The following is a 71178-nucleotide window of genomic DNA, read 5'->3' as shown; positions in this document are numbered from 1 at the left end:
TAAATAGATGATCAAGGTTTTAATTCTTTTCATTGTTTTGGGGTTTTATTGATGTTATTTTTGTTACTTTGTGTAAACTGTTTTGAGGGTGCTTGCTAGAGCACAAAAACAGTATAAATGTGCATAAAATAGAATAGGTTAACAGTTAGAGTGTTGTATCAGGAGACCCAAGCTCAAATCTCCACTCAGGCCACAAAGTTCATTGGGTGGCCTTGGACCAGTCACTCAGTCTAACCTACCTCACAGGGTTGTTGCCAGGATAAAATCGGAAGGGGTGGGCTTGTATCCTCTGTGCTCCCTAAAGGAAGGGCAGGATAAGAATGTAATAATAAAATATAAAAACGGTGGATGAAATGCAATTGCATAGCTGCCAAGTTTTCCCTTTTCTCGCGAGGAAGCCTATTCAGCATAAGGGAAAATCCCTTACAAAAAGGGATAACTTGGCAGCTATGCAATTGTTCTGGGAGGGAATAAGAAAGCACACAGTGGTTTATAGCAAGATCCTGGAGAAGGTAGCACCAACAAACCAGAATATGGCATGGAGTTACAAAAGACAGATTGGAAGAATTTAGGATACAAATGGTAGAAGAGACGTTCAGAATCCTGACCAAGATGAACAAGATCAATGGGAGGTGAAGACTACGAAGAGCATTCAATGTGAGCAAGAGAAGTCTCTGCTTGTTGCAAAAGGGAAGGCAAGAGAGAAAAAGCACTCTGATAAACTTCTCAGCATTGCTACTTGCTGCTCAGCTATGTTGGCAATCTTTTCCAACCTTGACAAAGGGCGCTTTCTTCCAGGGTGAATGTTGGAGCCATGAGAAACTCAGTATTGCACTATGGTCAGTGTCAGCCTTAGACATTTTTCCATTGGAAGCTCTGGCCTGGAGCTCCTTTTAAAAAACCTCAGGGAGAGAGAGAGGCCTGGAGACAGACTTCCCTTGCTCAGTTTGTGTCTCATTGGCTCATCTAAGGGGCAATATGTAACTAAGCTGCTAGCCATATTAACTGTGTTGCCTATGACAGGGATGGAGAACTTGTGGTCACCCGCCAGATGTTGGAGACTCAGACTCCCATCAGCCTCAGCCACCATGGCCAAGACTCAGGAATGATGGGACATCCAGAGGACAACGTGTTCTCCATCCCAGGCCAATGAGCTTGCTCTTGTATTTATGCATTGTACCCATAACAAAGCTAGTCCTCCAACCCAACACTTGTCACAAAGTAAACAGCTGGTATATTTATAGTGGTATGTAAGCTCCAGCATAATGGCGGACCATACTTGACTGGACCATACAGTTGCCCTACCTCAAATGTAGCTCATCAGGAAGAAAATGGTTTCACTCTCTGGTGTCTGCTCAGAAGGTAAGTCCTACTGAATTCAGTCATAGTAGTTTCTTGCTAATGATTAGAGGTCTAAACAATGTGGAAGACTGGTCCATCAGAAGAGAAACTGGTAAGTGGAATCCATATATGAAAAGACAATCCAGTCTCAAGGTGTCCGACAACAAGCCCCCTTAGTCCTTCATTATCTCATCTAAACATTTGAATGAACTTGCATGCACAGGTAGGTATGTGCCATCACTATCTTCACAACAGTGCCTAAATAAGAAGGTGGCAGCTGTTTTGTCTGTCTCCTGTCTTAGGGGCACAAAATTGGTGTTGTCCCAAAGCAGCCTGAGAGAAAAAATGGAGGGTCTCACACAATTAAATATTTCTATACAGTAGAGCAGAACTGGGCAGGGGAGGGCAGAAGAAGTTTGACACACAACGGCCGAACAATAACACCAGTGTGCTGACGGAATGGGAGACCCATGAATTGGAAGTTTGATAAGGGCTCTCTCTTTCTCTCAACAACCCCTTCAATTTCCCTCTGCACTCTCTCCCCCCTTCTCTTGCCTGCTTTCTTGTTTGGGCTTTTTAACAGTGCACTGTCTTTGTTCGAGATACAGGTGAACAACAATCATGTGATTAATACACACACAACCACACACATGCACAAAGCTTTTTAAAGGCCCGTCCTGCCTTGCCTCAGAGAACCAAGGAGCAGATAGGGCTTTGAGGAGTTGAGAGACGTCAAGGGACGGGCTGCAGGCCACAACAGGGCTGCCTTCGGGTCGTCGTTGCTGTGAACTTTTCCCAACAGCCAGAGAACCTGCAAGGGCTTGGGGTGCCTTGTCCCCAAATGGAATGCTTCTCCATAGATACAGAAGCAGCATCAAATATTTGGAGGATGTGAGGAGAAGGTTTTCGCTGTTTCTGAGGTGAACTATGAAACCCTATTTGATGCCATTCTTCTTGGTTTTGAGGTCTGCTCTCTCTCAGACTCCAGTCACCCAGGCCCTGTTGACAAAGAGCAGTAAATTGGCATGGATTTTGCTTGTCTGCTTGCCTCTATCTGTCACTGCTGGTGGTGTCAGGAAGTCTCACTGGAACTAAAGCAGGGGGATGGAAAAGAGAGCTGAAGGTTAGTCATCTTTATTTACGCCACTTTTTAAATCACACAGAAATTGAAGAAGGGGCTGCCTGCAGTGGCAATCGATCAGCCATTCCTCTTCAAGGTCTGAGGAGTCTTTCATATGCCTTGAAGCCTTGTAGAGGCAGATTCCAGCAAAGAAAGGACCCACAGAGATTCTTCTCATTTCCTTCCTATGTTGTGCCTCACACAAAAACCACTTTCTTTCACACTCGTGCAAGCTTCTAGAGCTTTCCACCACAGAGTCTGCCTCTCTTGGGTTCATTCTCTCCCTCTCCCTCTCCCTCTCCCTCTCTCTCTCCCTCTCCCTCTCCCTTTCCCTTTCCCTCTTTTCCTGTGATTTGAAAGGTGGTTGTACACCTCCAGAGTCAATGAGAAAGGAATGTGTGAGGCAGAGGTGAGAGATTGTCACTAATCTTTCCACGCTGGGGCTGTTGGGAGGAGGGTACAAATGTGGAGCCACCCAAAATATTCCAGACAATCATTCCTTCAAAAGGAAACAGCTTCTAATATCTTAGTATAATGGTGGTTCATGTGTGAAGATGACACTTGGCAGCTATGATAGAGGCAAAGAGGCAAAGAGGGCAATGAGGATCCTGAAGAGGCAATGATGTATGTGTGTATCTACAGGTATATAAAGAATTCTAATCCTGACCCAGCCCTTCCTCCCTCCCTCCCTCCCTCCCTCCCTCCCTCCCTCCCTCCCTTCCGTAGCTGGCCAGTTTATGAATTTTATTTTTTCTTATATCCCTTCTCTATTATAGATAACAATTTTTGCTTCAGGGACTTTTAATGGTGTAATTCTAGGCATGTCTACTCAGAAGCAAATTCAGTGGGGCTTCCTTGCAGGTAAACAGATATAATGTCCCCTGAAGCTAAAAGTTTGGAGTGGGAGTTCTTCAACTGCAGGAGGGTGGAAGGGGGGGGCACACACAGATGTTCTGCTGGGGTGACACACAGCTAGCTGAACTGTCATCGAGACTGCAAAGGGTAAATGCCAGTAAATTGCCAGACAAATTTACAGAGGGCCTGCAAAATATTCTCTTTGTGTAAGGTCGCCCCTAGCATGACGCTCAGCAAGGGAGGGGGGGCGGAATGCCTTCTTTATGATGCTTGTAAAGTCTCCAACTTTGATTCTGAACATGAATGCAACTTTGCTGACTAGCTTCATGACTCCTTCTATTCATGTCCGAGGTCCTTGCATTTGCGAGGCATTCAGCTCTATTTTAGAAACATCATTTGACCTAAGAGCTCGCCAGTGCCACCTCCCAAGCTTCTCATGTTTGAAGTCTAGGGAGCCTATCTACACTTGTAGACTGGTTTTGTAGCATTTTAACCGACATGGGCGCATGCAAAGATCTGGCGAGGTGCTGACAGTTCTCTGCTGTTCAGTGCGGCTATACTCTCTGTGAGGAGATTCCTGGCTCCTCTCACAGAATGCGATTTCCAGAGTTTTCTGGGGAGAGGGAACGACTGCTCAACCCTTTTAAAATCCATAGAGTATTACTGCCCTAAATGGTGCTCAGTCAATTTAATCGACTGACAAAACTTTTTCCTTATTACAGGATGAGAAACAGCAGCATGAGGCCATGATAATCTGTTTAGGCAAGTGGGAAGGCAAAGGTCATAGTCTGATCAGATATGCTTCATTCTCAATATTTTCTAGTTCTTGACTCAGTTGAGCAGCCTCCTCCAACCCAAGGACATAAGAAGATCCTGCTGGATCAGGCCAGTGACCCATCTAGTCCAGTATGCTGGTCCCACAGCATTCTGCCTACTTGCCATTCCCAACAATTTGTATTCAGAGGCATCGTGCATGGAGAACATAGGCATCATGGCTAGGAGACCTTGATAGTCTTCTTGAACTTGCGACCTTCTCTAGGCAAGGCATGTGTTCTTTGGGTCAGGAGCAAGACAAATAGGCCATATTAGTGCTTCTTTTACTGTTTCACCCATAACATGATTTAGCACAGTATCTTATCACCATATCATCAGTCTTGCAAAAATGATACATGTTAAAATATGAGTGACACTGCACACACCTTTGTAATTCAAGAAATCTTTAATAAAAAATCTTTAAAACACACACACACACACAGAGAATTAACATAATGTGCTGCCAAGGCAGGAAGGGGTGGATAGATATTCTTTTAAGCAGGGCTGGTCCCAAATCCTAGAGTCGTGATAAAAGAGGTCTCTGAGAATTATGGAAGGGTCTTCAAGAACTGGGGAGGTTTTTCAACATCTAGGTTGTAATTTGCTTTCCAAGCCAGTGGAAATGTGAGCATTTGTACTACTGAGACTGTTCTACGACATCTGTGAAACAACTCAGAAAAGGGGCCCCAGTTTAGTACAGTCCAGTGGTTCTTAAAGTGTGGGGCAGGCCCAACTGAAAAGCGATGTCAGGTATGAAAAATAAAATGTACCTGTTCAGGATCACCTCTACTGTAGTCTGTGTCCTATTTTGATCAGGTCATTTTTATACTGCACACGCACTATTAAGCACACCTGGAATCTGCAACCAGATATGAAGCTGGCTGTGTGTTCGATTTATTTTATGCATCTGGTGTCACTCCTAAATTGGACTACCATTTTCAGGAAAAGATTGAACGTTACCCTAGATCCAGTGCATTTCTGTCTCCAGTATACCTGAGGGAGCGTCTCCACCTCCATCGCTCTGCCCGGACACTGAGGTCCAGTGCCGAGGGCCTTCTGGCGGTTCCCTCGCTGCGAGAAGCCAAGTTACAGGGAACCAGGCAAAGGGCCTTCTCGGTAGTGGCACCTACCCTGTGGAACGCCCTCCCACCAGATGTCGAAAAGAAAAATAACTACCAGACTTTTAGAGGACATCTGAAGGCAGCCCTGTTTAGGGAAGCTTTTAATCTTTAAGAAATTAGTGTATTTTAATATTTCTGTTGGAAGCCGCCCAGAGTGGCTGGGGAAACCCAGCCAGATGGGTGGGGTATAAATATATTATTATTATTATTATTATTATTATTATTATTATTATTATTATTATTATCTTGAACAGGTCTGGTAATCAGAGCCCTAAGCTTTGTTTCTGTTTTATTGTTTCCAGGGGGGGTGAATGATGCCACACCATGTACTCCCCCCCCCCAGTATCTTTTGCTTTGGTAACTTGATGAAACCCATGAAACAATACTTCTCCCATTTTCTTTTATCTGTTTGCCCAAAGCCAATAGATGTGAGGAAGCTGGACATTTTCTGCGTTTGTTTTCCACTTAGGGAAGATTGGACAGTTCTCGACTAAAGGAGAGTCTTCAGTTTAATGGTAGAGCACAAGCTTTGCCTATACGGTCACTACACGTTTAGGTGAAATGGCGTATATTGGGAACACCATTGATAAAGCCTGCAAACACCCTCTAAACCTCCTTGCTCAAACTCAAACTCTCCACAGGTCTCAAAAGTCGGTGCAAGGGCTCCTGGGATTGCATAGAATTATAGAATCATAGAGTTGGAAGAGACCACAAGGGCCATCCAGTCCAACCCCCTGCCAAGCAGGAAACACCATCAAAGCATTCTTGACATTTGCCTGTCGAGCCTCTGCTTAAAGACCTCCAAAGAAGGAGACTCCACCACACTCGCTTGGGTGGAATCTTCTTTCTTGTACAGTGGTACCTCTACTTACGAATTTAATGCATTCCGAACGCACATTCGTAAGTCGAATCCCATAGGAATGCATTGGGAGAAAAAATTCGTAAGTAGAAGCAACCCTATCCAAAAATTCATAAGTAGAAAAAAATCCTATCTAAACCGCATCCAAGATGGCGGGCAGAGCTCCATTCGTAAGTAGAAACATTTGTAAGTAGAAACATTCGTAAGTAGAGGTACCGCTGTAGTTTGAATCCATTGCTCCGTGTCTGCTTCTCTGGAGCAGCAGAAAACAACCTTACTCCCTCCTCTATATGACATCCTTTTATATATTTGAACATGCACTTACAAATGCTTGTGGGATTGCTCGACACTGTTTTCGTGCCAGTATTTGCAGTTTTCACACTCTTTTAGGGCTGTTTTCGCCCCTTTACCTTTCATTTCCAGGTCCGCAGCAATGCGCGTGGTCGTAGGTGAATTGAATGCTCATAAATGGGGAGTTACCGGTCTATCAACCTGCCCATTACATTCAGTCTTCTGCAAGAACCTTCTCCTTCTGTGGTGGATGGCAATGGCAAGAAGGCCATCTCTGAGAGAGCACTTAAGTCTTTGGAATACTCTTCCAAGGGCAGTCCCTTGATGGGCTTCTGCCACCAAGTCAAAACACAATGGTTTCTCCAGTCTTCCAGTGGTATCGACTGAACTAGCCTTCACTGACCTGGTTCTGTCCAGATAAACCTATTGCCCACCAGATGTTGTTGGACTCTGTTTCCTATCATTCCTACTCATTGGCCACAATAGTTGGCACTGGTGGAAGTTGGAGTCCAACATTTCTGGAGGGCATCAGGATGCAGAAGGCTAGATTAGACTCTCCACAAAGTTTTGAAATTTGGGGGATACTATGCTGCTGATTTTTTTTACAGAAGCTCAACATGGGATTTTAAAGTACAGTTGGGGAGGGGCACCATATAGGATCGAATCTTCCTGCTTACCAGCTAATATGCAGGAGGATCTGATCCTGGGAGTCCTGCTCTTTTGCAAGTGGCTTTGCACAAAGGAACGGCGCCTGTTACCACAGAGGTTCCGGTTCTGTGCAGATTCACAAGCGGGTTTCCTGCAGGAAAGTCGCTTCTAAAGCAACTGCCACACCCACAGTGCTTTTGACCAAAAGCTGCTGAGCAAAGGCATTGATCCTGTGAGGCATGGTGTCAGGCTGGCAAGAAGGAGAATCGCAGCATTGGACCTACTTTCTCCTAGAAAGACGCCACTGCTGGTTATGTAGGCCTTGCTCTTTTCGTGTGGTTTTCCCACCCTGCCTGCCTCTCATTCTTGCCTGATGCCCTGCCCTCTGGGCTCTCCAGCCTAACTTGTAGCCATGACTGTCTGTACCTATTTTTCTCACACCTGGGTCCCTCCAGATATGCCTGCTTTGGCTTTGGCCTCAAGCCTAGGGTGAATTAGGTGCACAGCCCTTATTATTATTATTATTATTATTATTATTATTATTATTATTATTATTTGTTTCTGCTGCTGCTGCTGCTTTCTGTCCTAATGTTTTAAACTGTTGTCCTATTTGTAGTTTATATTTGATTGATTTGTTTCTAAACTGTCCTGGGATCCATTTGAACAAAGGGTAGTTTAGAAGGGCAACACATAAAATTAATAAACCGCAGAACTGTGGAGAGAGTTTGATAAACTGAGAGCCTGGTTTTAATCAGAAGCCCAACACATATATCCACTTATTACAAAACTGTTTAACAGACAGAAAGAGATTTACAATGGCAAAGGAATCCTTTTCCCTGCATAGCTAGGGCCTCGGGAGATCAAAGAGGAAATTGGGCACAGACTATCTGTTGGCTACCTGCTCTGGCAGGTGGTACCCCACCAGCCGCTCACTTGCTATTTTAACTCCTTCATGTCCTGATGGTGGGTGGGTGTTTGTGTGTGAGCGTGAGAAAGAAAGAGAGAGATGGGAGGATACTTGTGTTTTTCTGTGAGCATGTAAGTATGCAGAGCATCACATGCAGTCCTTGGGACCCCCAAAGGTTTGCCCACCCCTGGTTTAGTAAAATGGGGTTAGCTTGTTAAGCATTAATGTAATAAAATAGTGGGAGCAGGCAGAGCTGTAGCTAGGTGATCTTGCGCCCCTGGCAGAACTGTCCAGATTGTGCCCCCTAGCCACAAAAAATAGGGAAAAACAGGGCTCCCGCATATCATATAACGACCCCGTATTTAAAACCTTTTCTTATGAGGCAATAATCAATATTTTTATTTATAGACATATTTATGGACATATTTTTAAGCCGATTTTGCTGGGAGACCCTGCCTGCGCCGCTGACGGGGGCCTTCTTCACCACCCCCTAGCTACGGCCCTGGGGGCAGGATCCTGTCAGAACCTTGGTTCCGAGCATATTTTTCTGGCAAGAAGTGTGGTTCTCTTGGAGGCGGCTCGAGTAGGAGTCTATAGGGCAATGTAACTTCCCTGCTTTTGTCTCTCTGGGTTTCTGGAGTGAGCGTCCCAGGAAGTCAGGGGAAGGGTTAAGTCAGGGACTTTTCAGTCTGCTGCTTTGGTCCTTGTAATTCCTCCCAGGGAATAAGAATGGGAGAACAAGGAGCTCTTTCTGTTTTCGAGAATTAATAGCAAAGAGTCATCTGGGGTGTCATTCAAGCCGTGATCGGCTCCCAGAGGAATGTGTGTGTGTGTGTGTGTGTGTGTGTGTGTGTGTGTGTGTAAGTGTGCGCATGTGAGAGAGCACAGGCCTAAGGCTGAGATGCCAAAGCAAGGGCAGGCACAGTTATGTTGGTAACCAGAGGTATAAACGGGCATCCAGTTTCTCCTTGTAACTCCTCAAACTCCAACAGCCCTTACTCAGAGCCATTTTAGTCAGTCTGTTCTGCCACAAAATTAAGGGTGACCGAATCTCTACGCTTTGGTTTCTTTCAATTTCTCATTTTCCCAGCCTTCAGTTCTCCACATATTTACATCAATACGATTTAAAAAACAAAAACTTCTCATGAAAAACCACCAGCATTTTAGTGCATTTTTCTCCCAATGTGCAGATTTTTGTATGCACATTTGCCTAATACTGTACACACATATTTGCAAAGCAATTTCCACTAATATAATGCATTTTTCACTAATATATGTGTTTTAATCCATAGTTTCCCCTAACATTTACATTTTTGGTACACATTACTTGGCTGGAGAACTGCTGTGTATCCATTTGAATATGTATATATTTTCCTGAAAGTACAAATTAGGTAGGTTTGCCTTTAAATGCAAGCTGGATCAAATTTATGCCCCCTCCATTCCTATGCATAACAGGCGGCTGCTCTTCCCTTACCTGCTGCTGTGGCTTCTGCTTTTCCATATCCCAACAAGGCTGTTTAGGTACCTCAGTTCTATCTGCTCTATGATATGTACCTTTACCCTCTGGGGTTGGGGTATTTTTAGGTTTTGTTGTTGTTGTTGGGTTGGGGGTTATTGCTGTTATTCATATTTTTTTGTATATTTCTAGATCTTATTATGACTCAATGTGAAAATTGTCGATTTTGTTATATACTTTTTGATGTTTGTTGTTTATGACTACTTTTGTGATACGGTGGACCCTCCGGATACGAACTTAATTCGTTCTCGGGGTCCGTACGTACCCCAAAAAGTCCACAACATGAGGCGCTGCTTCTGCGCACACACAAGAGCGCTTCTGCACATGTGTGTGGGGCGAAACCCAGAAGTATACACTTCCGGGTTTGCCGGGTTTGCAACCCGAAAGTTACGTTACCCGAAGGTAACATAACCCGAGGGTCCACTCTATTTGTAATTATGTAATTTTTCATGTTGTAAGCTGCCTTGAGCATGGTTTTAAAGTATGGAATGCTGGCATACAAATAAATATGTATGTATGTATGTATGTATGTATGTATGTATGTATGTATGTAGGGACGCAGGTGGCGCTGTGGGTTAAACCACAGAGCCTAGGGCTTGCTGATCAGAAGGTTGGCTGTTCAAATCCCTGCAACGGGGTGAGCTCCCGTTGCTTGGTCCTAGCTCCTGCCCACCTAGCAGTTCGAAAGCACATCAAAGTGCAAGTAGATAAATAGGTACCGCTCCAAGCGGGAAGGTAAACAGCGTTTCCATGTGCTGCTCTGGTTTGCCAGAAGTGGCTTAGTCATGCTAGCCACATGACCAAGAAGCTGTATGCCGACTCCCATGGCCAATAATTGCAAGATGAGTGCTGCAACCCCAGAGTCGGTCACAACTGGACTTAATGGTCAGGGGTCCCTTTACCTTTACCTTTATGTATGTATGCAATGCTATTATTCTAGAAAAAGAGGTGCCAGAACTCACCATGAACACCTCCCTTGTTCTTTTAGAATGGCTATGGCGCCCACCTGAGAGGTGCTGGAACTGAATTCCTTTGAGTTCCCCCTGAAAAAAGCCCTACATGTATGTTTGACCCACAAGGAATGAAGGCTCTCAGTGGAGCTGATGCTGACTGCATCTATGGCAGAAGGTCTACACCTCCCTTCCTCAACTTGGTACCCTCCAAACGTTGTTGGCTTACAACTCTTATTGTCCCTGATGATTGGGCATGCTGGCTGGAGCTGACAGGAGTTGGAGGCCAACAACATCTGAAAGAATACCAAGTCTGTGTGGGTTGTCTGCATGGGTTGAAACCTTCCCTTATTATAAGAACTAGGGTGAAAGGCAGAATTCCCATTCCTGACTACAGGGTCATTAACAGCATCAAGCAACCCATGGATTATCTCTGGTATCAATAGAGTATGCCTCTGAATGCTAGTTGCTGGGGATGATTGGCAGGAGACAGCTATTGCACTCATATCCTGATCGTGGGCTTCCTATAGGCATCTAGCTGGCCACTGTGGAAAACAAGATGTTGGAGTAGATAGATCCTTGGACTGATCTAGCAGGGTTCTTTGTATGTGCTTATGCGGACCATCATCTCTAGCCACTGGGCATTCTGGTTGTGGCTAAAATGTTGGGAACATCTGGAAGCCACGCGGTCGAGGAAGGGTGATTTGATGGATAATTATTTCCATCAAGTATTACTTATGATCTTCCCACAGCATTCAAGTTGGCTGCTGTTGGTTATCCAGCTTGGCTTGTGATCGGACCACAGAATGGTCTCATCCAGCCCTGGTAGTCGATATCAGGGGAAAATATGTGTCAGGGGGGAAATGGGACTGGACTGCTGCCTTCATTGTGGATTCCCCAGCTGTTAGTCACATGAATGCTGGGAAATGTTACTCTATACGGATTATTTAGGCCAGTGGTCCATTAGTCAAAGTGCAGGAAAAAACCTGCTCCGCCCAGTATCTAGATCTGCAATTAAGGCACAAAATGATAGCTAACCTATGTGGCCTTTCCTCTCTCCCCCTAAACAAATATATAGCATCTTTCCTCTCTCCCCCTAAACAAATATATAGCATACAAGTTAGAGGGATGGATTTAATTCCTGTTTTATCTACCACAGCTATCAAACAGGAATCCAAAGATAGAGTAATATGTAATGTTGTAGATAGAAGATTTCTCTAGAAATGAAATCTGAACTAAATTAACTACGCCTGCTTCTTGGGAGAAAAGCAATGACAAACCTAGACAGCATCTTAAAAAGCAGAGACATCACCTTGCCGACAAAGGTCCGTATAGTTAAAGCTATAGTTTTCCCAGTAGTGATGTATGGAAGTGAGAGCTGGACCATAAAGAAGGCTGATCGCCGAAGAATTGATGCTTTTGAATTATGGTGCTGGAGGAGACTCTTGAGAGTCCCATGGACTGCAAGAAGATCAAACCTATCCATTCTTAAGGAAATCAGCCCTGAGTGCTCCCTGGAAGGACAGATCGTGAAGCTGAGGCTCCAATACTTTGGCCACCTCATGAGAAGAGAAGAATCCTTGGAAAAGACCCTGATGTTGGGAAAGATTGAGGGCACTAGGAGAAGGGGACGACAGAGGACAAGATGGTTGGACAGTGTTCTCGAAGCTACGAACATGAGTTTGACCAAACTGCGGGAGGCAGTACAAGACAGGAGTGCCTGGCATGCTATGGTCCATGGGGTCACGAAGAGTCGGACACGACTAAACGACTAAACTACAACAAAACTACTCTTAAAAAATGCACCTGAAAGGTTTTCTGGGGGAAATTTGATTGTTGGATGGCATAGCTTCATTTCTGGGGTTTCTCCTTTGCGTCTCTCTCACCCCCACCCCCACCATGAACAACACCAGCATATCCAGAATTTCAAAGGATTGTATGTACTGGTAAATCAGTGAAATCTATCACAGATGGCATAAAGTCAGTCAGTACAGGCAAGCAGGCTCCTGAGTTCTAATATTACATACAAATTCAGGAGAGCTAGCAACCTTTACAAGATCCTAAAAATATTTTCTTGGAAGCAAGTCTAGTTTCAGATGTGCTTAGGACTAGTGGAAAATAAGTAGTGTGCCTATGAAGATAGATAAATTTACAAGTTACACTTTTTGGTCCTGCGAATTACATTTTGAGACTATTATATTTCTAAGAAGTAGATTTAGCAAGTTGCAACATCATGCTTTTGTCATAATCACCCTCCATCTTAACAATGAATTCCAATGAATATCCAAAATGTAACAAGGGAAATGGTTATCTAATTTGCTTATATGTTGTTTTATGGACACAGCAATGATTCCTAAACTTTAATTAACATGATTCACCAACAGAATTTTGCAGGCATTTGTGAAGTACTCATTGGTTCCAAATTCTGAATGACTGGAAGTGGATGCCCTTGCAGGCTGATATGTTTGCAATTTTGCCTTTCTCTTACTTTCAACAGCCATCAATAAGCTACTTATTGGCTTCTGTGTTTCTTCAACCCCACTAATTTACTTAAAGCAATTGGATATCTCAAAGCAGTATAAGCTCAATCCATTTTCTCATAAACATGCCCAGTCTTGCTACCCATAGATTTGTTTCGTATTAGTGAATATAGAGAGTGGAGTGGCCATTGATAATTTATATGTGCTGATACTTGTAAATGTTTGCAAATTTAAAATTGTTAGGCATTGAGGCTAAGTTATAAATGCACCCATGAATGAATGACTGGGATCCAGGTGATCTTAACTAGCCAACACATTTTAAGCATATCTTAAGATTTTTGTGGTGCCAGTTTTAAGTAGGCTGTGTTAACACCTTATTTATACTTAAAAAAATTATTATTACCATTACCTCTACTGAAAAACTAGCAGTAGTCTGGTATCAAATGAATCAAGTCAACTGGCCAGTATGTTGACCTGTTGACCTGTTTTATCATCTCTTAGCTTTTGCTTCCTCCCCTTTCATCTGCAATGTCCATTTGTCCTCACTTCTTAATGTACTCTCTTTGGGGCAGAGACAGTTGCTTTGTTCTGTGTTTGCTATTAATCTGCTTCCTCTTCATCATCACTGGAATCGAGTAAAATGAGCCACCGTTTGGTATCAACCATCAATGGGAGCGCAACGACGGAAGAATGCCTACAGTTTAATCCCTGTGCTCCTCTTCCTCAAAGGAAAGACTGTGTATATATACAAACCCACCACCCTACAAATAAGGGCCCATTGTAGAGGAAGGGTTAATAAATGATGTAAAGAAGAGACCATTTAAGACATGGCAAACCTTGACCTTTCATAAATCATACTGGCTCGGTTGCGAGTGTGTGGGGGCTCTACGCAGCTGCGCGCGACGTTGACATTGTTCCCACCATCTCTAAGTGCAACAAATCCCTCTATTGTCTTCCCAGTTTATCTGGTTCCTCTTGTTTATTAGCAGAGGTTGTTTGGCACTGGTTCCAGCCCTGGGCGGGTGGAAAGAGTGCTGGCACGCACCAAAGAGGGAGGGGTGAGGGGGGTGAGAAGGCTGTATCAATGGCGTTATTGTCCCACCATTTTTGCTTCTTCTGTAATGATATGTTTGAAAAAAAAGGGATTAAAGAGAGAGAGAGTGAGAGAGAGAGAAATCTGTGCAAAGGACTTGGTAAGAATTGTTGTCTGGGCCCCGAGCGGATGCTGCTGCAGCTGGTCCAGGACAGAGGCGCGATGGGGCTGCACTGCGCCTTTATTCTGTTCCTTTGGATCCTGATCTGTCGCTCTAGTGATAAGCACTGGAATCCACAGGTGCCCACGCATTTGTTTTTGTGTGTGGAGGTTGTTCCCCACTTTCACCTCCATCTTCCAGAAGAAGCTGTGATATCATGGTGATTTCAAGAAGGTTATTATATTAACATGGTGGTTTCAAAGACACAACTGCCATTGTTGCCATAAGCAATACAACTGACCACCCTAGGGGTTTCGTTGCCAACTGCTACACTATTTCTTTTGGAAGTATTTTTTTGGAAGATTTCTTGATTTACAAGGGTGTGTGCAGTGTCTCTCTCATATTTGTACGTGTATCGTTTTTGCAAATCAGTTACATTTGTTGAGACACTGGGAAGAAAGAGGGGGAACGAGGTGGATAGGGGGTGGGTGGGGGTGGGATCTGGTGGCGATGTTTCTATTTTACTTAATATATGTAGGGTTTGATGTCAAACTGATACACTATTGTCTATAGAGCCCCCACTTTGCTTTCTCTTGATTGAATGGGCCTGTTCCTGTGTTTGTGCAAAGGCTGCACAATCCTCACACAGGGACCTTAACCACCCCAAGTTTCACGTGGGAAGGTATTCATCTGAAAGTGTCCCTCTGTGAAAACAACTACCAACACAAACATTTTTGCATGTCAGAGAGAGAGGGAATTCCATATCAGACCTTCTTTCTGATGTGACATATCACTGATGCAGAGGTTATATCTGGACAGGGCAGTTTCAAACTTGAGGTGCCCTTCCAATAGACTACGTATATAGAAGATGCATATGGAATAAGCTCTTAGCTTTCTTTTGGCAAAAGAAAGTTCAGGCTGCAGTGCACTGATTGCATTCACATTGTGTCCCCTATGGTTCTTTCCCTAGTGGTTTCTTTCTAGCTCATTGTGTTTCCCCAATCATATTTCCCATGATGCATTGTGTTGCATTGACTTCTATAGTGGAACAGTAAGTGAAGAATGGAAGATGGACAAAATAAAGGCCTCAGTTCCAGTAGAGAACAAGAAGAACCGAGGAGGTTGCTCTTTTTTAAAATGGTAAAATTACTGTTTTTGTGGCAACTGTACTGATGATATTGCACATTGTTTGAACCATTTGTCTGTTTTTCTTTATATAGATGGAAACCAGGATTCTTAAAGAATTATGGGCCCCAAAGGAAACATGGATTAATACACATACTCCCGAAACCACAGAGTAATTGAGTTGTGAGCCCCACTGAAAATATTCTGGCTCTTGTGACAATGTCCCACTTGCCCCGCCCTTGCAGAGCCCTGAGCGGGGCAGTGGCTGAGGTTTCTGTTTTACTGCCAATTTGCTCATCATCAGCTTGGCTCCAGCAGGGAGGTCAGAAAGTGATCAGGAGGCAATGGAAACTTCGTGTCTTTCTGCTGCTTTCAGAATCAGACCCCGTGGAATCTCTCTGCCAGCAACAACCCTCCCACCATTCACATGCACTTACATTTCAAGGAACCTTTAAAAGAGTTCAGGCCTATGAAAGTTTTGCATGGTTTTAATTGGATCTATCTTGAAGGTTGTAAACGGAGAGATAATTGCCTGGCCAAGAGTCTGAAGAAAGAAAATACAGGTTTGTTTCAGGTTAAATGAAAGCAATTTGAAAGAGGGACGGCTGCGCATGATCTGTACTCTTATCCCACTTTCACCTCTAATAAATAGTCATCCAGGTTTCTGTACTGTTTCAAGAGCCTACAAAACGTGTTTGACCTCATTGGTGACAGTTATACTCATTGGTGTGAAGAAGCGGCATCCATCTCAAGCCATTGTTGACCATCTTAAAAACTGTGTTATTGTCTTCACCAGCCATACAGGGTTATAAATTGGAGTTCCTCAAAAAACAGAGTTAGTGTAGACCAATGGACACTCTGTGTTGCAAGCAGTCAATAATGAAATTAGAATACAGATCCTTTGTTTGGATGAAGAGGCAGCCCCTCTGTTGCAAAGGAGGAAGAACGCATCTCCATATGGATATATGTATAACAGAGAGAATGAACAAATGCGACAACAGTTAAAACCTTTGAATATGTTTGTGTGTTTAGGCCTCAATCAAGGGCTGTTCATGAAAGAAAATATTATTCTGTTTCTTCAGTGCGTTGAAGGTGGTTTGAAATCCATTAGCTATTTTGTGTACAAAAGCTGTGCTGAAAATCCACTCACCCCATCATTTTTACAGGGCCTTTCAGTCCTCACCAAAATTGAGGTTTTCATTATCTTTTGGGGTGGCCACAAAATTCCGAAGACCTTTTGCAATGATAGCGTATCTTATCTTAACTGAAAATAAAATATGGGGTGTCAATGGCTTTTGACTTTATTTATTTATTTCCCTCCTTTTCATTGTTAACTAGAAAAAGGCTGAGCTTTCCCTTCCTTAACAGTGTGTCCCATGGGAATGACAACACCACATAAGGTAGCACCATCTTTTCCCATGGGCAACATTGACCTGATACATTTTGCTGCCTGAGGTGAAGGGCAAGATGGTGCCTCCCTCCCATTGTACCAGGCCCGTCTTGCTCATTGGGTCTACTGGCATGGTGCGCCAGGGCGCTGGGTGACAGGGGCACCCCAGCAAGTGCGGGAGCTGCGTGGCAGCCTCCCTTTTCCCTCCTGCACGCCCGCCACCTGCGCCGCTCAGGGGAGAGCAGGGAGGTAAGCGAGGCGGAGCAGGCATTGGACCCTGTTCCGCCCTGCAGCGCCAGGGTCATCCCTCATCCCAGCACTGTGTTTCATTGGTAGAGGCAACGCCACATGGCAGCAGCTCTACCAATGAAATGCAGCGCCGGGGTCATCCCTGCTGGCGGGAAGGCTCCATGGCACCCATCTGGCCTCCGCTGCCTTTGTAAGCCCTCTGGCAGTCCGGAGCTCTCCCTGCTGGCTCCGCGGGGGGGGGGGAGGAGCCGCCCTCCTTCCCATCCTTGGGATCCTGAGCAAGCCCAGGGCTTGAGGCTGCCTGCTGCCCACCCTTCCTCATTGCGGCCAGGGCACAGCAGGTGATCCCTCTCGGAGGTGAGTTCCCCGCCCCTGCACTCTGACTCGGAGCCGGGAGCCGCGCAGGCCAGAGGGAAAGGGGGTGTGCAGGAGAAATTTTTGCACCACGGCACTGGATACCCTTAAGACGGCCCTGCATTGTACTTAGAGAAACTGGGCTGGCAGTTGAATCTTACTTCAACACTGGGGATAGAACAGAGTCCTCCACAACACCTGTAGGCAGCAAACTACCTTAGGGAGCATAAAAGCAAAATTCTGCAATGTATTTCCACCACCTAGCAGAAGTACTCCTGGTCAGGATTACAGCCAGCCAGCCATGCCCTGCTCAAGCAAGCCATTCCATTCCATTCCGTACCCCAAGTACCCCTACACACACTTTCCTTTTCTTGCTGACATTCAGTAGTCTGTAACTACTGCTGGTTCAGACTTCAATGGGCTGTTTTTGAGTTTTGAAGAGGCAGGAATTAAGATTTGTATGTCTGCGCGCTGCCTTCCACCAACCTTGAAAGTCCTTATTTTCAGTGGTCCTGATTTGCCTCCATTTTTGCCAGTACTCACCACCTTAATTCACTATTAGAGGAAGTGATGCAGGCACTCCCTGGCACCCAGATATTTAACAATAGACCTGAAAGAGGAATGGCCAATGAAGATATTTACTGCACATGAGTGTATTGTGCTCATTGGAAGGGCACCCCCAACATCTCCATAAAGGGCAAAAAATGGACAGTGTTTGACCATGGATAGGCAGTGTGACCAGGTGTCCTTGACAAATGGTGGCCCTCCATCTGAAGGGCTGTCAGAGCTAGACCTCAATTTGAAGGCATTCTCTGTTGGAAGGGCTGCCCAATCCGATTTATTTTATTTTTTAAAACAAACTGAAGAAGGGAGAGCAGGGGTGCTGAAATTGCCCATCGACAATTAGCAGCTGGACAACTGGACTGTGGACTGAGGAGGCACGTAAATCAGTAGGGCAGTCTTTCCCGTGGTGGTGAATTGTACTGCATCCCTATTTAAATTCTAGTAATTGGTTCTAAATCTTCCTCTCTGTGTTATGGAGATCTTTGTCCTCATATTCCCCATTTTATGGCACATTACCCCCGCCCCTCCCATTTAGGAAGATGCACTCTAGGGAATGAGACCTTGGCAAATAGAGACTGCTGGAGTGTTAGCTGCTGCTAGCAGTCTGGGTTTGTGGTGAACCTTTTTGAAGCATGCTGTACAGGGAGATCATGCAAACTGATTCCCCACAGGGATAATGACAGAAGTCAAAGGAAGGCTAGGGAACAGGGCAGACTCTCCATGCCCTGCCCTGTGACCTCTAGAGGTCCTGCACAGTCTCAAAAGGCTTGGAGCTTTCATCAGAAGGCAAAGGCCAGCCCCAAGTTCTTGTGGACTTGCAAGCAAGAGACTGGCTGTGTGTCTAGCACAAAGGCATTTATTGGGTTGGGTCCAGACTGTGTCATGCTCAAAGCAGAGAGTTTGTCAAATTGATTCCATGGACAACCAAGTCTTGAGCCACCCAGTGCAAGCAATAGCATACAAGACGCGGGTGGTGCTGTGGTCTAAACCACAGAGCCTAGGGCTTGCCGATCAGAAGGTCGGCGGTTCGAATCCCCGCGACGGGGTGAGCTCCCGTTGTTCGGTCCCTGCTCCTGCCAACCTAGCAGTTCTCAAGCACGTCAAAGTGTAAGTAGATAAATAGGGGCCGCTCCGGCGGGAAGGTAAACGGCGTTTCCGTGCGCTGCTCTGGTTCGCCAGAAGCGGCTTAGTCATGCTGGCCACATGACCCGGAAGCTGTCTGCGGACAAATGCCGGCTCCCTCGGCCAGTAAAGCGAGATGAGCGCTGCAACCTCAGAGTCATCCATGACTGGACTTAATGGTCAGGGGTCCCTTTACCTTTTTACAATACAATTAAAGATAACCAATAAATAAATTAAACATAATTTAGATCTAAATATAAAAGTATAAGAGGCTGTGGAAATAAAAAGGCCTTCAACTTGCCACCTGGGAGAAAGCATTCCATAGCTGGGGTGCCAATGTGCCAATGTACTATATTTTGAATCTTTCTTTCTTTTTCTTACATTCCAGCTCTTCCTCCAAATGGAGTCCAGAGTGCCAAACAAGAAGAGATAATGAAAACATCTTTAAAAGGTTGGCTTAGGTGCCCGCAATGCTTTTTCCAGGTCAGAGCAGACAATATGGAACTAGATAGACCCAATGGTCTGACTTAGCACAGGGCAGCGCCCACTGTTCCTACTGTCCTATTCAGAATACGCAGAGAGTTAATGCTCCATTTTGTTTGCCCCTGCCTCTAGCTAGTGATTTATAATCTCACCATCTAGAATCTCACTGAGCAATGTACAGTTTTTGAACTGACACAGAAAATGTCTCCATCTTCCACAGAAGCTGCCTTCTCTCCTCCCTCCTCGCCCACCAAGCAAAGTCTCTCCCTTCCACCTCGCTGCCACCCCCAATCACCAAACCCATCTCTCTCTCTCTCTCTCTCTCTCTCTCTCTCTCTCTCTCTCTCTCTCTCTCTCTCTCTCTCTCTCTCTCTCTCTCTCTCTCTCTCGAACTTCCTTGCAGCTGCAGAGCTGGCTAGACAATCGGGTGTTTTAGAGAAATACATTTTTGGGCTAATTTGCCATGCATAAGTGTTTCTCCTACCCTTTAAAGGAAGGGAACAAAGAGCGTATTCTCCCAGCACTCTGCCCTGTTGTGAGGCGGCCCTGCAGCTGTACAGAGCTGTGCTACCCTCCGCTCTCCTGCTCCATTCTCTGCTAGCTTTGTAAAGAGATGGGCCTCTGCTTTTACCAGCGCCACGAAAAGACCATGCCGTCTCCAACCCCCTCCAATGTGCTTATTCTTCTTTGGGGAGGCAGATGGAGCAGGTGGGAAGGCCGAGATGCTGCAGCGGCAACACCACCCTACCTATAGCGCCTTTGTTTGTTTGTTAAGGAAAGCTCCTTATTTTAAGAGACAGCTGTTATTTTAAGGGATATCTCTCACTTGGTACATTATGTCGCACTTCCAACACCAAATTAAAAAATAGGTCAGATGCAGAAGGAATCAAGGGGAAAGAAGCGGTCCTATGCAGGGAATGAAATTTAGATGATGTATCAATACATTTTCAGTGGTTAAACCAGGCATCCCCAAACTTCGGCCCTCCAGATGTTTTGGACTACAATTCCCATAATCCCTGACCACTGGACCTCTTAGATAGGGATCATGGGAGTTGTAGGCCAAAACATCTAGAGGGCCGCAGTTTGGGGATGCCTGGCGTTAAACCATGGTTGGGGAACTTTTTTTCAGACCAAGGGATGCATTCCACCACGAGAAACATTCCAGGAGCCATTTTCCAGTGGGATCAAAGGCCAAAGTGAGCAACTGAGTCTAGCCATACAGAGGTATCTACATACCCACAAGTCACCAACAAGCATTATAATGGTCCAAGGACCCATCGAAGCCAGGTAAGAACACTTGGAGTAGGGCATGGAGCTGGGCCAATTATTTAAATAGCAGCTGTGGGAGTGGAGCAATTTGCACATGGGAAGGGGGATTTACCCCCCCCCCCCATACTGAAGTCATGGCAATAATCTTCCCCCAAAGCTGATATACATGTTGTAAGGAAAGTTGATGTTGACACCAACTGCAACTTCAGGAGCGATGATCAGAAAAAGAACCCATGAACTCTGAGAAGATCGGGTGAAGAGATTTCCTACAGGACAAAGTCCAGAAGTATCACTCTACCAAAACTCTGTGGGTGGGGAGAGAACCAGGAGTTTCCTTGGCCACCAGCCATACAACTTAAGGTGATTGCTCTACCCTTCCCAGACTCAACTCCTGAGCTCTCCATAGAGTTACCTGCTCCACCGAAGCCAATACCTGCAAAATCAAGCAGTGACTTTTTAAGAACCAGCAGATTTCTCACAGGGGATCGAAGCAGAATCCCTGGTGTGCCTGCAACTTATTTAAGCTTTTAGTTGACATAAAACAGTGATGGCCAAACTTGGCCCTCCATCTGTTTTGGGACTACAACTCCCATCATCCCTAGCTAACAGGACCAGTGGTCAGGGATGATGGGAATTGTAGTCCCAAAACAGCAGGAGGGCCAAGTTTGGCCCTCACTGACCTAAAGCGTCACTGAAGCAGCATCTTAAACTTTTGGATTCGTGGACCTGCCTCACTCAGCTAAGCACGGAGCTCTCCGGGGTTCTGTTTCCTTGCTGAAACTTTTGTGTCACCTCTCAAATAATCTTCACAGATTCTGCCTGGAACAGGAGAATAATGCTGCGCCAATGCTGCTTGGTGAGAAGCCTGGCTTTCTGTTGTAATCAGGCAAAGGGCTGTTTCACACATGCAAAGCTGGGTTTGCCCTAACTTTACACTTAACACAAATAAAACGCAACACTCCCAACCATTGCCAGTCACAGTTTCCTGGCACACATAACTGTATCCACATATTCCATTTTTAGATATGTGCTTAAAATATTTCACATGCTTGCCTTAAAAATGTAATGAATGAAGTTGCCCTAAGGAGGATAGTGAATACTTACGGCATTGTGTAGTAAGAAAAGGATTCGCAGCCTTCATCATACTTAGTAAGAAGACATTGTGGCAGGGCCATCTCGAGCAGGTTGTGCGCCCTGGCGCTGAGATCGCTCCGGTACCCCCGCCCTCGCAGCGCGCAGCACGGCTTCCACGCGGCTTCACCGTGCAGCGCCCCCCCTGCCGGCCTGGCGCCCCGCGCCACCGGGACTGCACCTAGAGCCGGGCCTGCATTGTGGTGACTTCCAGACGTCCAGTTTATTGAGTGTTCATCTTGATTTGTTTGAGGGAGGTTATACAATGTTACATCCAGCAACCATTATTTCCTACTTTCCAGTGATTCCCCCCCCCCCGGCAACCGTCCCATTCTTTATCACTAAAATTCTGATTTTGGAAACAGGTTTGTTGCACAAGAGCATCAAATCAGCTTTAATTGCACAACCTGAATTTGCTGGGATGTGATTGGCTCCCAGCTGAAAATAGCAACCATCTGGAAGAATCCAGTTGGTTCTTCAGGAAAGGCTGACAGGTCTGCTGAGATTAAATATCAGCTGGTGATTGGGTCAGAAAGAGAGTGGTGAGCTATCACAGAATTTTTATGTAACAGATGAAGGGAAAAAATAGAGCTGAAGTGAAAATTCCATTTTAAAACGAAAACAAAAATTACATTATCACCATTCAAATTCTGAAGGCAAAACCCACATGGATCACATGGATTTCTCACCTCACCATTTGGAATATGGGTGTTTTAGATTTGTTGGCATCTCTTGGTTGTTCCAAAATATGAAATGTCATAAGCTTTTAACTCTCAGTACAATTCACATGGCAGCCTACCCATCAAATACTTTAGGAGTTAAATATCGTGTGCTATCCTCATATACCAATACTTAATGCCATTTCATTTCCATTATGAAATTTCGAAATAGCAGCGGCTGAATATCAAATACTGAAATCTCATATTGGATGTCAAATACAGGTATTAAACATTTGGTAAAATGCCTCAGAAAATAAAAAAGGTATTTGGTATCAACGAGACAGAAGCAATTCTGAAGAGAATTTAGAGAGCAAATTTCAGCTGAAAACAATGTACTGCGAAGAAGCTGTGGAATTAAGGCCACTGCAGTAGTTGGACATTCCAGAACATTCCAACTGTGTGGTATAAGATGGCATGAGACTCAAAGCCTTGTGAGCCTTCTAATTCTATAAAAAAATAGATACCATATATAGATGGATTTCCTTTGCAACAAAATAGTTATGCATACCTATTCGTCATTTCCACTGAAGACTGGAGCTGAAATTAAGGTCGCTTGAAGATGATCTGTTTGTTGAGCATTCATCCTGATTTGTTTAGACCAGGCATGTCAAACCTGCGGCCCTCCAGATGTTTTGGACTACAATTCCCATCTTCCCCAACCACTGGTCCTGCTAGCTAGGGATCATGGGAGTTGTAGGCCAAAACATCTGGAGGGCCGCAGGTTTGACATGCCTGGTTTAGACAAAGTTTGTAGAGAGGCTAGATGATGTTGGCTCTTTATTGATATTCATTCATTCATTCTTTTTTGCAGGGAGATGGCATTGGGCCTCCTCGGGTGTCCCTTTTTATCGTGCATTTGTGATCATTAGCAATCATGGTGGTGTTTTGGAGTAGACATACTGCTTCATTTCCAATCTGTGCATGTCCCTTCATTCCCTAATGAAACCATGTAGCTTTTATATCACAAGTGTTCCCTCTTATGTTTTGTCGTGCTTCTGTTGAATGATATAGCACAAGAGTGCCACTCCAAATGCCAATAAGGGAGTAACACTAAGGAAGCATCACAGGGCAACTGATAAAATGGAGCGATGTGTGGACAGTCCAGTATAAACGCATAACAAATGCACTATTATTGTATCAATGACATGTTGTAGAATAAGGTAAAGGGGCCCCTGACCATTAGGTCCGGTCGTGACCGACTCTGGGGTTGCGGTGCTCATCTCGCTCTATTGGCCGAGGGAGCCAGCGTACAGCTTCCAGGTCATGTGGCCAGCATGACAAAGCCGCTTCTGGCGAACCAGAGCAGCACACGGAAACGCTGTTTACCTTCCTGCCAGAGCAGTACCTATTTATCTACTTGCACTTTGACGTGCTTTCGAACTGCTAGGTTGGCAGGAGCTGGGACCGAGCAACGGGAGCTCACCCCATCGCAGGGATTTGAACCGCCGACCTTCTGATCGGCAAGCCCCAGGCTCTGTGGTTTAACCCACAGCGTCACCCGCATCCGTTGTAGAATATGCTCACACAAGAACACCAGTCGGGGGTGTGTGTGTGTTTTGACAAACAATTGTTCTCCTGTTCTTTCCATAATACTAGAACCTCCCAGTTCTAGTATTATGAAAGGGGGACAATGACGTTTTCTCTATCCACTTCCTCCATGCCATGTGTAATTTTATCCACTTCTGCCATGTCACCATTTGCTTGCCTCTTTCCCAACCTAAAAAGCCTCAAATGCTGTAATATAGGAGAGTTTCTACAGCCACATAGGGATGTGATCGCATCCGAATCTAGGGCAATATCGACAAGCATCTAGCGGGGAGGTATATACCACTGCTGAGAACCAGACCTTCCACTACAGGTGAAGTCACCCGAGCTCGAGGATAAAGAAGTCAAAATGGCACAGTGATTTGCATGACGCCCTGGAAGTTTTCTGGTGGAACACCCTCTCTCCCTGGTCTCAGACTCTTGTACTAGATCTTCTGCAGGAGCAGAGATTCCCAATGTTTGTGGTTATAGGAACGGGGGAGGGGGCAGGAGATCAAGAGGGTGGCTGTTATGTGGGGGGGGGAGGGGTGTCTAAGGATTCGTGCTTCCACATGATTTCCTCAGTTGTTTTCAAAGTGCTGCTGAACCACCCACACTCCCATGTGATCCTTCATTTACGAAAGCAAAGGCGTAATCAGTGCGCAGCCAGCGTTTGTTGATCATCCCACCCAACCCACATCTACCCCTACCCCCACCCTGCGTACATCCATCGGCATTCTTAATATAAAAGGAAACGGAGACTTGGAGACAGCTGACCCTGGAAAGCCACATGGCTCCTTGAGGGGAATCTCTCTTTCTGTTTACTCCCTGCCTCTGTGTTCCTTTAGGGCTATTAGGCATTGGGGATACTTCCAGGCAGAGCATTGCGCCACTTCAAATGCTGCCCCACCCCACGGGACACCCGCAAAGTTCAGTGGGGAGACCACTGCAACTGATTCTGCGAGATCCCTTTGGATTACAAGGCTTTCCTCGCAAGGAAAATGCGGACCAGCCTGAAATTAGCAAGGGCGCCTTGTTGGATGACTGATTTGTGGGGTGCTAGGTCTGAATTACGCTCTGTAAAAAAAGGGGGGGTATTATCAAAAGGCCACAGAACGAAAGACAGACCAGATTAGCTTCACTTCTGTGTAGATAGGAAACCATATTACATGGTTTCAATATTGGCCATTTCTAATAAACAGAGGGACAGGATTGGTTAACAACAATAATACTATATTCAGGTGCATTAGGAACTTAGTATGGGTGGAAGAGGAGCGGGGAACCTCTACCGCAAATTAGGCCCACCAAGCCGCCCCATGTGGCCTACAAAGCCATGTGGGCTAAGCCATGCCCAATTGCCTTACATATATCATATTGATGTCAGCTACTAGGCAGGTAAAGCTATGGTTGGATTGAAAGGGGGGTTTCCACCTGTAAAACTGATTGTCTGGGCTTGCAAAGGGCCATGCACAACCCTTTGCAAGCTTTGGAGATCCCTTGCATAGCATACCCCTCGACTGTCCCAATCTGAGCAGGACATCCTGGAATTACAGAAGCCACGTCGGCTTCTGATTGGATCCCAGGTGTGTCTCATTTTGGCTCCCACAAGAGCACAACCCCAAAAGACGTCCATTTTTGGGGGTGGGAGGGATGTGCTCTTGCACAAGTCACCTGGTTCCCACAAAAGAGCTCAGGCCCTCAGCATGGGGGCCACTGGGGTTGGCCATCAATTCCCACCTTCCCTGCTTGCTCTCCTTCCTCATCCACTGTGATGCTACCTGCTCACCTGTCCTCTCCAAGTGATTGACAAGAAGGAGGATGAGGAGGAACATCCCCTTGCCTTGCCCTCTCCTTCTTGGCAGAATGAGCCCACCAGAAGAAGAATGAATGGGCTGCGGTAACACAAGCAAGGGGAGGAGCCTGCTCAGTGTGGGGGACCTGTTAAGGACATCCTGCTCATTGGCCTTCCAAAATCTGGGGCTCCCTCCCCTTCCCCCAGTGCTTCTCCCCTCCCACTGCCTTCCAGATGACTGTGGTCACCTGGCCTAACCCAGCATAGACAGAATAGATAACTATCCCTTGGCATGAGTAACAGAGCTGTTGCTGTGAATTGGGGGAGGGGGAAATACAGAATTTCCTACAGAATGAACTTTTTAAAGGAAGGAGGAAAAGGCTTTCCAGCAGGGCTGGGGAGCCAATGCCCCCCCCCAGATGTTGTTGGATGTCAGTTCTCATCAGCCCAAGCCGGAAAGGCCAATAGCCAGGGACAATGTAGTCCCACCACATCTGGAGAGACACAGATTCCTCATCCCTCCACTTCAGACAATTCATACAGCCAGGATAAAGAGGGACGCTTTTCTTATTTTTAGCCGAGATTGCTCATGAAATATATACAGGTATCATTTCTCATTAGTAATGATCTGATACGATTTACCACGGAGTAATGAAAGGTCTGTTGCAGGCTCAGTTTGTAACTTGTCAGTCACCCCTCAATTAAATGTTTGGTGTGGGAAGACCAACCGCACCAAGGCCTGCTAATGGAACCCTCAGATAATCTATTGGCTGGGGACATTGGGTAATCTGGGTTTTAAAAAACAACAGCAGAAGTGCCTCGATATCTTCAGAGTCCATTTAGATTTAAGACTTTCTCTAACAGGCCATCATCTTCATCATCATCCATGTTGAGATGAGTCTTGGTGAGACGCACCAATACCTGCCTCCCCTCATGCCGAAATAAACTGTGTCAATAACAAAAATGAGGGGAAAGTCTAGGACTGCGGCACCTTCCTCTTACGCCTCATGTTGCCTCCATGAAGGGTTAATTCAGCCAGGCTCTTTTTGCTCTGAGTTGTTTTTTAAGAAACAGAAAGAATAGTTCTCTTGTTACAAACATGGCTTCTGGGCATTTAGTGATGCTTTCTCCCCCCCACCCCACCCTACTCTACCACAAAGCCATCTTTTGTTCCCTTCTTCCCAGTCTCCTTTGCTCCCTCCCCCCACCTTCCAGCTCCCGCCTCTTCTCCTCGTTGGCTGCCAACTCACTCCAGAATGGCAAAATAAAATGAAATAAATGACCATAGCACAGTCATGGCAAATATTTCTTTGGTGATTGTGTGAGTGGGACTTTGGGGGTTTCTGCACTGGGAGCGTCCCATTAGCAGGCTACCGCGATGGTGGAGACAGGTTGATTCATCCCAAGGTTTATATATGTGTATCTCATGCAAATTGTACGTCATGCCATGTTGTTTAGGGAAATCAAATGGACAGCACCCACAACGAGTCAGGAAGCATAATAAGATTCAGTGTTGTGTAGTACAGAGAATATTGTGCTTGTACATGGAAGACCCAGTTTCAGATTCCTCCTAAGCCACAAGGGTCATAGACTTGAGCAGGTCATTCTTTCTCAATGAAAACAAGCATCAACAAAATCATTCGGCCCAGACACTGAGATCCAACTCCAAGGGTCTTCTGGCGGTTGCCTCCCTGCGAGAAGTGAGGTTACAGGGAACCAGGTAGAGGGCCTTCCTGGTAGTGGCGCCTGCCCTGTAGAAGGCCCTCCCATCAGATGTCAAGGAAATAAACAACTATCTGACTTTTAGAAGACATCTGAAGGCAGCCCTGCTTAGGGACGTTTTTAATGTTTGATGTCTTGCTGTGTTTTAATTTGTTGGAAGCCGTCCAGAGTGGCTGGGGTAACCCAGTCTGATGGGAGGCTAATAATAATAATAATAATAATAATAATAATAATAATGTTGTTTAAAATGCATTCATTCTATAACATCTTCTTTTATTATATACTGCCTTTCTTCCAAAGAAGAAGAAAGCATGCATGCTCCTCACCCCAAACCCAATTTCATTTTCACAACAATCCCTTAAAATGGGTTAAGTTGAAAGAGACAATGGAAGCTTCGTGGGGTCACGAAGAGTCTATGAAAGAGACTATGGAAGCTTTGTGGGGTCACGAAGAGTCGGACATGACTAAACGACTAAACAACAACATGGAAGCTTCATAGCTGCGTGGGGATCTGAGCTACTATTTCTTTGCCAGTCTCAGTTCAACACACAGCCTTGAGGTGGCCCCAAGTGGCAACCCTCCAATTCACCACACCACTGGCATCTGGTAAATTGTGGGTGATTGTTTTGGTTGGTGCTGCTGCTGCTTTGGGGGCTGAAATTTGATCTGGGGCAGACCCTAGAGCCTAGATATGTTCAGGGATGCAGCCCAGTGATGTGGGACAGGTGTGGAGACAAGCAGTTTGAGATAGGCCCTGGATGGAATCCAGTGCAGAATGTGTTGACCTAAGCAAAAATAAATAAATAAATGACTGGAGCAAGATAAAAAATGGCCTTCCCCTTTGTTTTTTGGACAACTAGACTGGAAAAGATTTCCCTGTCTTCCCCCTGAAGAGCTGGCAACCCTAATAGGGCTGAAAGGTGGCCTATACATTTTAATGCAAATCTCCTTCCATACACTAAACATGTATGGGGTTGTGTCCAATGCTAGTTTTACTGAGAGCAGACCCATTGGAATGAATGGACTTGATTTAGTTTTGGCCATTCATTTTAATCAGCCTACTCTGAGTAGTACTAGCACTGGAAAGGTATACTCAGTGCCTGGAATCGGCTTTGTGTTAAACTATGTGGGCTACCTTGACTTTTTGCATTCACAGGTTATTGTTTTGGTTCTGATCACCCTAATATGATGACCACAATGGGGAAATCAGCTTTGATCATCCAGTGGGGAGTTGCCATTGCTGGAAGCAACAGAAAGAGCTTGGAGGCAGGTGGATGGCCTTGCTACATAGACACTGGAGGTGCTACTTACCTTGGCTATATTCTTCATGTTGGCCTGCCTTCAGTAACTGTCACTTACTGTAACTGTGAGTCACTTACCAAGCGGCTAAGCTCTGTAAAAAGAAGAGAGGCCATTTGCCTTCCATGGGATGAAAGAAGACGACTTAGGTTAACCTCTAGCAACCTGGTACCCTCCCAATGTTTTGAACTGCAATGCTATCAACCCCAGTCATCACTGTTTCTCACATGCTACTCTTTCTTGCAGAAAATCAGTTCTGGCCAATGGTCCGTAATACATTTTAGGTCAGAAAACTGAGTCTCTCCTTCATTAAAACTATCAGTAGTTCTGGACTGCAAGAGACCTGTGAAAGGTTTACACAACACGCTTGGTTGTGGTGGGCTTAAGGGAAATAATTTATCCAGGCATTTTCTGACATACACACAATGATGTATGTATGCAGGCCAGGAAATAAATGCCTAATGGATAGCACAAGCAACAACGACGTCAACAACAACAACAACAACAACAACAACAACAACATCCCACCTTACGGGGATGTAAAATAATTTCTGCTTATTCTTCCTTTATTGGCTGAATATTTACCTAAAAGTTTTTAAAGGGTTTCAAGAGAGTCATCAATTAATTTTTCAGAGCAACAAGAGGGCAGATTTGGATTCTTATTTAGATTACTGTACATGAATAATGAAAGGCGGGGCATGGGGGGCTAAATAAAGCCCATGAGATCACATGTTCCTCCTTTTTATCTGCGTCTCTCGTTCCCCTTTTGGATAACAAGGCCTCCATTGATACTCAGCAGGAAAGGGGTAGGGAGGGCAGAGGAAAAGGGGTGTCACTGTCACCCCAATGGCCCCCGGTCACTTCTCCACGCTCCGTAATGCGATGTTCCCACCGACAGAGAAAGGCAGAAAAACACAGTGATCTCATGATTCCAGAACTGACTCATGCAAACAACACCCAGGGATGGATGGAAATGAGATGGCGGGGGCAGGAGGACAGGAAGGGGAAGAAGGTGCAGGAAGGATAAAGGAAAGGGGACGGGAGCAGTAGGGGGAAAATGGGGGGGGGAGTCAAGGGACAGGTGCACAGGTGGGAGGGGGAAGGAGCAGAAGTGGTGGCAGGTAAATCACAGGGAACAGAGTGCAAAGAGAGGCCTTGGAAAGGGTGAGATACGAAGAGAGAGGATTTAGAGGGCTTGTTGCAGACCACCAAGAAAAGCAAAGTGCAGGTACCTTACCAAACAAATGCAGGCATCCAAACTTTCCTGTTAGCACCTGCAGAGATCCATCCAGCAGCAGTATTGGCAAGATCTTGTGTCTACCACATTATGGGCAGGGACAGTCAAGCTGTTTTCTGCTTTGGGAAATAAATTAGAGAAGTACAATGACCATGAAAACACACCAGCCTTCAAGTAATCCTTTTTAAAAGGAAAAATAAAAGATAAGCCTAATGGCAAGGGCTCTAGACTGGGAATGGGGAACATGAGGGTCGGAGGCTGAATAAAGCCCTCCAGGCCTGTCTATCTGGCCCTTGGGCTCTCACCAGGCCACACACCCCTCACCAGCCCTGCTTCATGCCCTCTTTGAGTTCTTTTGCCTGGCTGGAATGTGTCCTTGAACTGTGTGGTGTCTTGCTTCACTGGATGGAGAATGTGAGGCTGTGTGTGTGTGTGTGTGTGTGTGTGTGTGAGAGAGAGAGAGAGAGAGAGAGAGAGAGAGAGAGAGAGAGAGAGAGAGAGAGAGAGAGAGATTGTGTGGCTGGAATGAGGGAAGCTGTCAATATCGGTTTCTCTCAGTTTCTCACTGCCCCCCATCAATCTTCAGGTCACTTCTCCACATTTCCAATTCAGTATGCTACATATACAAAAAAAAAGTTCTTACAAAAAAAAAATTAGGCCGGATTTCTATTGCAGCTCTGTTTGTAAGTTAAAACAATTGATTTTTCCACAATGTGAGGAGTGTTGCACTTTTTCTGTTGGTGCATTTAACTGTGTTCCATCCACACCTTCCCAAGGCACGGCATAACTGATGTGTGTGTGTTGCCATCTGAAGGTCAGCACACACTCAGTATAACCCTCGCATTTACTGGTTACAGGTAGGTAGCCGTGTTGGTCTGGATCGAAGTAAAATAAAAAAAATTCCTTCAGTAGCACCTTAAAGACCAACTAAGTTTTTATTTTGGTATGAGCTTTCGTGTGCATGCACACTTCTTCAAATGCAGCCAGGATACGTGAGTATCTGAAGAAGTGTGCATGCACACGAAAGCTCATACCAAAATAAAAACTTAGTTGGTCTTTAAGGTGCTACTGAAGGAATTTTTTTTACCTCGCATTTACTGTGATACCCATTTATTTATTTATTTTAAAACCTTTTGATTATCACCATAGTGCTTCTCTAACTATATTCTTTTAAATGAAAGAGAAGCATATCACTGTAACACCACAAAATAATGTTTATTATGTCGCTGTAGTAATAGACAACAATAATACTGGATTTTTGAAAAAATGTTTCTGCAATATATGGATTTGTATGAGTCTATCATCTCTATCTATCTATCTATCTATCTATCATCTCTATCTACCGGTATCTTGGTATGAGTCTATATTTTTATATTTCATCCTTTCTGTATACAGTGGTACCTCTACTTACAAATAACTCTACTTACGAATTTTTCTACTTACAAATGAAGCTCCGTCCGCCATCTTGGATGCAGTTTAGGATTTTTTCTACTTACGAATTTTTAGATAGGGTTGCTTCGACTTACAATTTTTTTGACTTACAAATGTGTGTTCGGAACACATTAAATTCGTAAGTAGAGGTACCACTGTAATAATAATAAATAAAGTCCCTGGTCACAGTTATTTTAGCAGTATGGTTAATGAGGGATGATTGGAAAACACTTTAATCCACTTCAGTGGTACACCGCTACATTTGCTGGTATACCATTGAGTCCCATATGCTGAATAGTGACAGTCTGGAGGGGGACCAAAAAGCCTCCCAGGATTTTTGTTAAATAATAATCACAAACTGGCAAGTGGTCATTAAAGACAGAGCCATCTGAAAACATACGAAGAGCTCTGCTGGATTAGACCCTTGACCCCTCTGGGCCAGCATCCTCTTCTCACAGTGGCCCTCAAGCGGAACCTGAGCTCAACAGCACCCTGCCTACCTGCGGTTCCCAGAAAGTGGCATTCAAAGCATACTGCTTCTTAACTGTGGAGGTGAGCACAGTCCTTGTGGCTAGTTGCCGTGGATAGCCCTGCCCTCTGTGAACTTGTCTCATCTTCCAAACCTCAGTGGCGCAAGGTGTTCAATAACACAGGAAGATTGCCTTTCTTTTTGCAGAGGAAGGCTTCCCATTTTGATCTGAACAGGTGGGCAGGCTGGTCTGGGAGAAGGGAGTCCCTCACGTATCCTGGCTGCAAGGGCGTACCCACCATGCGGCAAGTTAGGGCAGCTGCCCTACTCTAGAAGCAGGGCTGGTGGGCAGAGGCGGAGCACAGCCCGGCGGAGCGCCAGTTCGCCATTCCCGCCGCACCGCGCCGCACCCTCCCTCCAGCTCCCCGGCGCGCCCTCAGGCAAGGCCAAGCGCGGCGGGGAACCAGAGAGCGCGGCGCGGCGGGCAGGAACGCTGAACTCGCGCTCCGCTGGGCTGGGCTCCGCCTCCGCCCACCAGCCCTGCTGCTAGGGAGGGGCACAGCCCGGCGGAGCGCGAGTTCGCTGTTCCCGCCCACTTTGTGGCCCCTCCCCTTCCGCGCCTTGGCCCCTCCCCTTGCCCCCCCCCTAGTTTTGATCCTGGGTACGCCCATGCCTGGCTGCATTTGAAGCCAGTATCTTAGTGGTTGTGGAAACTGTGCCGTGGTGTGGTGTGCTCTGATCATCCAGGTTTCATGCCCGATTAATCAGTTTGATAGAAAAGATGGAAAACGCAGCCTTGTGCTAAGTTAGGGCAGTGGGTCAGCCAGTTCAGTATTGTCTACATTGACTGACTGCTGCTGTCCTGGGAATTTCCCCATTACTACCTGGGGACACTGCAGGATGAATCCGGGGCCTTCTGCGGCACACCTACTACTACTGAGCAGTGGACCTTTCAGGACAGGTGGATAGAAATGTAATCTAGTCTGGCAGGTCTGGACTGAATCAGACAAGTGCTGGAGATGCGAAGAGGTGGAGGGAACGTTCTTCCATATGTGGTGGACTTGTAAAAGGGTAAAAGAGTATTGGAAAATGATCCATAATGAATTGGGGGGGGGATGTTTAAAAGTACTCCCCCCCCCCAAAAAAAAAACTTTCTGTTGGGGATAATTCAGACTGAAATTCCCAGGTGTCAAAAAGGGTTATTTATGTATGTGTTTTGTTAGCCCCCAAAATGGAAAATGAGCAAGGTCCCAACCCAAGAGGAATGGCAACTTAACATATAGAATTAGAGAACAAGAAGAAAATATGTTTAGAGAAGATTGGAAAATGTTTATTGAATATATGGGAAACAATTGTGTACAGCTGAAAACGCTGGCAGCATTAAGATAAATTCAACAGTGTACATAAATTTTGATTGATGCAGTAATGGAATACTGAATGGTATAGTTTTTGTAAAATAGGCAGGGATTTATGATAAGGTTACCAGATTTTTTTCAATGAATCCGGGGACACTTTTGAACTTCAATTAATTTTGTATGGGGACTGATTTGTAAATCCGGGGACTGTCCCTGGGAAACGGGAACGTCTGGTAACCTTAATTTATGATATGTAAAATGAACCATGGAAAGAGAAGTAGGGAAGTCATTGATATCTTAAGGATGTAAAAATGAGTATTTTAAATGGTAAAACAGAAAATTTAATAAAAATTATATAAAAAGAAAAAGAAGAAAAGAATTGTAATCTGGTCTTACGGGGACCCCACCTGCACCATATATTTAAAGCAGTATCCTACCAATTTATACAGTTATGGCTTCCCCCTGAAGAACCCTGGGAAGTGTAGTTTAAGTGTGCTGAGAGTTGTTAACCCCTTCACAGAGCTACCATTCCCAGATTGGTTTAACAATCAATCCCTCTTTTTCCAGAGGACTCTGGGAATTGTAGCTCCATGGGGGGCGGAGGCATCTACTCTCTGCAACCTTAATAAACTACACTACCCAGGATTCTTTGGAGGGGGGGAGCCATGGCAATTTAAAGTGGCAGAATGCACAGTGCATATGGGGCCTGGGTCTTATGCACTATGTGCCGCTACGAGGAACATCTGCGGCAGCTAGGAATTATAACCACATCAAAGGCTGAATCCTCTGAAGTCTCTCCTCTTTCCCCTTCTCCCCAACTGGGCTACGTTGAGGGGATGCATTTCCCCACAGCCCTCTTCTCCCCAAGTGGTGCAGTGACGATTAGGTGACCTCTGGACAATGTGCTCCCATCATTCAGCTCAGAGCACAATACAGCAATTAAGCTCTGACCCTTTGCTCTTTCTATCCATATCCTCGGTGCAGTGACACCCCCGCTGCAGGAGGATGTGGGGGCATGAGGCTTGGTTTACACTGCTTCCATTTAATGAAGATGGAGAGCTCAGGAAGAAACAAAGAGCTCTAAGCATAAGAGGAAGTGAAAGGCTTCCAAACGGAGAGACTATAGGCCTCCCACATGAGCAGGTCCACAAAGCATGCTGCCGTGGCCTTGTTCTTTCAGCTACCTGACTTTTGAGGAACACCCCCCCCCCCGCAAGTTCTTAGTAGCCATGATGCCCTCTGGCAGGCTTTGCCAGGACTCCAGGATGTGATGGTTCAGTCAAAGCTCCTATATCAGAGTACAGTGGTACCTTGGGTTAAGAAGTTAATTCGTTCTGGAGGTCCGTTCTTAACCTGAAACTATTCTTAACCTGAGGTACCACTTTAGCTAATGGGGCCTCCTGCTGCCGCCTTGCTGCCGGAGCACAATTTCTGTTCTCATCCTGAAGCAAAGTTCTTAACCCAAGGTACTATTTCTGGGTTAGCGGAGTCTGTAACTTGAAGCGTCTGTAACCTGAGGTACCACTGTAGAGAAGCTGCGGCCTTCCATATGCTGCTGGACTACAGTTCCCATCATCCTTGAGGATTAGCCATGCTGGCTGGGGCTGATGGGAGTAGGAGTCTACTGGTTGCCCACCTCTGACATATATTTTCCTTAGCCCTGACTCTACAGAATGGACATTAGTTTGTGCCTGGGGACAGGGCCGTCTTAAGCCTATCTGGCGCTGTGGTGCAGGGATCCCTCGGGCGCCCCACCCACCCTTCCCTCCCGTCCGCCTCCTCGATGGAGCGCAACAGGAGGTCCCCACTGTGCTATTGACAGAGCTCTGTCTGCGGAGCATGAGGCTCTTAATCTCGGGGTCGTGGGTTCGAGCCCCATGCAGAGCAAAAGATTCCTACATTGCAGGGGGTTGGGCTAGATGACCCACTGGCCGAGGAGAAGGCAACTCACTCAGCCTTCGCTACTGCAGGGAGCTGCTGGAGCCTCTTCGTCAAGGTCCTCTCCTCTCCTTGCAGAATCAGCGAGACTCCTGCCTAGAGTGGCAGCAGTCTCGCGGTTCTGCAACTCGCTGCTACTGCCGTCGCTTTTGCCGCCTCGCATGGAGCTCCTGGCTGCCGCACTCAGCCGGACACCAGCCGTTCGGCGCCCCTGGTGGCCAGGCGCCCTGGCACATTGCGCCACCCAGCCCGGGCCTAGAGATGGCCCTGCCTAGGGATTGGAGGACGGAATTCTATTCAGATCACACTGAAAATGAAATTACCTAACTCAGGCTTTCCAAAACAATACGTGAACTCTGAATTTTGCAGCACAGTTCTCCAGCCTAGAAGTGTGTGCAAAAATGCATATACTAGAGTGTTCATATTCAGTGCTTATATTAGTGAAAATAATATATAAAGGTGCATTATAGTTAAGGGAAATGGCTTTGCACAAATGTGCCCATTAGGCAATAGTGCATATAAAGATGTGTATAGTAGAAGAAATTCACTCTAATATGCTGACAATTTTCATGACATTTTTTTAATGGCAAACTCATGTGGTTATATGGAGACCTCAACTTAAAATTTGAAGAAGAAAAAAAGTAGCTGAGAGAAACTGAAATTGACAAATTCGCCCATCTCTGGTTGCCCTCCAGCTTCTCAAAAGTTTTATTCCCTTTTAAAACAGCCCCCTGCTTTTACCCCTCATACACAGAACACTTTATTATTTATTTGTAATTATGGTAGGTGCAGGTTTAAATTTACCAAATATTTGTGTGGTGTGCATTTTTCTCCCCATTACTCAATTCCCCCAGCATTCTGCAGCCTCCCTACCTGCCCTGCTTCTTGATATGAAAAAGCTTATGGGAGGACATCTTCCCTGGGCTTAAATTTAAGGGTGGGAAGTCAAGGAGTGCCTGAGATTGATGTGCTCACTGATCTATTTTTTATGTTCTTCATTTTACATTTTCTTTTATTTAAAAAATCTACACTGGATCATTTAAAAGCAAAATGACTTACCAGTAACTTCTTTTTCCTAAGTGGCAACAAACAGGTGTCAGGCCAGCAGTAGGAATCCTCCACAACCTCCCATGCTTACAGGAAAGCCAGTTGAGGATGTCATTGAAATTTCATCAAGTACAGTATGGGCATCCAGGAAAGCTGCACTATGCAGACCACCAGAGATAAGGTATGTCGAACGAAAGAAAAAACGCTGAGAACCACTCCTTGGCCACCTTGAAATCAAGGTGAACACATTGCACAGACCAGGGGTTCCCAACAAAATTTTCTCGAGGACCCCTCATCGAGCCGCTATTGTGACAAGGACCCCCATTAATTCCTAATCCTAAATCTAATTCCTAATTCCTAATCTAATTTTTCCAGTAAGCTTAACACTGATCTTGGAAGGGTTAGGTTCAAGGGACGCCGACAATTTAGGTTCAATGGACACTGACAAGATCGGTTTGAGAGTCACTGACTTACTTGCTTGAACATCAAATGCATTATCTTCCTCTTCATCTGTAGGCCTTTGTCGTTTTAACGAACCACTTTTTAACCAACGGTCCATTTTTAACTACGCGAACTGTAGCTTCCGCGAAAAACAACGCTTTGTTTACAAACACTACTGTTTTACAAAGAGGCAGCACGCGCCAGGGAGGAGGGAGGGGAATGGAGAAGACAGGGTACCTGCGCAGTAGCGCACAAATGAAGCCGACGCGCGCAAAGCATCTTGGGGAGATGAGCGTTAGTAGAATGTGCGCGCTGCCTCTTTGCAAAACAGTAGTGTTTGTAAAGCGCCACCTAATGGCATACAGCAGAACTACTGCCTCTATCTAATTCTAGTTTTGCGCTAGACTCTGCTCATGCAGGAAGCGGCCAAAACAAAAAATCTGTTATCATATGAAATATATTTAATATATATTTTTAATAGCATCTTGCGGACCCCTCTGGCATAGCTCGCGGACCCCTGGGGGTCCCCGGACCACCTGTTGGGAACCACTGGCACAGACAAATCACATGTCACCCCTGAGAATTTCATAGGAATTTTCTCACTCTTTGGTTAATTTAATTGGCAGAGAATGGTTTAAAAGAATGGAAGAGAAACATTCAGTACAGCACAAACAGATAGATACCCCAGATCTGCAGTGGCCCATGTCAGACGTAACACTAAACTATGGTTTAGCATTGTATACACAAGCAGCAGTATATTATATACTCCAGCTGATACACTTCCTCTGCCATTTCCTCCTCTGGCATGGCTGCAACAAGATCAGGAGCACCTGCTTTTGCATTAACCAGAATTCTTCAATAAGTCTGAACTTGAAGAACTGTAGTTAGTTTAACTATGGTTTGTGAACAAGCCCGGGTGATTAAACTGTGGCTTCATATGGGCTTGTTTGAACAAGCCATAGTTTAAATCTAAGGTGGCTAACCTGTGGCCCTCCATATGTTTCTGGACTACGGCTCCCATCATCCCTGATTGCTGGCTGGGGCTGATAGGAGTTGTACTCCAGCAACAGATTCTCCATTCCTGGAACTGAAAATGGGGAGGGTTAGGGAAATGTGGGGTAATGCTGACTTCCATCCTTGCTTTGACACAAGACTACAACCACTGAGGGAGTGGGGAGCTGCCTCCTCTGGAAAGTTCTAGGCTTCTTCCTTGAATTTATCTCTTCTACCGTGGAGACGCGGGTGGCGCTGTGGGTTAAACCACAGAGCCTAGGGCTTCCCAATCAGAAGGTCGGCCGTTCGAATCCCCGTGACGGGGTGAGCTCCCGTTGCTCGGTCCCTGCTCCTGGCATCTTAGCAATTCGAAAGCACGTCAAAGTGCAAGTAGATAAATAGGTACTGCTACAGCGGGAAGGTAAACAGCGTTTCCGTGTGCTGCTCTGGCTCGCCAGAAGCGGTTTTGTCATTCTGGCCACATGACCTGGAAGCTATACGCCAGCTCCCTCGGCCAATAAAGCGAGATGAGCGCCGCAAGCCCAGAGTCGGTCATGACTGGGCCTAATGGTCAGGGGTCCCTTTACCTTTACCGTGGAGATGCACTGGGGAAAAGTTGTGCAGGGATTATTCTACTGAACTGATAGTCTGATCCCACCTTCTGTCCTGTCCTATAAGCACAAAGGCACTTTTGATTTGCAAACACTTAAAAAAAAAAAGAGTCCAACTTACTATTTACCCCAACTTTCCTTACCCAAACATTCTGAAAGTAGCTAATAGCAAAATAAAATAAAATTTAAAAGGTCTGGTTAACTACAATAACAACCCCCCCCTTTTTTTGTAATGTACATAATATCTTTTTCTGTTTTGTTTTCTACATGGCTACTGTTTCTTGTTTCTTCTTTTTGTGTCTTATCTTACTCTGTGCACTAGTAATTTTGTACTTTTTATTTTTCAATACAGACTATACAAAAATAAAAATAAAACAAATAAAAGCAAAGCGATTTAAAAGAGCAATTATAAAAGCAAATACAGTGGTATAAAATAAAAAGCACAACAAGAAAACACCAACCACAGCAGTTCAGGTCTTTACATAGAATACAATAAAACAATCTACAGCCCAAAAGTCTTCTTAAGGCAAGTTTTGACTACTTTCAGGGTGGTCATTAACAATCTCCAGCATCATCATGTTTCTATGTATGCCACTTTTTCCCAATATGCCATTAAAAAGGAGTCGATATGTGACTGTAAACCATTAAATTATTTTAATCCTATTTGGCTATTTGCTTTTAGGTTCTGAATGGTCTGCACTTATCCTTCTCACCCCTTCCAGAGTGGACCTAGCCTCCTCAATCTTCACCACAAAGGCACAGGTATTCCTAGGTATCTCACCCCTTCAGAATTCACTGAAGAACCAGAGAGAACCTAGCCTGGAGAGGAGCCAAAACTCAGTGGTAGAGCAATTACTTTGCATGTAGAAGGTCCCATGTTCAGTCCTCCAACATCTGCAGGGAGGGGTGGGAAAGAACCCCATCTGAAATCTTGGAGAGCCAATGCTAGTCAGTGTAGACAGTGCTAAGCTAGATGGACCAATCATCCAACCTGGTATAAGACAGCTAGCTTTGTTTGTTCCTAATCCTATGCCACAAAAAGGGCAGGGCATTTTCACAGAGGGCTGTAGCTCAGTGGTTTTATATGCAAAAGGTTCCAAGTTCAATCCCCAGTGAAGGCCTGCCTAAAACTCTGGAGAAGGAGGATGTGGGTGGCGCTGTGGTCTAAACCACTGAGCCTCTTGGGCTTGCCGATCAGAAGGTCAGTGGTTCGAATCCCCACGACGGGGTGAGCTCCCGCTGCTCTGTCCCAGCTCCTGCCAACCTAGCAGTTTGAAAATACCAGTGCAAGTAGATAAATAGGTACCGCTGCAGCAGGAAGATAAACGGCCTTTCCGTGCGCTCTGGTTTCTGTCACGGTGTTCCGTTGTGCCAGAAGCGGTTTAGTCATGCTGGCCACATGACCCAGAAAGCTGTCTGTGGACAAACGCCGGCTCCCTCGGCCTGAAAGCGAGATGAGTGCCACAACCCCATAATTGCCTTTTACTGGACGTAACTGTCTAAAGGTCCTTTACCTTTTTACCTAAAACTCTGGAGAGTTGCTGCCAGTCAGTGATGATTATCAGTAGCCAACATGGTGGTCTCCAGATTTTGTTGGACTCCAGCCGCCATCAACCCCAGCATGGCCAATGATCAAGGATGAAGGCAGCTGGGGTCCAACAGCATCTGGAGAGCCAAGAGTAGCTAATGTGGTATCTCCAGATGTTGTTGGACTCCAGCTTCCATTGGCCATGCTGGCTGGATGGCACGACTCAGTAAAAGGCAGGTTCTCACATTTTCTCCTCTCGTCTTTTTGGGACATAGATGGAGGGAAGCCATGTGAGGCATTCTCATTGGGGAACCTAGAGGGGTGTACAAAACCATCTTGAACAAAAAGATGGAGAAGAGTTGGCTTCTGGGCAGTTTCTTGTGGGGTTGGCTAGCTCCTACCCCGCACCATACTTTGACAAAGGGTTTTGAAATTACGCAGACGGAGAAGAGAGAGTTTCCTTCTAACCAAGGGTAAAAAAAAAAGTTGCCTCCTTCCTACGCAGGACCAGTGGGTGTGGGGCCACCAAGGGAAATCTATGATGGGTAGAGCAATGCCTCAAAACAATTGAGCACTGTCCCCAAGCCCTGAGCACCCGAGCTTCTGGAACAAAAGGCTCACACACAAGGGACCTGACTGTGAAGCTTCCATCTGCTTTCATCAGTGACCCCTGGGGGCAGCCAGGTCACGAGGTCATCCCACTTAAACTCAACATTTTCAGCCAGAAATAGAGTTGGGAAGTGGGAAGGGGCTAGCTCAGTGCAGGGGTCTCTACTTCTGGAGGGGAATCTTTGACTAAACCACTTCATCCATTTTTCGTCAGACACATCCCCCCCCCGCCCTTTAGTAAGAAAAAAAAGAGGGTGTCATTGTGGATTACAACTGCTCTTAACAAGAATCTTTTTACATTCCGAAGGTGAAAATGTGATGCATTGATGGAGAGGGTAGGCGAGACCCCCATGAGTAATGAGAGCAAACGATGGCCTTGCTTCTCACCCATCAGCTTTGCCAACCCACAAATCTTGTCAAGGGGCACTTTGACCCATAGCACCCCTGACAAATTCCCCTCAGGGCTTCTGGGGGCATAGCTCAGTGCAGATTCCAAGTCTCCTATCCTGCTGATGGATAAGCATAGATACGCTTCCAGATTGTATCTATTTTGGGGTGGGATTCAGTCACATACTAGCAAATATCATGTTGTGGAATGATAGCTGATTTGGCGGTCTTGTGCAACAAACCTGCTGTGTCTCCAAGATTGTGGTTGGTTGGGACAGGATGGTGCCCTGGAAAGTCTTGGCTGAGACTTGCTTCCCTCCTGCAGCAGCAGCATCTCGCCTCTCTGCAAACACATTGGGATGAATGGTCAAGGAAGGGCTGTTGTTGTCTAACCTCCCTGCAAACAAATGCTCAGTAAACAGGTCATGTGGAAGCAGCCAGTGTTATCAGTAGCTCCTGAACAAAAGAGTAGATTATCAACAGTCTGGAAACCAAGCCTTATGAGGAATAGTTGAGGGAGATGGGTATGTTTAGCTTAGAAAAGAGGAGACTGAGAGGAGATCCGATAGCCATCTTCAAATATCTAAGTGCTGTCACATGGAAGACGGAGCAACCTTGTTTTCTCCTGCTCTGCCGGGTAGGATCCGAAACAAGGGCTTCAAATTACAAGAAAGGAGATTCCGACTAAACACCAGGAAGAACTTTCTGGCAGTAAGAGCTGTCCAACAGTGGAACGGATTCCCTCAGGAGGTGGTGGACTCTCCTTCCTTGGAGGTTTGTAGTCAGAGGTTGGATGGCACTACAGGGGCTTGGTCTAGAGGACCCTTGAGGTGCATTCCAACTCCACATGATTCTATCTGCCACCAACATTTCATCAATGAAACCAATGTGTTGGAGAGCCAGATAGAATCATGCACAGAAGAATCATGTTATTTCAAACTATTACGCACAATGTAATGCACAACATCTTATTACGCACAATGTAATGCACTATGAAGTGCAGTTTACATTTCAGATTTCCCGTCTTGTAATAAAATATACGTGCTCTGGTCCATGGGGTCACGAAGAGTCGGACACGACTAAACGACTAAACAACAACAATAAAATATACAAACAACACGCAAGCTTAGATACCAACTGGCATACACAGGTGTAGCCACAAGGTGGTGCAATTGTGCTACAAATGAATTTTAAAAAGCACCCAGGGAAAGAACTGGAGGCTCAGTCCTGTTAACTCTGCAGACAAGATTCCTTTGCGGAGGAGGGTCTGGAGGGCAAAAAAAACATCATCTGCAGCTTTGTCTGTCCTCAGGGGTTATTATAATTTCACCTTTCTGGTGGAAGCATTCCAGTCTAGGGCCAACATACTCACACCTATTGCCTACATCATCCCACCTTTTCTCCAACTCAAGGTGCTCTCCAGGCTTCTCCCTCCTCTCCATGTTATCTTCACAACAACCCTGTAAGGTAGGTTTAGGCTGAGAGACAGTGACTGGCCCAAAGTCACACCATGGGCCTGTTTTCTCATTTTTCTACGCACGTTTCCTTGCGAGAGATCTTACAATCAAAACATAAAACAGTGCCACTAATAGTGTCACAATGGAGGAAGTGGTGGAGGAGAGAAACTGCCCAATCTACAGCCTTGCCTAAATGTCAATGTGCAGATGGGCCTCTTGTGCATATGACTTGCCCATTCGTCTAACTGGAGGCAGCAGATGCGCAGATATAAAGGAAGACATCCCTAGATCTGCCTCCAAGTCCACATCAAAATGATAGAGAGTTACCCGGACTGGCAGAGGAATGTGAAGCACGCATAAAAGCATTCTTATCTGATAGCATTATAAGAGGACTTGCTTCTTTTAGTTACAGCACCAGATTTTGGGAGCTACAGAAGTCCCGTCCAGTGCAAAACCTTCCTTTGCATGGCAACTCGGAAGTAAGCCCTACTTCCTAGTCAGCATGTTTTTAGGATTGCAGCCCCAAGCCATTCCAGATCTCCCTTAGCACCATAGATTTCAAACGGTGAAATCTGGGGGTTTGTTTGGAAATGTTTCAGGGATTGAGACTGTCACTAACCTTGGGCAAGTTGCCACCCTGTTCAACCTTCCCTTGCAAATGTCAGGAATCTCACTGTGTTCAAGAGCACATGGTCGATTCACAAGGGCTGATGCTGTCTGTCAATGGCTCTGTTTTGCTGCCACTGTTGGAGGTAGCAGACTCTGAGTACCAGTTGCTGGGAATCACAAGTGGCAAGAATGCTATTGACCCCTGCAGGCTTCTCGTGGGCATCTGTTTGGCTTCTGTGAGAACAGGATGCTGGGTGCCTGATCCAGCGGGGCTCTTATGTACCAACAGAGTCCTCTAAAACACAAAGAGGACCTGTGGCTGATGCAAAGGGATTTCTCAGTGGATGAGTTAATGTGGAAAGTATTCTTTGAAAAACGAAAGCTCCCAAACCCCTGCAACCCAATCCAAAAAATATTATTAATTAATAATATTAATTCCACTGTCCCATCTTTTCCACAGACAGCTTACACAAAATTAAAACAACACAGATAAAATACGGAAAGCTAACAACATATGAAAGATAAGAGATTAGAAGCAATTGAACTATAACAGAATTAAAATGATACAAAAGCAAATCTATTAAAATAACGGGTAGTAAGAACAGCGGGGCATTCTTAAAAGCCCTTTCCTTAACAAAACAGTCAGTTCCCAAGAGCTTGTCAGAATGAAGCAGAATAAAAATATGGCATTCGGTTCACCCTGAGAGAGGGGCGGATGCCACCTTGTTGTGCAGGAACAAGATGTGCAAGTTCCTTGCGTTTCCTGTTCTCCCGCAGCAACATTGTCTGAAACAGAAGCCTTTTGCATCTCCCCTGCTGGCAAGATGTGAAGGTTATACTCTGGAAGGGATGTTGTCGTGGAGGAAGAGGGAACATGGGAGACTTGCACACCCTGTTCCCGTGCCAGAAGGCGATGTGCATCTCTCTCAGGGTCAAAATGAAGCTTCAAAGCTTGTCTGGGTTAGGGATGGGGCAGAACTTTGATCTGTTAATGGTGAATCAACTTTATTCACACTTTCTGAAGTAATATGCAAATTGTGATGCAACCATCCTTCACAATTCACATTTATTCAAATTTTGCCATGCAGTTCTCCAGCCAAGTGATATGCAAAAAAGAAGCAAATACTGTACTAAGTTAAGTGTGCATAAAAAAAGCATTGGGGAAATTAAACACCAAAACGCAACTGGTCAGCCACTGTGAAAACAGGGTGCTGGACTAGATGCAGGCTCGTCTCGTGTTGTTGTGTATTGTCTTAGGGGGAATTGTTTTGCAAAAAAATGTGCAGATTAGGAAAAATTCACACTAAAATGTTGGTGATTTTTCATAAGAGCTTTAAAAAAATGCAAACTGATGTGAAAGTGTGAAGAACTTTAAGGCTGGAAAAATGAGAAACAGAGAGAAACAGAAACTGTGAGAGATTCGCCAGTTCCTAGTCTGAGTGTATAGGCAAAAAAATAATAATAAAGTTCATTGTTTCTCTATAACATTCTACTGACGTAAGAACATAGACACATAGCTGTCAACTTTCAGATTTGAAAATAAGGGATCAGCAGCCTCAACCGTCCCGGGGACAGTCTACAGTACGGTATATATAAAAATCCAGGATAGCAGCGGGAAACGGTGCTGGAATAAGGGAATTTCCAGCAAAAAAAGGGAAGGCTGAGAGCTGTGGCTTGGAATCAGGGAGTTTCCCGCAAAAAAAGGGAGGGTTGACAGCTATGCATAGACAGTTGCCTTGCCCCAAGTTAAACTATTTGCCCACCTCCTGTGATTGGGAGTAGCTCTCCAGAATCTTGAGCAAAGGTCTATCACACCACCTGTTCCTTGGTACTGGAGATCTCTGGGATTGAATGTGGTTCCTTCTGCATAAGCCCTCCCACTAAGCTATGGTTCCTCCCTCATACAGACCGAGCTTGTAACAGACCCTTCACCATAGGCCAGTTTACTTGGAAGAATAAACCACTTGTCTGCCTCTCTCTCTTAGCTCTTAGCTACACACGTCATGCTGTCCCTTCGACATGGGTGGTTTCACCTTCAGATGCTTTGATCTGCGTGTTCATTCATGTCACTTAACTGGACGCACAAAACTTTTATGCACTGAGGGAAAGAGAAGCAATTGTTAACAAAGCCATGATCCACACAGACAAATTTCCAGATGAAAGAGCGACTCTCTTATTTGTGTCAAAAGTCAGGTCGGAAGAATCGTGGTACTTCAGACATTTAACAGTGGTTGGGGGAAAATGACACATGAAGCAATAGGCTTCCTTCTTGATTTTCTTTTTTTTTTATTTTAAATCAAAGCCCTCTTTTAGTTCTTGGAATCTTCTGCCGAGGTAAAAACGCCACTAAACATTCTGACCGTCAAGCTTTTGGTTTAGAGAAAAGGCGATTAAGAGGTGACGTGATGGAAAGGTTGATAAAATTATACATGGCATGGAGAAAGTGGATAGAGGGAAATAAGTTTTTTCTCTCTCTCATAACACTAGAACTTGCAGCCATCCAATGAAAGTGAATGCTGGAAGATTCAGGACAGATAAATGAAAGTACTTGTTCAGACAGCAGCAGCGGAGTGACATGGCGCACGTTTTGGGGCGGGGGCGCCGTGCGCAGTGACATGGCACGCGTTTTGGGGCGGGGCGTGCATTTTGGGGGTGCATTTTGGCGATGGCGCCCCTGGGGTTGTGTCGCTCGGGGCGCACCGCCCCCACCGCCCCTATCTTCCTACGCCCCTGTCAGACAGTGAAATTAAAACTATGGAACTCACTCCCACAGAAGGCAGTGCTGGCCACCGACTTGGATGGCTTTAAAAGAGGATTAGACAAATTCATGGAGGATGCAGCTATCAATGGCTACTAGCCGCAATGGTTGTTTTGCTTCCACTATCAGAGGTGGTATGCTCCTGAATATCAGTTGCTGGAAACAGGAGGGGAGACTAATGCCCTCGTGCTCAGGTTCCGCTTGCAGGCCTGGCCACCGTGAGAACAGGATGCTTGGGTAGAAGGACCCTTGGCAGACTCTCCTTATGTTCTCAAACCAGTGACCCCAACTTCTGGATAAGACTTGGATTGAAAGACTAAAGGAAAGCATGAGTGCACGGAGGCTGAGTGTTAAGTGACAACACTGTATTAGACCGTATAACTTATTTATTTATTGCTTACATAGCAGGGAAGTTAAACTGGGTGACTTTACTATTTCATATCAGTGCATGAGTAAAGCAAATGTTTGTGCCGCAACTCACTCTAATAAACCACATGGGTCTTGTTTTTTTTAATCCCACATTCCAAATGAGGTTCACATTTCCTTGCATTTGATGGAGGGAGTCTATGATCCGAGGGACCTTGTCCTTGTGCCACTCTTTTTTAAAGCGTCACAAAATAAATGTCGCAGTTTCGAGGAAGGTTGTGACCGATCGATGGATGGCTATTTGCTCGCGCGCGCGCGCACAAATGTAGGCTGCGCTGGTCCATTAGAAATAAAAATTCCACAGCAACACTGTTATAAAAAATTCAGATCCACATGCATGTCGCAGAATTAAATCGCCTAATAGACTGCAATTCTGCGGTTTTGCAGCTGAGCTTCCCCTTAGTTAGGACCGTCACACGTCATCGTGCCCGCCCGCCTAGCCCGGGAGGCTGCTAGGCCCCGCCCACATCCCCTTTTCACTGCGACGTCGACGCGTTCTACCCCTGTTACCGCGGCAACCAACTGCTTCCCTCCTCCCATTCTGACGCCAATCCGCGGCGTTCGAAGTGTTGTTATCGCGAGAGACGAGCGGGCTCGGGTTCCTTCTTTTCTCTCCTAACCTCCTTTGACAGCCTTTGGACCTCGGAGGGGGGCGTGGCTATGCAAGCGAAGTGGGCGGGGGCTTCCGGCGAGGTTTGGCACTGACGTGGAGAATCCAGGGGGAGCCGCTTGGGCTTGACAGGTAGAGGAGGCGAGGAGAAAGCGAGCAGGTGGATGCGGATGCTGAGCTCCAGCCAGGCGCTTCCGGTGAGGGGAAAAGGCAGGGCAACCCCCTCCCCCCACCACTAATAATAATAATAATAATAATATCCCGCTCCTTCTTATGGGTTGTAAAGGGGAACTCGGGCGGTACCTGTGGCGGGAGGAGAGTCTCGCAGTTCCCCTCCCCCAAGCCTACCCCGTAAGGGCTGTTGTGAAGAAAAAGTCGGGATGGCATTATGTAGCTGCTGGTGGTTGTATTATTATTATTATTATTAACCACTGTTGGTAGTATTGTGATGTTTGGAAGAATGTGATGTTTAAATGAAATTCATTTTCTAGGCTTTACACACACACACACACACACACACACACACAAGCAACGCTAGATGAACGAAAACTAAATTTCTCTAGTGAAAGCAACCTCCTCTCTCTATTAGGTATATGAACCAGGCCAAAAGGTAGATCAATACAGCCATGCCTGAGCTACAAAAAGTATTCATGCTGGTACATGGATATAGAATTCTGTGCATTAAAAATACGGGAGCCATGAAATTGTATAACAAAGAAAATGGTCCGTTCTCTTATTGTATGTACAGCATCCATTCTGTGCATTTTGGAGGAACAGTCAACCACCAGTCAGAGCTGATTCAGATGTTACTTTGAGTACTGGGATGGGGAAGCATAGTTTATGTCATGGCACTGACTTACCTGCAGTGAGATTTGTGTGCTCTGGAGCACTTTATTAATTTATTTAATACTGTTTTTAGACTGCCTTACAGCCAAAGTTATCTGGATGGTTTACAGCAGGCACCCCCAAACTTCAGCCCTCCAGATGTTTTGGACTACAATTCCCATCTTCCCCAACCACTGGTCCTGTTAGCTAGGGATCATGGGAGTTGTAGGCCAAAACATCTGGAGGGCCGCAGTTTGGGGATGCCTGGTTTTCAGGGATTAAAACCAACAAAAATGAACAAACAACAACATACAACCAGAATAACGTAACAAAGTCACTATTTACTTTAAAACAGCAGCAGCAAATCAATTTAAAACTGAGGACAGAGAGCTTTCAGAAGTAGCAAATCACTTCTTAGGTGATGGTGGGTTTTTGCTCTCCTTCCCAGGTAGTTTGGAGCAATCAGAGTCTCCTACAAGAAGCCATCAATAGTCTGGAATCATGTTTGCAGACCTGGACTATGACATTGAAGAGGACAAGCTGTAAGTGTCTTACTTCTCTTTTCTTTTTACTCAGTAGGTTTCTATGTATTTTTTTTCTGGAAAAAAGGAGCTGTCCAGATAAGGAATGAGTACTGTCAACTTTTTGGACTGCACCCACAGAAAAGTTGGGGGGAAGTGGAATGAGCACCCTAAAAAATAAGCCTGAATATAGAGGGTTGAATTTAGAGCTAATATGCATATGACGTTGGGACGCGGGTGGCACTGTGGGTTAAACCACAGAGCCTAGGGCTTGCTGATTGGAAGGTCGGCAGTTTGAATCCCCGCGACGGGGTGAGTTCCCGTTGCTTGGTCCCAGGTCCTGCCAACCTAGCAGTTTGAAAGCACGTCAAAGTGCAAGTAGATAAATAGGAACCGCAATGGCGGGAAGGTAAATGGCGTTTCCGTGTGCTGCTCTGGTTCGCCAGAAGCAGCTTTGTCATGCTGGCCACATGACCTGGAAGGTGTACGCCGGCTCCCTCGGCCAATAACACGAGATGAGCGCCGCAACCCCAGAGTTGGTCACGACTGGACCTAATGGTCAGGGGTCCCTTTACCTTTACCTTATGCATATGACGTGGTTTTGGGGCTTAATTCAGTTCATAAAGACATCTCTCCTACTTGGGTTGGATACTATGTTTTTAATATTATGAGGGAACAGGAATGAGGGTTTGTTTCTGGAAAGGAGAAGTTATAGTTATTACTCTTATGTATGTAAACACATAATACGATTTCCCTTTCTCTAATAATTTAATTACTGTGTTTCCCGTGTGTTATGTTTCTTATGTGACTGTTGCTGTCCCAATATATTCCACAATATATTCGAAAAGCAGAGATGGTGATGGTGGCACCCACTTTTATGCAAATTTCTGTACCTCTGTTTTATTCTAGGGGGATTCCCACTGTGCCTGGGACAGTGGTCTTGAAAAAGGACCCTCAAAATCTGATTGGTATCAGCATCGGGGGAGGAGCTCAGTACTGTCCCTGCCTCTATATAGTTCAGGTTGGTGTATTTAGGAGAGGAGTGTTTTATCCTTGGGAAAAGAAGGGCAGTTAGGATTGCACTGAGGGTGAGATTGGACCACACAGTTTTGAGCATAGTGTAATTCTCAGTTTCATTGGACTTCTGCCAGCAACAGCCTTGGACATAAATGCAAAAACATTGTCCCCCAATGCCTTCCTGTCTGTCACAGGGCAACCTGAGTGGCAGATTTGGCAAGTTAGCTGTATTGGTCTATTGGTCCGTTGTTATTTGCTCTTTTTCTCTTTAAAATACTTCATGGACTTGTAAAGAATTATATTATTAGTAAGTTTACTGAATTTCATGTGTGTGACCTAAAAATAAATCCTAAGGGGAAATCTCATGGTCCATTGCTGAAAATATTCAGCATTTTTCACCTGCAAGGGCATGTGTCACAAGTGACACTAAGGACATTTTCCTGGTATCTAACAAATTTGAATTTTTGACCTACACAAATGTGAAGAACAGCCATTTTTAATTTGAAATTAGGCTGTTTAATTTGGGTGATCCAGCAAATATGTGAGCAGATGGGATGATGAATATGTTTTTTTATTGGTCTCCAATATTAGTTTTTCACCATAGAGTAATGCAGAGTCAGAGGTATCCCTCCTGGGATAATGGTGTTTCCGTAAGTGGGGGGGGGCATTTTATCATGATAGTGTGTGCAACAACAACATTCATGAAATTGATATGAGTGACAAATCTGAGGTTTAAAGATTTTTTTATAAATAGTAATAAGAGCGAAGGGGCATAAAAACAGACGTTCTGCCATCCTGGTTCCTTACTCCTGTCTTTGCCTTTTTCCTGCTTTCACCTTCACTGTGTCTTCCTCTTTAGGTTTTTGATAACAGTCCTGCAGCTCAGGATGGAACTTTGGCAGCTGGTGATGAAATCACAGGTGTGAATGGGAAGTCAGTCAAAGGGAAAACCAAAGTAGAAGTGGCCAAAATGATACAGGTGGTGAAGGTGAGAGGTAGGAAGGGGTTTCTGGGGTGCATGTTGCTTTTCAGTGGAAGTCGTCCGCCTTCCTCAATTGCAGAACAATAGCTCTGGCTTTTCCTGTTCCAGGGAGAAGTGACGATTCATTACAACAAACTCCAGGCTGATCCAAAGCAGGGAAAGACATTAGATATTGGTATGTCATATTGACCTCTCAGCCTCCCTCGTAATGCTGATGTAGTAAACAGGACTGGCTTTTCTTTTATAATTAGCCCAGTTATCATTTCCTCTTCATTGGGCTTCCTCTGTCTGACTAGATATAATAGTATAATTGCTGTGCTATTGGCATAGAGAAATGGTTCTGCTCACGGAGTGTGTTTCCTTCTTGGAATATAGTGCTGAAGAAAGTGAAGCACCGCCTGGTAGAGAACATGAGCTCAGGGACAGCAGATGCCCTGGGACTGAGCCGAGCCATCCTCTGCAATGGTAAGCAGCATTCAAGGAGGACATTCACACTTGCCCTCTGTGACTGTGCCAAGCGATGCCAAGGACTATGTTAGTTAGCATTCCCACACACTTACAAAAAGTGTGTGTTGTCCTGAAAGTGGCCTTCTGCATCGGCTCATGATTTTGTGGCATTGAGACCTGGGCTAAATAATGAGATGTGAACCAGAAATTCCTCAGTTCAAATCTCACCTCCTTCGGCAGCCTTCTCTGTCTCCACCTTAGCCTCTCATCTGCAGTGTAGGAGTAATAATATTTCCCCTTACCTACAGGATTGCTGTAAAGATTAATGCGATTATATGTGTGAAGTACTTGAACATTTCATTGTGCTATATCACAAGGCTGACAGTGAAAGTTGGCAGAAATTTGATGAACTGGAGAATCCAAATACAGTATTCTTTCTCCTGAATTTGTGAAAAGATGTGTGATTTCAGGACCCTCTCCTTCAGTTGTAGGCATTCTTTTCCTGCACTAAAGTCTGTCTGACAACTTTTCTCTTCCTCTTTCTCACTTGCCTCATCACTGCTCAAACTTTTGTTAAAACAAAAAATAAAATAAAAAATTCTCCCAGTAGCACCTTAGAGACCAACTAAGTTTGTCATAGGTATGAGCTTTCGTGTGCATGCACGCTTCTTCAGATACACACTTCTTTTGTTAGTTCGCTCTCTGGGCACCATTGCTTTGTCATTCTTCATTCTCTTTTCTAGGTGACATGAAGGAGGTTGCCTTTCTCTGCACAGCATATACACCCGCAATTCCACATTTGTTTCTATGTGCCTTGATGCCTGTTTCATAAATCTGTGTCGTGAATGTGCATTTGTGAAAGCTCTGACAATGGGAACCCTAACTAGAGGACTTCAGCTCTTATGGGATAAAACTCTCATTGTAATAATGGATCCCTACTCTCTCTCTCTCTTGGTAGATGGGTTAGTAAAAAGACTGGAAGAGCTGGAGAGGACTGCAGAGCTATACAAAGGTAAATAGACATTTTCCCTCCTTGCTGTGATGTTGATCATTTATTGAAGGATTGAATGTTTTGAGGAACATATCTCACCCTCATGGCCAATAAGCTTGTAGGGTTTCAGCCCAAGAGGCTACCCCGATATATGCATAGTAGATAAGAGGCAACATTTATTTTCTTTATTGGATTTATATCCTGTTTTTCTATCACTTAAATCTTTAAGAGGGCTTGCAGAGTTGTTTTCAGTGGGGACAGGTAAATGCTTCACCCTAGAACAAACCAACTGACACCCTTTATGTTACCACAGTTTTTTTGCCTTGGTCTTGCTGGTAGGGCAAAGAGTAAACCCAAGAATCACTTGCATGCCCCTGGGTGCACGCACACACAGAAACCAACCCAGGAGGAGAGCAGTTAATGACATCAGATCAGTACTGCTCTTGCCACCCAGTCTTTCCTGCAGGAAGTCTCACGGACAAGAACCAGCATAGGCTACATTTTTCTCATGGTACAAAAGGTGAAGTCAGTGGAGATTTCCCCCAACCACACTTGGCCTTTGTTTTCTTTTCCCAAATGGCTGCTGTGGTGCTAATGTCCTGAATTTAAAAGTAATGATTTCCCACCCCATGTCAATAGTGAATGTTTTGGTTTTTTCCTCCAACTCTGTCTAGGCATGACGGAACACACAAAGAGTCTCCTCAGAGCTTTCTTTGAACTTTCTCAAACTCACAGAGGTAAACACAGACCAGAAGACTTTCAGGTTGTGACGAAATCATGGCACATCTGGAGGGCCGAGTTTGCCTCTGCCAGCACTAGGGGCTCCACCCCTGCTTGTGCTGCTCACCACCCTGTCTACAACCCACCCACCACCCCCAAGCAAAAAAGCACCCCACACCATAAGCTGCTTGGAGGAAAGCCTTTCCAATTTCACTGGAGAGCAGGGAACATCATGAAGCAAATGACTGATAATGGTGGGCGTGGAGGATACCTGTGGGGTTGCAGCCAATTTTAGTCTCAGAGCAGTATGGGACTCCATTGTGGTTAGGTAGGTGGGGCAGTGTCTTCTGAATTTGCTGGCAGGGGTGTGGTGACATTTGAAGTAGTAAAAGCATGATGTTTATACTATGGTAATGATCATGAACTGAAATGAGGAAATAGTCCAGAATGATAAACAACAAGCCTGAAAATGCACCTGTTATTTTGACTATGGTCCCCAATTGCATGTTTTGCTGTTTTTGCCCAGCATTTGGTGATGTTTTCTCGGTCATTGGTGTACGGGAGCCTCAACCAGCTGCAAGCGAAGCCTTTGTGAAATTTGCAGATGCCCATCGCAGCATTGAGAAGTTTGGAATCCGCCTTCTAAAAACTATCAAACCGGTAAAGAAACATAGAATTGTAGAATTTTGTAGGGTTGGAAGGACCTCAAGGGTCGTCTAGTCCAACCCCCTGCAATGCAGGAATCTTAGCTAAAGCATTTGTGGCAGGTGGCCATCCAACCTCTGCTTAAAAACCTCCAAGGAAGGGGAGTTCATCACCTTCCAGGGAATGTCCGGGGTATTTTACAGAGACTACGGTAACACTGTGAACCACCTTGAGACCCCCGGGTATAGGGCAGTATATAAATTCAATTAAGAATAAGAATAAATGGTTTGCAGTCTCCTATAGAGGGCAAAAGTGAGGCGAGGCAGATAAGGCTCGATAAAAGGGGTAACAGTGTTGGATGACAAAAGGTGGTGTTAGGCCAGTTGTAGTACAGCTCTTTCCTCGCTGTTATGTTGGGCTTTTCATCTAGCTCTGCTTGTCTGCTCTCTCCACATCACCTCTCCCAGCTAGGCAGGGACACATCAAGGTCCATTAAAACAGAGGAAGTCAGATATGGGGTAGTGGTGGGGGAAGGGGGGCTCATAGACTTGGAATGCCTTGAACTAAGACAGGGGAGTACGTGGAAGTGACAGAAGGGTGCTAATTTTACGTGGCTTTGGATCTGACCAATAACAGGAGTGGTGAGCAGAGCCTCCCTCAGATTGGCTAATAGATGTGCCACAAATGTCACATCAGGTCCTCTTAAGTGAGAGGGAGGCTCCGTTGTGCATCCAGTGTTTTAACCATGCTGAGAGCTGACGGAAGGGTTGACATTCACAGATCACATCCACTTCTTGAGATTACTAGGCTTGTTGCATGCAGAAGAACCTTTTCCGCTCTGTTTGGTCCTACATTTTTTACTGTTCAGCCTTTCCTTACAGATGCTGACTGACCTGAACACTTACCTGAACAAGGCCATTCCTGACACAAGGCTAACTATCAAGAAGTATCTGGATGTCAAGTTTGAGTATTTGGTAAGCTGTTCTTTTATTGTTATTAAGAATGCTCAAGGGAGTGGTCCGCATAGGCTGAAATACTGACAATAGTGGGTCCCGGGCGCTCTGCCGGTGGTGAACAAGGGGGAAAGGATCAATTACAGAAGGATCTGTTTGTTCACTCAGGCTTCCTAAAATGGTAAGTCATGGAAACATTCAGAACAAGTAGACATTTCATGCAAGGGACCTGCCGATGGCTTTGCCTTGCACGCCCAGGTCAGATATATCAAGCCAAGGGAAACTGGCACCACCAGAATACAGCTCCTGTGTCCCCATCCTATGTCCTGGGAACTGTAGTTCATTAAGGCTACTGGGAACTGTGCTTTCAATGCATGGTGTGTGCACATCCACCATTGGAAGAAATGTGGAACTTGTAGAAATTAGAAGTGGCAGTTCTGTCCATCCCCACTTAAAAGCACATCCCAATCTGTCTGTCTGGATGGTAGGAGTAGTTTGTAACACTGCTTATTTCTTATTCCCTTTCAGTCTTACTGTCTCAAGGTGAAGGAGATGGATGATGAGGAATACAGCTGCATTGTAAGTACTGAGCACTAGCATGCACAGTGGTTACATCCCACCATAGGCCCATCTTTGCTCATAGGTGCCTCTATTGCCTGCTTGCCTGCTTCCACAGACTTAAATGCAGGGGTGAGTGTACTATGCTCATGCTCTTCTGAACCTTGCATTGATGTACAGATTGACACTATTTATGACAGTGTCAGTTTCCCCCAACTCTAAATTGTGGCTTGGGGAAGTCAGTTTATGAACTAAGATTAGAACTTACTTCAAGTGCTGTGGTTATTTGCACCTTGCCAAGCAAGCAGCTAACAGGATGTATAGCTTTTAATGTTTGGCTGTTGGCCAACCAGGGTTGCAGCATGATCAAGCGAGAAGTTTGGCAGGGCACATTAGGGAAGCATTTAGCCATATGTGAAGCCATTGGACGATTTGTGGTTGGTTGCTACATTGATGTCGTATTTTGGGCAGGCGCTGGGAGAGCCTCTCTACCGAGTCAGTACTGGGAATTACGAATACCGCTTAATCCTGCGTTGCCGCCAGGAGGCAAGGACGCGCTTTGCCAAGATGCGGAAGGATGTGCTAGAAAAGATGGAGCTGCTGGACCAGAAACATGGTGAGTGGGTTGCCTTTTCCAAAGAATAGTTTGTAGAGACTCTGATGTCTACAACTCCCTTCATCCCTGACCATTGGCCATGCTGGCTGGGGCTGATGGGAGATGGACTCCAACAACATCTGGAGCCAACAATGTTCAACTGCCATCAAGCATGCTACTACTTCTTACCTGAGGCTGGCTGTGTTCTTCCCCACCCCGTCTTAAAGTACACCAGCTATTCAGCCAAATGTGCCATTGCTCCCGTGCAGGGATGGGTAACTGGCAAACCAAGATCCAGATGTTTTATGAGCCAGCAGCTGAGCCAAGATGTAAAGAACTGTGTTGGTCTTCACACGAAACACACCCAGATTCTGGACCTTTCTATCACTCTTGTTTTGACTTTTCCAGATCTGTGTGTGTGACAAATAGAAACTTATTTGCCTGCCTTTGCTGTAGTGGGATAAGAACATTAATGTCGCTGGAACTAGAAAAGCAGAGGGATGTTTCAGAGTAACTTTAGGACATCAGACATACAGTGTGGAGGGAGGTTGAATTAGAGAGGTGTCTGTGCTGGGGGAGCCCTCTGGGGTGAAGCTGAAAGATCAAGCATAGAACACTGTGATGTGTGATTTTTTTTAATTAAAAAAACCTTTTCTTTTTTTGAAAAAGTGACCTTAGAGCTTAAGGAGTGTTGAGCAGCATGAACAACTGTGTCCTTTTTTAGGAGGAAGGGGGGGGGAGATGCACACAGGAGAACCTTTTCAAAATGTTGTATCCAGTGCTTATTTTTCTAGAAAAAGAGGTGGCAGAACACCTCCCTTGTTCTCTTAGATTGCCAGTGGTGCCCCCTGAGAGGTGCCGGAACTTAATTCCAGCTGGAAAAAAAGCCCTGGTTGTATCCCATAACAACACAATAGGGTCAGGTATAATAAAATAATAAATAGCTCTGTTGTGGAGCTGCTTTCTATTGAGACCCCCTGCACCTTGAGATCTCTCCCATGTATGTCAGCTGACCTTCCTTTTGTCTATAAACAATTGCTGACTCTGCTTGGTTGAATTGATCCATTTTGGGTCCTTCACTTTGCAGTGCTGCATATATTATACCAGGAAGTCATATCCATTGAGTTCCAAAATGCCTATTTCCAAAATGCCTATTTGGTTCCACGGCATTTGGTGTTTAGGCCTTTTGTTCTGCAGCTTTAAACAGTAAGTAGCATTTGAACTAATAAGCCAGGCTGCCAAAAACAAGGGTTGCAGTAACTGTGAGGACTCTGGAAGTTGGGTCCCGGCTTCCTACACACAAGTGCTGCGCTACCACCCCTTAACCGCTGACTGTCCTCTCTTGCAGTGCAAGACATTGTGTTCCAGCTCCAGCGCTTTGTCTCGACCCTTTCCAAGTACTATGACGACTGCTACGCGGTGCTGCGGGATGCCGACGTCTTCCCCATCGAAGTGGACCTGGCACGTACCACGCTGAGCTATGGCCAGAAGGATGTCTTCACAGACGGCGCAGAGGATGAGGACGAAGAGGAAGGTTGCGGAAGCCGCGAGTGCAACAGGAAGGAGGAAGAGAATGGCGAGAAGCTCATTGATGATGCCTGAGCTCATGGACTTGATGAAGTGGGAAATCCCTTCAGAGACTGATAAATTCTATTTCTCTAGGCAACTTGTCCACAGTGACTTTTTTTTTGTCTGTATAAGCCCAGTCGGGGAATCAAGATTCTGTTCTGGATGTGGGCAATTTGGGGGGGGGGGGGCTTGTGCCGAAAGTGCTTTTGCACAATCCCTCTTTCAGAAAACCATTTCCTCCTTCCTTGCCTCTCTTTCCCTCGAATCTCCCATCCCTGGAAGTGGCAGGAAAGAGATAACTACCTGGGAGGACACCCTTGAACCTCATCCCATTGTGATTGAATGTGCAGGGGACACACAAACACACGCTTTCATGAGCTAAAATGTCAGAAATGCTTCTTGCGCATCAGCTAAGTCCAAAAACGTGTCCCCATTCCTGCTTTCCAGCGTGTGAGAAGAATGGGATAAGTTTGGTCTCCTTCCTTCTTCCTCTTAACTTACCTTGCTGTTAGTAGGCGGGTCTTACAACATGCCCCTTCCCTACTACTAGGCATGGCTCTTATTAGATAAGAAAGGAATCAAGGTGAATGGAAGCTGGGTGAAGCCAGAACGATCAGCCTCTGAGAGACTAATCAATAAAGGGCATCGGAAGGACATCCAGAAGAATAAGTTTTTGTCTCTATCCTTCTTCTCATCAGGATCAAGTCAGTATGGACCAGCAATATGGAACTTGACACTGGGGAGACCTTACCCTGGTCTATGTTCCCAATCTCCACTGGTTTTAAGGATCTCACAGCCTGCCTTTTACACTACCTTGCCTAGGTGCTTTGCTGCATGAAGTTTTCTAAAACTTAAGCCTTATATAGTATTTAAGAAGGTGTTAGATTTGTAAAAACAAACAAACATATCTTGGAGTAGGGGAATGATTGTCCATGGAATGAGGCCCATAGATTTGCTGAAGTTAAAGATCAAATGGCCAGTTTAAGCATCAAAGCTCTCAGTTCCTACACTGCACTTTTGTTACACCTACACATTTATTCCTTTTGAAATGTGGCATCTGAGGACAGAGGGCCGATTATGCGCCTTGACCAGTGTCTGCACCCCCCTCACTCGCCCACATGAATCTTCCGACACCAAAGGAAGAGGGGCAGGGAGAGAATGCTTGTTTGTTTTCTGAGGAACTATTCCAATCCTGTATCATTCTGAGATTTTTCATGCAATGGAATGGCATTTTGTCCTGATTAGCAAGAGTGATATTTTGGTAATAAAGGAGTGTTGGTTTCAGCTTAACTCTTATGTAGATTGTGCCAACTGGCAAGGAAAGAAGCTACAGAAGAGCATAAAATTTGTGACATATATGCTTTCCCCTTGGTTTTTTATTTCTGTTGTGTTTTTCTCTGTGACTGGCCAAGAAAAGACCATGTGGGTCCAGCGTACTCTTCAGAGCGCTTTTATGTGTTGTGTGACTAATAAAGAAAAATGTGAACTTGGTTGTCTTACCTTTTTCCTCCTGGCTTCTTAACCATTTGGCTTGTCTCTCCTTGATCCTTTTGTTCCTGGTCACAGGAAGAGCCATGAAGGGCAGGCACTATTGATCAATTTTGCAGTCGGAAAGTATGGCACGGAGTATATGCACCTCTCCATATACAGTGGTACCTCGGTTCTCAAACGGAATTCCATTCCGGAAGCCCGTTCGGCTTCCAAAACATTCGAAAACCGACGCGCGTCTTCCCATTGGTTGCAAGAGCTTCTTGCACTCAGTGGAAGCCGTGTCGCACGTTCAGGCTCCAAAAAAAGTTCGAAAACAGAAGCATTTCTGGGTTTTCGGCATTCAAGAACCGAAACATACAACAACGGAGGCGTACGGGAACCTAGACTGTCCCTTGGCTTAAAGTTCAGATCACCCCCTTCCAGATCATGCATTCACCTAGGGATTGCTGTACAACACCTTTCACTGGCTAAATGAACATGCTTAAAAGTTACATATATATTATTTCAAAGGGAACCAATGCTTAGCAGTTCATAAATGCTATGCAAGTAAGAAACAAGCTGTCCTAATGTTTTTTTTTTACCATGTTGAATATGCAGCTGGCAGCAGAACTACCGGTATGTGTAAGGAACGAATTGAAATGGCATGTAAGGAGCTTAGCGGAGAGTCTCTAAATCTCATTTCTTAGGTAACCCAACATGTGTGCTGTATAGGGTGGGCACCCATACATTTTCTGCACAAGGATCTGATACTGTTTGGCATCTTGAGAATCAACATTTTCAAGCATGTTTGAGGAGAAAATCCTGTGTGTGTGTGTGTGTGTGTGTGTGTGTGTGTGTGTGTGTGTGTGTGAAGAGAGACTGGGAAACGAGACGATGGCTCTAGTAAGCAAAGCCTGTGGTTATAGTGTTCCACACTGCCTGCACCCCTCTAAGATTTTGGATAGAACTGCTGAGACTTCTGGCCATAACATTGGTCTTTGTGAGCAGTGTGTCTGGCTGTAAACTCTGCAGAATATGTGTCATGTGCATGATGAACATGCCCACAGGGGCTGCTCTGTCCTCAAGCTCATATCACATAGCGGCCACTGTAATATCTGCAGCATTCTCTTGGCACCAGGAAGCAGAGACTGGGAGAAGCCAAACATAAAGATTTGCTCGTGGAGGCACTAATGACCATATCATAGCCGTAGATAGTAGCGGGCTTGTGCTAGGCTGTTAGAGAAACCAGCAAGCTTTTGAAAGTGTCTGACCTGCTTGGATTTATTTTCATTTCTGCACGATTCTTCAGAGGTGCTTTGCCCTGAAATTGCCCACTAAAATACATTTAATCCCCCCCCCCAGTTATTAATTGGGCTTTTGATGAATGTGGTGGTGTACTGCTCAGAAGGCGGTCGAATCTGATGACAAAGCCACTCAGTCAACACATGCAAGAACCTTCAGCTTGTGTGGGTCCTCGGCTCCTCTCAGGGATGTCTGTAGGATCAGTAGATTGGCTACATGCGGTCAGTGTTAGTTGTCACAGAGTGAAAGGTCTGGGCTTCTTCAAGACGCAACCTACGTGTCTGGCTATGTACAAAAGCAACCAAGCAGGAACTGTGACAGTTGCTGAATGGGCATCCCACTGTCTTGCTTGGATATAAGGAAGTATCCTCTTGACCCTTGGACACCTAGGCTACCATGTGCTATTTAGTTATTGCAGGAATAATTCGATCTGCTGCACTTCATGGCTTATTAAAAATGAGCTCGTCGCTCTCTTCCTAGCTTCATCATGATATTTTTTCTGAGTGCCAACACGGCCCAGTGGCACACCCTTCCTCCTACTGAGTCTGCCAACCATTGCATTTAGTGCCTGATCCTTCTGTGATGTAACAGTTCCTCTAAGGTGCTGCCCTGGGGCACCTGAGGTCAGGATGCTGAGGCAACCGGAAGGAAGGGATTTGGCAGAGGGTGTCTCTGGGAGACCTGGGAGTAAAGCAGATTAAATGTGATTTAGGTATGCCCAAGGAGGTACGGTAGCTTTCCTCCAGAAATCCAGGTCTTTCATGACCTCAGCAGCCCTTAACCTAATTTGCTTGCTGCTCAAGTGCACAGTTTCATTTCAGCCTCTTGGCTGCTGTTTGCTGGTCACTGCTAACATTGGTTCCTTACAGTATGTAGGGGGTGGGGCGTGGAATTACAGCTTGTGCAACATTGCTGGCAGTGGAATATCCCTCAGGATATGGGGGTGTCTTCCTTGAGACTGTTAAGGGATTACCTGTGTGGGATGATTACCACAAACATGCTTTCAATCCAGATGCTAATGTAACAATCATGTACCAGTAGATGCTGTTTTCAAGCAGCAGCACTCTGAAGGACAAATGTTCCCACTAAATGCAAGAAGGGAAAAGAAAAAGGCAACCCTCATAAACTGAGTTAACCGTGACAAGATGATTAGGGGGCTGCCAGCTAGTTTTGTCCTGGGTCCCCTTTCTAATTTCCTTTCTTCTCTTCACCCTGATTGTTTTCAGCCATTTTGGGAGGGGGGGGGGTATAAAATACTACAAAAATATCAGGCAGACTTTTGTGGCACCTACCATTCTAGAATTGTTTTGCACAGTTCGGTTATTTGTACGCATTTTAAGGATATCTAAGAAAGTGAGAGGCAAGCAAGGACTTCACACAAGCCTGCTCTGAAGCCATTGGGTCAATAATATTTAAAGGTAAAGGGACCCCTGACCATTAGGTCCAGTCGTGACTGACTCTGGGGTTGCGGCGCTCATCTTGCTTTACTGGCCGAGGGAGTCGGCATACAGCTTCCAGGTCATGTGGCCAGCAGGACTAAGCCGCTTCTGGCAAACCAGAGCAGTGCACGGAAACGCCGTTTAGCTTCCCACCAGAGTGGTACCTATTTATCTACTTGCACTTGGACATGCTTTCAAGCTGCTAGGTGGGCAGGAGCTGGGACCGAGTAACGGGAGCTCACCCCATCGCAGGGATTCGAACCGTGGACCTTCTGATCGGCAAGCCCTAGGCTCTGTGGTTTAACCCACAGCACCACCTGCCAGCAAATTACCCATGGCCAATCCACATAATTAAGCAACAGTTCTAACAAAAACTGTTCGTACAAAACCTCCTCAGAAGTTATACGTTACTGCCTGTATTGAACTATCATCCTGGCAGGTTTGTGCAAAGGTCATAAGACATTGCCAGCATTCGGCTGCTATCTTGGCCTTTCCTGTGCAATGTCCCATCCCTTTTCTTATCTGCCTTTTTGTGGTTAAAAAAATGACAGGATAGTTGCACTCGAAGGTGTCGGATAGCAACCGAATCTGGAGGAAATAAATAGCTCATCTGGAAATGCTGCCATGTTAAAATAATATTTACATTGGGGGTTGTGGTTTGCAGTCTGCTGCTTTTTGTGCCCTCAATTTGGCTGGAGAGATCCTGTTGCCAGGAGCTGCAAAATTGCAAGTGATGTCCTTTCAGGAAGGGCACAGCTGTAGTGCAAGGGGTACAGCATAGTTATGAATCCCACTCGTTATCCAGTATGCTGATCAAAGCCAAAGTAACTTCAGCTGCATAAAGGACTGGCTGAATTTCCAGGATTGCCTGGGAAAGAGTTGGAATCAGGCAGGTTTAGGATGCTGTGGAAGCTGCAGCAGCAGCAGCAGCAGCAGCAGCAGCAGCAGCAGCAGCAGCAGCAGCAGCAGCAGCAGCAGCAGAGATTGTGCCACATTTTGCTGTTGTTTGGAGATGCAAATTAGTAGCACTGGGCTGCCAAGACTGAAGGACTTGTCTGTGACTGAATCTTTGGTGCAGTACAAGAATCAAGTTAGACAATTGTTTTTTAATTGGATCTATGGTGTGGGTGTGTGGGGGTGCATGTGTGCACACAAGCTTTCAATTTCCAAAGGGTAATTCTTCCAGTAGAATGGAAGGTAAAGCAAATTCTGAATTGGCATACGAAACAGCACAAATATAGGGCGTTACTCATGGATGCTTAGTATTTCTACCTCTACAAATGCTACTAGCAGCCCTGATGGGTAAAGAACAAAGGATAGATTTATGTATTAAAGGCAGACGACTCAGAAGATGCACCTACTTTTTCTTAACCCCTGCCTAGACTCCTGTGACCATCTCATACCATGCAATGAAAGGAAAGGCTTTTTTGTTTATAGATGATGGATGCTGCTTTGTTGTTGTTTAGTTGTTTAGTCGTTCAGTCGTGTCCGACTCTTCGTGACCCCATGGACCACAGCACGCCAGGCACTCCTGTCTTCCACTGCCTCCCGCAGTTTGGTCAAACTCATGTTCGTAGCTTCGAGAACACTGTCCAATCATCTCGTCCTCTGTCGTCCCCTTCTCCTTGTGCCCTCCATCTTTCCCAACATCAGGGTATTTTCCAGGGAGTCTTTTCTTCTCATGAGGTGGCCAAAGTATTGTAGCCTCAGCTTCAGGATATGTCCTTCCAGTGAGCACTCAGGGCTGATTTCCTTCAGAATGGATAGGTTTGATCTTCTTGCAGTCCATGGGACTCTCAAGAGTCTCCTCCAGCACCATAATTCAAAAGCATCAATTCTTCGGCGATCAGCCTTCTTCATGGTCCAGCTCTCACTTCCATACATCACTACTGGGAAAACCATAGCTTTAACTATATGGACCTTAGCTTGCTGCTTAGCTTGGCCTCTTTCCAGCCACAAACCTTTCCCACCAAAGGAGGACTGTTGCACAGTAGCTAGAGCTACCCTGGCCTGTGGCAACCCCTGACCAATGGACTAGGCTGGCCATACTGCAAAAAGAATAACAAGGTTTCTTTCCCTTTAAGAGCTTTGAAAGAGCACAACAACCAACAGGTACAGTTTTTCTTGCTGTAGCAACACTGAATAACTTTTACCTGCCATAGAACATCTTAAAGGGACAGAAGCCCTGTTGTGGATAGAATACTAAGGGTGCATTTTTGGCCTAATAATAATAATAATAATAGAAGGCATTTTCCTCTCACTTGCAATATAAGAGGGCTACATTAGAGTGCTAAGCTAATGGTGTAACTTACCTGAAATATTTGCATTGAACATTTACTTGGCATGCCTGAAAGCATAATCATTCTACCGTCTTCCATCCCTGTTTTAGGCCAGGGGGGGGGGGAACCCTCTCTCGTTACACAGTCTGGTCTACATAGCAGCCATCTGACATCCACCTAGGACTGATGGAAGCTTCTTTTCCCAACAGAAATGTGGCCAATAGTTGGCATCTCCTTAGCTACATACCATCTCTCTCGTTGAAGATTTGGCACACAGTCAGTCTTTCAAAATGGATATATGACTTTCCGATCTATATGGTACTCCTCTCCCCATTCTACATACTGAAACCGTTAAAGCTCTGCATGCAGAAGGTCGCAAGCTGACATCTCTAGGTAGAACTGGGAGACACCCTGGTCTGAAACCCTGGAGAGCGGCTGCCAGTCAGTGCAGACAATACTGACTGTGGTGGACCCAAGAGTTTGATTCAGCATAAGGCAGCTTGCTATGTTCCAAGGGTAAGGATTACAATGTGATAGCCTCCTTTGCTGAACTCTGGATTAGTAGAGGTAGCTTAGAAAAAGGAATCAAATATAGACTGATTATTAAAACCTCCTAATTTAAATGTTTGTCAGTACATGGGGGACAACCCCCTGCTGTGTTGAACAGCATTGCATAATTCTGCAAGCCATTCAGGAGAGCCCTATGGCTTGTATTCCTTCAAATTTCTGTTCACAGTACAGTGGAACCTTGGTTTTCGAACTTAATCCATTCTGGAAGACTGTTCGAGTTCTGAAACATTTGAAAACCGAAGCATGCATTTCTGGAAGCAATTACGTCCAGAAAACTCAATACGGAAGCTGCATGGCAAGTTCGGCTTCCGAAAAGGGTTCAAAAACGGAAGCATTTACTTCTGGGTTTTCGGCGTTCAAAAGCTGAAATGTTCGACTTCTAAGATGCTCAAAAACCAAGGTACCACTGTACCATTCTGCCTTTACACATATAAACATCACTATTCTTGAGACACGGTGTATCTCATCCCAGCATCCAGAAACATCAGCTTTCCGTATACACTCCTCCTTAGGTTGGACCAGACCCCATACAATAGCGACATTGTCTCTTGTTCATCAAAGCTGAGCTCCACATAGCTAAAAACTGTCTCTTTCCACTGTCTGGTCAGCATCACAGCCCCCTGGTACCAAAGCTGCACCCTCCCCTTCCGGCCGGCCGGCTCCATCCATGTTCCTGTTCTCTGCAATGTGGTTAGCTGCATCACCCCCTGCATTGTTAAGGCTGCGGGAGAGGTGGTGATTGTCTCCAGGGTGACCCTCTGCTTCCGGGACATCTGATTCTGCTTCCTCTGTTTCACTGCCACCTCCGCCTGTAGGAGGGTTCTCTGGCTGAGAGTTCTTCTTTTCCTTCCTGCTCAGGCAGCAGTAAGAAGCCACAGCCAGGAAAATAGATGACAACACAACCTCCGAGCCAGCCAGGTAGAAGATAACCTCGTATTTCTTGAGCGCATCCACCAATCGTCCTGGGATTTTTAAGAGAGAGAGAGAGAGAGAGAGAGAGAGAGAGAGAGAGAGAGAGAGAGAGAGAGAGAATAGCATATCTGTATTATAGCAACCTCCCACAATTTCAATGTTGATGCCATATTAAAGCACTTCCTCAGAAACTGAACCTGTGCTGCTTGAAAGCTCACAAAATGTAGACATCAAGGCAAAAAAATGGTAGCCACAGTCAGTATATTTCCCCCTCTCCTTAGTTCCATGCATTCCCCTGCCTGGTCACTGAAGCAGCAGAGATGGTAGGATACAACTATGTAAATGCAGGATGAGCAAGTTGTTTCTTTAAGGCAGGGGTAGCTGACTTGTGGCTTCCCAATGGGCCACGATGATGGAAGCTGCAGTCCAACAACATCTCGAGGGCCACATGTTACCCACCCCAACTTGGGTTGGAGGTGAATCGGGGCTGGCCTCTACGCACACAGCTCACAACCCTCACTTCTAAGTCTTACTCCCCCAAGTTTCTAGTGCTTAACTCTGTTCTCATTGCTGCTTCAGGGTTCAGCTAATGGTGATGTTAGGTAGCCCATTGGGCTAGCAGGAAGAGGGACTGTGTGCTTGTAGAAGAAAAGCAACAAAGGGAGAGTGATGCTGAGGATTGCAAAGGTAGGGATCAGGCTCCTTGGGCCGCCCTGGAATAACACACTTGGCATTAAATATGCTTTGCCATCACGTAGTATATTAAATGAACCAATGGGGACTTCATAGTACTTTAAGGCATATGTGTGTAAGAGGTGGAGGGGAGTCAGAATGAAAAAGGATTTAGAGAAAAATAAGATGGCTGTGTCACTTACTCCCAACACTGTCAGCCATCCCTTTTTAAGCCAGCCAAGAAACACACAGAAACTGGGAAGGCAGGCAGGCAGGCAGGCAGGAATGTGTGCTTTCCATAGTAAGCTGCCTGTTCTTCCTCAGAGAGCCCATTTGCATAGGTAAATTTCAAGTGGGATCTACCTGCAAACTGGAGATGTGCTATCCTGTGAAATAAACCAGTATTGGCATGATAGGAAGCCACCATGTTAGGTCAGGCTGGCTGAAGAGAGAACAGAATCCCTAAGGTATTTGCAAGCTATTTCAGCAGAAATATTGGCATTACCAGGAGATACACATTGTTAAGGTGTTGTGGCACCTTCACGTGGCCAAATCTCCTAAGAAGTCACACACCCCTGACCTGATAGCCAGTGTGATGGTTACAGGGTCAGTCTAGGATCAGGGAAACCAGAGTTCAAATCTCTACTGAGCTGTGAAGTCCACATAGTGCTCTTGGGCCAGCCCTTCTTTCAGCCTAACCTACCTTAAAGGATTGTTGTGCAAATAAAATGGGAGAAGATCAAGCATGAACTCCCTAGAAGAAGAAGAGTGAGCTAAAAATGTATTAAAAAGTAAACCCCCAAACCCTGGCTCCTAACCACAGATATACAGAGACTCATCAGTGGGATGGGATAGCTTTCTGCACATGTTCAAATGCACTCTGTTCTTTATTATTACTTTTATGAAGTTTTTGTCTTGGGGTTGTGCTTTTTCATGGAAGCCCCACCCGCAATTAAGCTCTGCAGAAATGAGTGCAGGTAACAGGTGCCCAAGACTTACCTGCAGAGGGTGGTCCAATGAGCACAGCAAAGGCCTCAATGAGCAGCACAAGCCCGATGGCACTGGAGAACTTCTGTGACCCAATGATGGCCATGAGCACTTCAAACTGCAGGGCCCCCACCATCCCGTAGGAGATGCCAAAGAAAATGCAGAAGATGACGAGGGCTGTGTAATCGGTGGCCCTGGCGCTGAAGATATCTGTCAGGCCATTGAAGAGCATAGCAAAGCTGAACAAGTAGGTCACATGGGGCCGCACCCGCTTCATCCCAGCAAGGACCCCGCAGGATGGGCGGGCAAAGATGTCTATGAAGCCAATGATGGACAGGAGGAAAGCGGCCTCTTTGTCTGGCACTCCTGAGTCTTTGGCATAGTTGACTAGCAATATGGTGGGCACAAAGAGTCCTAAGACCATGATGAACTTGGCAATGGCATAAATGACAAACCCCCGGTTTTTGAAGATAGAAAAATCCAACAGCTTCTTCCCTTTCCTGGGCTTCTTTTTCTTCTTGGCTTTATTTGATTTCTTGGCACTGTCCGTGGTGCTGACAGCCTCTTCGGCCCTTCCTCCCATGGGCAGCATTTCTTTGGCTTCATATTTGTCCTGGGCTTCCTCTCTTTCCTTCTTCCTATTCAGCTCCAGGGGTCTCATGAGTGCTCCGCAGGTGCAGCAGTTAAGCAGGAGCCCCCCCATGATGAGGAACCCCCCTCGCCAGCCAAACTTCTCCAGCAAGACTTGGCCCAGTGGAGAGAGGGCTGAAAGGAAGACGGGACTCCCGGCCGCAGCGAGCCCATTGGCCAGAGGTCTGCGCTTGTCAAAGTAGGAACCTAACATGATCAGAGAAGGCTGAAAGTTCAGAGCCATGCCTAAACCTGTGGGGTATAAAATGATTTGTGAGTAATAGGTGAGAAAAGAGGGTGTATAGGTTTGAAGATCCTGGTATATCAGCTTTACAGTGGTACCTCGGGTTGTGGACCCTGTCCGTTCTGGGGTGCCGTTCGCACCCCAAAAAGTCTGCAACCCGAGTGACGCTTCTGTGCATGCACGAAGCACGCAGTACGCTTCTGTGCATGCGTGGCGAAACCCGGAAGTAAACACTTTCAGGTCTGCCGCGTTCGTAACCTGGAAAAACGTAACCCACAGCGGACGCAACATGAGGTATGACTGTACTGAGGTCTCCATTGCACAGTGGACATTACCCACTTGTTGAATGGTTCATTTATTCAGACTTTTAATTGTTCACTGTGCATATAAGTCATTCCATGTTTTTGGCAGAACTAGTATTGACTGCACATGGCATTGTAACATGTTTTTGTTTGTTTGAATGGTCTTTAGTCTATCTTTAGTCCAGTTATTATCCTAGTAAATTCCCTTTTATATTTATTAGCCAGTTTGTGGTGGTTTGTTTTGGTTTATTGCTATATTATTATCACCACTTTGATACTTTGTATACATTGTCTCCATTGCACAGCCAATTCCTGGATATAGAATTCATCCAAGCAATTTATAACACTTCAGAGTTATTTCAGACTATTATTATTTGCAAAGCAAACATAGACGCCTAGCTGATATCACCAATAATGCTCAGAAGTAGCCCAAAGGAGCCCAAGAGGTACATTTAGCATCGCGTGTGTGAAAATGCTGCGAGCATTATGTTCTTTCCTCCCTTTTGCACTCTCACACCAATCTGACAATTTCTCATGCCATCTATCACTTCCAGATGCATTCCCATGTGACACTGCTTTCCCCTCAGCCCACTTGCCCAACACTAACCTGTCAGCACACCAGCCGTCAGGTACAGCTCAATAATGTTGGTGGTGAAGGAGGCTAGAATCATCCCAGAGGAAGCCAGGAGCCCCCCAACAAGCATCACAGGCCGGCACCCGAACTGGTTCACCAGAATGCTGCTCACAGGCCCTGCAGAGAATCAAAGAAACAAGAAAGGGAGGAAAGGCCTGGGTTAAATAAAAAGGGGAGGGGAAAGTGAAGCAAGGTGTGATTTCCTGTCACCATGTGATTGGTTGCATTATTATCAATAGAAGAAAAGTCTGCCATCCTGAAGAACACGGGTGGAGGAACTTTTCTTTTCCTGTTGAAGGTGACATTCCCTTGTGAGTCATCTGTTGTGAGCCACATGCCAGCGCTGGGCAGGAGCAGATCAAATGCTGGTGGAGTTTCCAGCACTACAGGATTATGTAGCTCGCTCTCTAGGCCACTACATAGGGACGCAGGTGGCGCTGTGGTCTAAACCACTGAGCCTCTTGGGCTTGCTGATCAGAAGGTTGGCGGGGTGAGCTCCCATTGCTCTGCCCCAGCTCCTGCCAACCTAGCAGTTCAAAAGCACACCAGCACAAGTAGATAAATAGGTACCGCTGTGGCGGGAAAGTAAACGGTGTTTCCATGCACTCTGGTTTCCTTCACAGTGTTCCGTTGCACCAGAAGTGGTTTAGTCATGCTGGCCACATGACCCAGAAAACTGTCTGTGGACAAACACCAGCTGCCCTGGCCTGAAAGCGAGATGAGTGCCACGACCCCATACTTGCCATTGACTGGACTTAACCGTCCAAGGGTCATTTACCTTTTTTGCCTTTACCTAGGACACCACAGCTCTCTCCCTGCTTTCTCCTCACTTTACATCTCTCCATCCATTTCAGCTTTCTCCCTCAGTCCTTCCTCCATAAACACAGCTCCAAAGTGATTGCTTTGCAAGGAGGTTGCCCCAACCATCTCAGCTCCTTCCACTTCCATTTTCCCCTCCCTCTGGGGTCTCCCCCTGCCAACACACACACACACACACAGTGTGCTGAAAGACTCCTGGGCTCATCATGTGGCCGCTGCATCTCCTTATCCTCTCTACATACAGTATACTGAAGAGAAAGTGATTCCAAGAGGGGTGCTCCAGGAGAGCAAGAGTAGGCACACAACATCCACAGGGCCATATGCCAAAGGTCCTGCGGTGCCAATCAGGGTGGGCAGAATCTGTCAGAGGAGGAGGAGGAGGAGGAGGAGGAGGAGGAGGAGGAAGAAGAAGAAGAAGAAGAAGAAGAAGAAGAAGAAGAAGAAGACGAAGAAGACGAAGAAGACGAAGAAGATCCCAATGATGGAGGTGGACCTGAGTAGCAAGTTGGGAGTAGCATATAAGGGAGTAGAGAACCATGTGGGCCAGTAAGGTTTTCATGGTAGTTGGAGAGACTGGCGTCCAGTCAATGGGGCAGCTGAACTAGAGGTGGAAGGGAACTGGTCAAACTAACTTTAGTCTTGTCGTTGAGGATGCACTGCCAATCTTCACCAGCGTGGACAGACCCATCCCACTCCCCAAAATGCACCACTGCAAACTCAGCCTTCTCACTTGGGAGAAGAACTGCCTGGATGTCTGGAAGATGCTCTCTGGCACTGTTCTACTTCATAGGCAAACAGGAAAGTAGCCTCGCACCTCAGACTTCTGACTGCTGGCTATTTGTCTGCAAGCCTTTCGTTCTCTGCCCCAGCCTTTGGCCTTGCAATGTGCAAAGCAATGTCAAAGAATGCTTGACAACGTTTGACCACTGCAACACAAGAAAGTTGACTCAATTAGTTATTTGCTTTCACGCCCCCTGCCCCCTGATCTGGGGGCCAGAAATGCTGTGGACTGCAGGGGTCTGGGGCACCAGGGCAGCTGAAGTTATAGGAATCCAGGAGGGGAGCTGGGTGAAAGCCCACTCTGCTCAGAATAGCAGCAGACGGTCGGTGGGAATGAAGGGAGGTGGTTAAAGGAGGCCACTCACAATAAACCAGTGAGATCCTTGGCTGGATCTTTGCTTTCATGGCTGTGTACATTTTATAAGCACAGACAAGGAAGTGTTTGACGGGACAGAGTCGTGGGATCCTTACCTGTTCCATACAACATAGCCAGCATGATAGATGAGATCCAAGCCGTGTCGCTATAGCCCACATGGAAGTCATGCATCAGCTCCTTGAAATATATGCTCACTGCCTTTGGAAAGGCGTAGGAAAAGCCAGTGATGACAAAGCAACCCAACAGTACTATCCAGCCCCAGCCACCATCTGGAGGCTTTGCTCTTTCTGGCAGGTGGCCGTCCTCAGCATGGCCCTTCCCCATTGGTCAACCAGGGCAGGGGAGGAACCCAAAAGCCAGCGAGATGAGTGGTGCTGCAGGAACAGAAGAGAACAGAGGATGCAGACACAGATAAGCAGCTCCCATTGTCTCCCTTCAGCCTTGTTTCTGTTCATGTGCTTCCCCTCCCTCTTTCAACCTGAAGTCTGAAGGCAAACTCATGCAGGGGACTAACAGTGCTGCTCAGCAAGGCAATAGCTGCAGCATCAAAATGCAGCGCAAAGCAATAGGAACTAAAGACAATTAATTAAGACTAAAATGCAACTGAAACACAATTTACAATTCAGTTCAAATGTAAGAGGCCCAGTTTGTGAGGAAAAGGGTCCTTCCCCTGTCTCTGAAAATCCATAAAGATGTCACCAGCTGAGACTCTCTGAGAAGGCTATACCATAACTGGGGTACCACTACTGAAAGGGGCCTCTTCCTGTTTCTTACCCACTTGGCTTCGTTTGCAGGATCACTCAGAACAGGGCCTCTGAAGCAGATCTTAATATTCAGTAAGTATATAAGGGGAGTGTCACTCTTTCAGGGAAGCTGGTCTGGTCTCAAGCCACTTAGGTTTACATCTCAATTCAACATCAATAATACAACCAAAAACCAATGAATTGTTCTATAACATATAGGACCTCTTCGGTTTTTTGAGGGAGCTGGGTATGTTTAGCCTGGGGGAGTGGAAAGGCAACTGAGAGGAGATATTATAGCCATCTTCAAATATCTCAAGCCTGTTTTCTCCTGCTCTGGAGGGTAGGGCTTGATCCCGTTGATTCATTTAACAAGAAAGGAGATTCCGATTAAACATCAGAAGGAACTTTCTGACGGTAAGAGCTGTTCAACAGTGGAATGGACTTCCTCAGAAG

At 45.7% G+C, this 71178-nt stretch overlaps 2 protein-coding genes across 3 annotated transcripts; one reads left to right on the top strand and one right to left on the bottom strand.

Annotated features, from left to right (window-relative positions):
* The first annotated feature begins 46815 nt into the window (after positions 1-46815).
* Positions 46816-58056, top strand: PICK1 (protein interacting with PRKCA 1). Of its 2 annotated transcripts, none has more exons than XM_035128318.2 (13): positions 46816-46940; positions 48017-48110; positions 48999-49110; positions 49966-50094; positions 50197-50263; positions 50464-50553; positions 51494-51547; positions 52201-52263; positions 52773-52906; positions 53773-53865; positions 54373-54423; positions 54874-55018; positions 56346-58056. In XM_035128318.2, exons 2-13 carry the CDS (start codon positions 48070-48072, stop codon positions 56597-56599), a joined length of 1233 nt encoding a protein of 410 aa, XP_034984209.2. In that variant the 5' UTR covers positions 46816-46940; positions 48017-48069; the 3' UTR covers positions 56600-58056. The 2 variants fall into 2 exon arrangements, with proteins under 2 accessions (XP_034984209.2, XP_034984210.2); XM_035128319.2 differs by having other exon boundaries at positions 46834-46940; positions 48021-48110.
* Positions 58057-64202: 6146 nt separating this feature from the next.
* On the bottom strand, positions 64203-70306 carry SLC16A8 (solute carrier family 16 member 8). The gene is made up of 4 exons (XM_035127963.2): positions 70078-70306; positions 67981-68124; positions 66210-67079; positions 64203-64588 (listed from the first exon to the last, which is right to left on the bottom strand). The coding sequence occupies exons 1-4, from the start codon at positions 70304-70306 to the stop codon at positions 64203-64205; spliced, it is 1629 nt and encodes a 542-aa protein (XP_034983854.2).
* Between the last annotated feature and the right edge of the window lie 872 nt (positions 70307-71178).

This window comes from Zootoca vivipara, chromosome 10 (assembly GCF_963506605.1).
Source record: "Zootoca vivipara chromosome 10, rZooViv1.1, whole genome shotgun sequence".
Lineage (NCBI taxonomy): Eukaryota > Metazoa > Chordata > Lepidosauria > Squamata > Lacertidae > Zootoca > Zootoca vivipara.
Note: the sequence above shows the minus strand (reverse complement) of the source record. Positions and strands in the feature narration are given on the sequence as shown.

What these genes read in the sequence shown, in the direction of transcription:
- PICK1 (XM_035128318.2), top strand. Translation starts at nt 48,070, where the DNA reads ATGTTTGCAGACCTGGACTATGACATTGAAGAGGACAAGCT. An exon ending in ACTTTCTCAAACTCACAGAG is followed by an intron (nt 52,264 to 52,772) that starts GTAAACACAGAC and finishes GTTTTTGCCCAG; the next exon opens with CATTTGGTGATGTTTTCTCG. An exon ending in TTCTAAAAACTATCAAACCG is followed by an intron (nt 52,907 to 53,772) that starts GTAAAGAAACAT and finishes CTTTCCTTACAG; the next exon opens with ATGCTGACTGACCTGAACAC.
- SLC16A8 (XM_035127963.2), bottom strand. Translation starts at nt 70,306, where the DNA reads ATGGGGAAGGGCCATGCTGAGGACGGCCACCTGCCAGAAAGAGCAAAG. An exon ending in GACGGCTGGTGTGCTGACAG is followed by an intron (nt 67,080 to 67,980) that starts GTTAGTGTTGGG and finishes TATACCCCACAG; the next exon opens with GTTTAGGCATGGCTCTGAAC. An exon ending in CATTGGACCACCCTCTGCAG is followed by an intron (nt 64,589 to 66,209) that starts GTAAGTCTTGGG and finishes TAAAAATCCCAG; the next exon opens with GACGATTGGTGGATGCGCTC.